The sequence below is a fragment of the Aplidium turbinatum genome, chromosome 3 (assembly GCF_918807975.1).
Source record: "Aplidium turbinatum chromosome 3, kaAplTurb1.1, whole genome shotgun sequence".
Classification (NCBI taxonomy): domain Eukaryota; kingdom Metazoa; phylum Chordata; class Ascidiacea; order Aplousobranchia; family Polyclinidae; genus Aplidium; species Aplidium turbinatum.
In genome coordinates, this window is record NC_137474.1 from 38,940,508 (window position 1) to 39,012,596 (window position 72,089).

General features: G+C 37.5%; 4 protein-coding genes across 5 annotated transcripts in view; 1 reads left to right on the forward strand and 3 right to left on the reverse strand.

Annotated features, from left to right (window-relative positions):
* Positions 1-7,961: 7,961 nt before the first annotated feature.
* Positions 7,962-14,368, reverse strand: LOC145766953 (uncharacterized). 2 transcript variants are annotated; one of them, XM_082578671.1, is made up of 2 exons: positions 8,848-14,368; positions 7,962-8,817 (listed from the first exon to the last, which is right to left on the reverse strand). In XM_082578671.1, the coding sequence occupies exon 1, from the start codon at positions 14,228-14,230 to the stop codon at positions 8,930-8,932; it is 5,301 nt and encodes a 1,766-aa protein (XP_082434797.1). In that variant the 5' UTR covers positions 14,231-14,368; the 3' UTR covers positions 7,962-8,817; positions 8,848-8,929. The 2 variants fall into 2 exon arrangements, with proteins under 2 accessions (XP_082434797.1, XP_082434798.1); XM_082578672.1 differs by having other exon boundaries at positions 7,962-13,425; positions 13,891-13,949.
* Positions 14,369-18,285: 3,917 nt separating this feature from the next.
* LOC145766091 (major facilitator superfamily domain-containing protein 12-like) lies at positions 18,286-36,388 on the forward strand. The gene is made up of 13 exons (XM_082577749.1): positions 18,286-18,447; positions 20,678-20,825; positions 21,648-21,861; positions 22,414-22,540; positions 22,723-22,831; positions 23,272-23,355; positions 24,009-24,076; positions 26,880-26,927; positions 29,441-29,578; positions 32,422-32,592; positions 33,118-33,212; positions 33,681-33,829; positions 34,352-36,388. Exons 1-13 carry the CDS (start codon positions 18,343-18,345, stop codon positions 34,372-34,374), a joined length of 1,479 nt encoding a protein of 492 aa, XP_082433875.1. The 5' UTR covers positions 18,286-18,342; the 3' UTR covers positions 34,375-36,388.
* A 1,509-nt stretch (positions 36,389-37,897) lies between these two features.
* On the reverse strand, positions 37,898-53,987 carry LOC145766793 (vacuolar protein sorting-associated protein 54-like). Its single transcript, XM_082578499.1, has 19 exons — positions 53,819-53,987; positions 52,673-52,847; positions 52,045-52,224; positions 50,429-50,591; positions 49,033-49,122; positions 48,395-48,588; positions 47,828-48,022; positions 47,270-47,443; positions 46,444-47,005; positions 45,949-46,055; positions 44,475-44,632; positions 43,858-43,991; positions 43,147-43,253; positions 42,797-42,907; positions 40,619-40,793; positions 40,222-40,359; positions 39,355-39,522; positions 38,542-38,691; positions 37,898-38,029 (listed from the first exon to the last, which is right to left on the reverse strand). Exons 1-19 carry the CDS (start codon positions 53,985-53,987, stop codon positions 37,898-37,900), a joined length of 3,282 nt encoding a protein of 1,093 aa, XP_082434625.1.
* A 15,436-nt stretch (positions 53,988-69,423) lies between these two features.
* Positions 69,424-72,089, reverse strand: part of LOC145766794 (uncharacterized) — an 11,094-nt gene continuing 8,428 nt past the window's right edge. Inside the window, exons 2-5 of the mRNA XM_082578500.1 lie at positions 71,808-71,989; positions 71,191-71,318; positions 70,732-70,876; positions 69,424-70,203 (exon numbers count right to left, since the gene is read on the reverse strand). Of these exons, the coding sequence (XP_082434626.1) occupies positions 69,424-70,203; positions 70,732-70,876; positions 71,191-71,318; positions 71,808-71,989 (1,235 nt within the window). The remainder of the gene's footprint in view (positions 70,204-70,731; positions 70,877-71,190; positions 71,319-71,807; positions 71,990-72,089) is intronic.

Consider the following 72,089-nt stretch of genomic DNA (forward strand, 5'->3'; position numbering starts at 1 on the left):
TTTGACACGTATGGAAAAGGGAGAGAAAAGGCAAAACGAAAGGGGAAAACAGTAATTATGAAAAGACGTCTAAGTGTAGGAAATTGGTGTTGCCCAGTATGTTTAGAAAATACAGTCTCCGACATGAGGCAACTTGAAAGTTGCAAAATGTGGTAGGCAACCATGAAGACTGCGTTGGTTTAACAAAAGATGATGATGAATTTGCATGCCCTGATTGTGATATGTAAATGTTTTATTGTTGAAAAAGAATTTCTTTGAAGAAATTTATTTGAATTTGTGATTGAAAAAAACCTTGTTTGCACGAACTTACGATTGATTGGAAAAGAACTTACTTGAACTCATTACATGAAGTTTAACATTTCTTTTTGTAATAAACTATGGTAACGAAATTGTTTTTGGGATTTTTCGCGGTTTTGATGTTGTGTATTGTTTTTTTCCGCACTTTATGGTTCAAAAAATTGAGTTTAGATGGCTGGCCTTATTAAGGCAATGATGCCCTTTTAAGGCCCACTCAGAAGTAATTAGCAAATCAACTATAATTTTAAAACTGTGGTCAATATGTTATTAAAATTATTCTAAAGAGGTGCTTTAAAGATGCTAAAACACAATAAAACACACATTGGTACCCGCTTTTTCCATTTCATGATGAATTTGCGACAAAATCAAAAAGGCGGACCTTGTTAGGGAAGGGTACCTTATTGATATCATGCAGGCAACTTATCAAATATAATTTGACCAACATGATTTGAAATTACAATTACACAAAAACAAAAAGTCTGAATTACAATTGCATAAAAATGTGTAAGCTAATTAATTACATTCAATTGCAATAACAATTGTAATTGATGCAATTTTGTTGTGTAAATAGGCTGTTTCTCTTCCTTTCAAGAACCTAAATAGAAGTTTACCTAACGTTTTGTCAATCTAGTTGTGCCAGCCATAAGCTGTAGGAGAGTGTGTGCTACATATTATAAGCTCATTAACAACAATCGAGTCTGGTGAGTCAAAACTAGCATGGCACGTTTCTGAGCCTTCGTAGCCTATCGAGTATATTTTGGAATACTGTATAACTGTTTTGCGCATACAGCAATAATCAAGAAATCTGGCTTTGATAAGCCACTGACTTAACCAGCATCGGATGCAGATTTTCTTCAGTGCTTTTTTTCTTGAAGTTTCAAATTAAAATATTGATTCATCTATGGAGATTATCGTAAGCCTACTATACGCATGCGCCCATATGCAATTTGATTGTATTTGTGCACAAAGTGTCGATGATCACATACCCTGTCACATAGACTAATAAAACACTTTAATACTTTACCAAAGAATGTTCTTATCTTCTAATAAGATAGTGTTGTTCAAACTGCAATTCATCGGATTCTGTTGGTTCTGATTAGCCATTTTAATTTGAAGCAAACTGGTTTATAATCCAATCGATTAATATCCTTGTGTGGTTGGAAGGCAGCTCTTTTGCATGGTAGTAGGTTGTTACAGAGTCACTAGAAGCTACTTGGTAAGAGCTAACATAGGCCTATGTCAACTTTACAAAGTCATCTGCATTATGGGTTATAGGTTGTTGTTGTTGCTTATTATCAGTTTTCTGCAGAGGAGCACTTTTATTGCTTTTAAAAAAAGTTGATCGTGATGTCAGTAAATTTAGTCCTTCGAACTTGTTCTGTTGAAATAAAAATTTGTAATTTAGCTTAAAGCGAGTAGAGCCTCCCTCATTTTATAGACAAATTACAATTTAAAGAAATGATAAAGTAGTGCAGGACACATCAGTGCATTGAAGCATAAAGAGTGCTCTTCTAACCCCAAAGCTGATTCACCGATGAGTAATTGGAACAGGCATGCTTGCTTTCCATTGTGGATGCTGAAATTTTTGCTCGCCGTCTAACTTTCTTCACTCTAAGCCGCCTTCTGCATATATAATTTTGTCAAATGGGGTGAATCATTTGGGTTGATACCCATCAAGAACTGTCGAAATCAGAGAAAGGCTGATAAATTCGAAATGATTTTGGTCTTCAGGCTACAAAATACTGTAGGCCTACTCTAGTCTAAAAATGCCAGGGATTTAAAAAATAATAAAGCAATCTACTTCTACAGTATAAATCCATAAAAACTTGTGACAAATTTTTGGACCGACGTCATAGCTTAGGACGAAACCTGTTGGAGAAATATAATTTGTTTTTACCGTATTTTACTGTACAATTTGGGTAGAGAGGTAACTCTTTTAAACCATAAACAGACATAACTCAGCAACAACACTACATTTAACATTATAAAAACAAAAAACAAAAAGCGAACGTTTTCGGCTAGTCATATAGCCCTTTTCAAGCCTATAAGAAATACATTATTAAAAGAAATGCTAAAGAATCATATAGTATCACAGCAAAAATATGGTCAAAGCTAAACATTTGAGAAACTGCCTCGCTCACACAAAATGATAACTGAAAATTACACAGCACAACGGGTCAAGTATTTCAGAGGTAAAATTAATTGATTGTTCAGACAAGGACTCAGGCAGATTACGCAAGAAAGACAGAAGCACAAGAGATAGTGGCACAAAACAAAGTGAATGCGAGAAACACAAGACGTGATAATTCAATCAAAAAACTGCTAAAAGGTAAGAAGCTCCGCAAGCAAATAATTGCCTGTTGAGCCCTGGGTTTAAAGATTTGATGATCAATGCCTCGTGAATCTTGGTGTCGAATTCGGACAAACACTTACGAACAATTTTGAAAGACTGCAAAGACGGTTTATTGTTAGAGCACGATTGGCAGTTTCTAATATGGTCTTTAATTGCACTGTTTTTATTAAAATTAGCTAAATTCAAATGCTCTCCCACTCTCGTCACCAAATGTCGTGTGGTCATACCAACGTATGACGATCTCGCATCATGCGAGCAAGTGAACTTATACACGACGTTAGAACATAAGCGGAAAGGAGTTTTAGACTTCAACTGAAAATAATAACCAGCTTTAAATGTTTTATAAACGGGAAAAATCTTAACGTTAAACTTCAAGGCAATAAATCTGGACAAACTTGTGGCAAAACGTTTGGATTCCTTGCCAACAAACGGGATTGTTAGAAAGTTTTTGAAATCAGGTTCCTCAACTGGAGACGTAGTGGAAACCGAATTCAAAAATCCTCTAAGAACCTTGTTAAAAAACCAAGTCGGATAATGATTAGCACCAAAGTATGAGCGTAATTTATTAATTTCATTGTTGAAACAGTCATTGTTCGAGCAAATGTCGCGAGCTCGCGAGATAAGGCACTTGATCAAAGCAGATTTGTAATTAGACGGGCAAACAGCGCTGAAATTAAGAAAAAGATTAGTGTTTGTAGGTTTACGCCAGACCCAAGTATCAAATCCATTACCATTTATCTTGATTTCTACATCCAAAAAAGGTATAGTCTCCGTTGCTTTTTCTACAGTAAAATTTATGTTTTGATGTTGCGTATTGAGTACTTCAAGAAACTGTGAACAAGAATTATCGTTATCAAATATGGCAAAAATGTCGTCAATATAACGTAAGTAAAGCTTGGGAAAGAATTGGGAAGTATTTTCAGAAAAAATCTCATTTTCAAGGTGGGCTAGAAAGAAATTGGCAAGAGTGGGACCCAGAGGCGAACCCATAGCCACTCCGTCAATTTGCTTGTACAATTTATCTTTGTATAGAAACATGCCCTCTGTGGCTAAATGCATCAATTTGATAAAAATGTCTTTTTTGATGAGCGGGTGATTTGGCTGGTCTTCTGCAAATATGTAATTAGCGATAATGTCGATAGTTTCTTTTAAAGGGACGTTAGTGAATAGCGATTGTACATCAAAACTGACCATTACTTGATTGGGAGCACATTGAAAATCTTTCAGTTTGTCCAGAAAATCGTTGGTTGAGTCGAGCATGTACTTTTTTGGCATGTAAGGTTTAATAATATTGTCTAAGAATTTAGCCAGAGCATATTCCGGAGTCGAAATCATTGACACAACTGGACGGGCTGGATTGTCTTTTTTATGTACTTTTATCAAACCATACAGCTTACCTGGGCTGCTGCCCGAGGGAATCAGTTTTTGAATTACTTCTTTTCCAAATTCCTTGAGATATCTGTTTACATAATACGCGATGGACCTTTCTTTCGAAATAATTGGATGAACTTTAGTACTCTCATTGATTATAGCAAATTTTGTTTCATCGCTCACAATACTGTCTAATTTTGAAAAATAATCTGCAGTGTCCAGAATTGCCGTTCCTTTTCCTTTATCAAATTTGCATACTTTAATAGACTGATTTGAAGACAGGGACTTTAGTGTACGATGAATTGCTTGATTTCTTTTGGATGAACATACTCTTTTAGCATTACACATAAAACGTTTTACAATAAATTTAATTTCATCTTTATCATCAGAGTTGATTGAAATGTCTCCATTTCGTTTCAGAGAACTCATAAGTTGTTCTATACTCGCTTTCATATTGTTTGAATCCATTTGTTTTGGAAGAATTGGGTGGTTTAGGCCAAATCGTAAGACTTCTTCTTCTAGCAAACTGAGCTTTATTGAACTAAGGTTAGTGATACATCTAGGACTTCTTATTCTCTGTCTTCTCCAAAGGTTTGTAAGTTTTGACTGGTGAATTTTGATGGTATTGGTTGCTAACTTCTTAAACTCTTGGGTAAGTAAACAAATTAAACAGGTCTTTTCACAGAAAGTAAGTTTAGCCAAAATCTGTCTTTTTAGTTCTTCATATTTTCGCTCTGCGATACGCAGCTCTCCTCGCGTTTCTGTCAACTTCCTTTTTAGCAGAATTTGAAATATTGTATCTGCGTTCTTCCATACGCTAAGATTTGGCGTTTTAACAATCTGAACAATCTTACGATTTGGCCTAAACCACCCAATTCTTCCAAAACAAATGGATTCAAACAATATGAAAGCGAGTATAGAACAACTTATGAGTTCTCTGAAACGAAATGGAGACATTTCAATCAACTCTGATGATAAAGATGAAATTAAATTTATTGTAAAACGTTTTATGTGTAATGCTAAAAGAGTATGTTCATCCAAAAGAAATCAAGCAATTCATCGTACACTAAAGTCCCTGTCTTCAAATCAGTCTATTAAAGTATGCAAATTTGATAAAGGAAAAGGAACGGCAATTCTGGACACTGCAGATTATTTTTCAAAATTAGACAGTATTGTGAGCGATGAAACAAAATTTGCTATAATCAATGAGAGTACTAAAGTTCATCCAATTATTTCGAAAGAAAGGTCCATCGCGTATTATGTAAACAGATATCTCAAGGAATTTGGAAAAGAAGTAATTCAAAAACTGATTCCCTCGGGCAGCAGCCCAGGTAAGCTGTATGGTTTGATAAAAGTACATAAAAAAGACAATCCAGCCCGTCCAGTTGTGTCAATGATTTCGACTCCGGAATATGCTCTGGCTAAATTCTTAGACAATATTATTAAACCTTACATGCCAAAAAAGTACATGCTCGACTCAACCAACGATTTTCTGGACAAACTGAAAGATTTTCAATGTGCTCCCAATCAAGTAATGGTCAGTTTTGATGTACAATCGCTATTCACTAACGTCCCTTTAAAAGAAACTATCGACATTATCGCTAATTACATATTTGCAGAAGACCAGCCAAATCACCCGCTCATCAAAAAAGACATTTTTATCAAATTGATGCATTTAGCCACAGAGGGCATGTTTCTATACAAAGATAAATTGTACAAGCAAATTGACGGAGTGGCTATGGGTTCGCCTCTGGGTCCCACTCTTGCCAATTTCTTTCTAGCCCACCTTGAAAATGAGATTTTTTCTGAAAATACTTCCCAATTCTTTCCCAAGCTTTACTTACGTTATATTGACGACATTTTTGCCATATTTGATAACGATAATTCTTGTTCACAGTTTCTTGAAGTACTCAATACGCAACATCAAAACATAAATTTTACTGTAGAAAAAGCAACGGAGACTATACCTTTTTTGGATGTAGAAATCAAGATAAATGGTAATGGATTTGATACTTGGGTCTGGCGTAAACCTACAAACACTAATCTTTTTCTTAATTTCAGCGCTGTTTGCCCGTCTAATTACAAATCTGCTTTGATCAAGTGCCTTATCTCGCGAGCTCGCGACATTTGCTCGAACAATGACTGTTTCAACAATGAAATTAATAAATTACGCTCATACTTTGGTGCTAATCATTATCCGACTTGGTTTTTTAACAAGGTTCTTAGAGGATTTTTGAATTCGGTTTCCACTACGTCTCCAGTTGAGGAACCTGATTTCAAAAACTTTCTAACAATCCCGTTTGTTGGCAAGGAATCCAAACGTTTTGCCACAAGTTTGTCCAGATTTATTGCCTTGAAGTTTAACGTTAAGATTTTTCCCGTTTATAAAACATTTAAAGCTGGTTATTATTTTCAGTTGAAGTCTAAAACTCCTTTCCGCTTATGTTCTAACGTCGTGTATAAGTTCACTTGCTCGCATGATGCGAGATCGTCATACGTTGGTATGACCACACGACATTTGGTGACGAGAGTGGGAGAGCATTTGAATTTAGCTAATTTTAATAAAAACAGTGCAATTAAAGACCATATTAGAAACTGCCAATCGTGCTCTAACAATAAACCGTCTTTGCAGTCTTTCAAAATTGTTCGTAAGTGTTTGTCCGAATTCGACACCAAGATTCACGAGGCATTGATCATCAAATCTTTAAACCCAGGGCTCAACAGGCAATTATTTGCTTGCGGAGCTTCTTACCTTTTAGCAGTTTTTTGATTGAATTATCACGTCTTGTGTTTCTCGCATTCACTTTGTTTTGTGCCACTATCTCTTGTGCTTCTGTCTTTCTTGCGTAATCTGCCTGAGTCCTTGTCTGAACAATCAATTAATTTTACCTCTGAAATACTTGACCCGTTGTGCTGTGTAATTTTCAGTTATCATTTTGTGTGAGCGAGGCAGTTTCTCAAATGTTTAGCTTTGACCATATTTTTGCTGTGATACTATATGATTCTTTAGCATTTCTTTTAATAATGTATTTCTTATAGGCTTGAAAAGGGCTATATGACTAGCCGAAAACGTTCGCTTTTTGTTTTTTGTTTTTATAATGTTAAATGTAGTGTTGTTGCTGAGTTATGTCTGTTTATGGTATTTTACTGTAGCCTACTATGAAGAGTTTTGATCGCCTATATGTTAGTTTGCGTGGAGACCTTCATCCTTTCATTAGCTTATTGTAGACCTCTACAATAATTCAACGTCAATATTTTGTCAATAAACATTAACAAAATTAGTTAGTAATTTTCAACCTTGATAAAGTTTTCTTTAGACTGGCTTGGATCTGATTGTTTTTTCCAATTGGCCTACCAGTAAGCTTAACCGCTTAATAGATATTATGAACAATGAACATGTAGGTTAAATGCTCGCCGTCACCATTTCTAAATTATAAATATTTGCTGTTTTTTCAGTAATATTTAAAAAAAAATGGTGATTGCCATTGGAATGTCCCTGGGCTCACCTTAGAAATTATCCCATAAACTAAATGGTTTGACGCGTTTCCGTAAGTGTAGGCTTGTCTGATATAATTTTTTGCCTGATATAATTGGCTTGCATAGTCTGCACTCAAGGTAGGCTACACGTGCATGAAAAAAAAGCAATTCAAAAATCTCTGTACAAGTTATACGTAGGCTTATGTTTTTGATGATTCAAACCTCTTTTAAAGTTATGAAAATATAGGCTTTTTTAGGCTTAGACTACTTGCTTTTTTTAATTAACCCCTGGCATGACACAATCTTATGTAAAACTCGAAATTCGGCTTATCTAACGTTTCTGCCATATATTTCAAACGATTAGTATGAACAATTCCTGTCTATTTTCTTCTAGTCTCTTCTCTATATGTGGGTTGTTGTTTTTCACGACTAAACTACTGCCATGACATATTTGTGGTTTTTTTATTACGCCCTAGACAACTAGACAAACTATCGACGGTATTGATGTAGCAAATTCAATATTCGCTGCTAATGCTTGTCTGTTGAGGACGATTCCTATCATTTCATGTTTGCCCCTTTTTGTTTACAATTTATTCTTACTTGAACCTGTGTGACAATGTAGCACAACGAAGTTGCTGATTTCTTGTGTTTTCTTTTCATGTGGTGTTCGGTCGCAAGGTGGACGGTAAGAAAACTTTAGTTTAAAACCAATGTAGCATCCCGCTCGGTGGATGGCTGGTTTTTATCGCTAACCTACCAGTCTAGCCTGACTCTCACCACAAGTAAAAACTACAGTCAGCATGAAAATTGTAATTTGACCAGAAAGTAATTAACAAGTGATAAACAGCATAATTTTAACAGTAACTAACCAATAGGAAGCAATTTAAACTAAAGTTTTCTTACCGTCCACCTTGCGACCGAACACCACATGAAAAGAAAACACAAGAAATCAGCAACTTCGTTGTGCTACATTGTCACACAGGTTCAAGTAAGAATAAATTGTAAACAAAAAGGGGCAAACATGAAATGATAGGAATCGTCCTCAACATTCTCCCCACAAAAACGTAAGTTGCTAACGAACGTTTTTTAACTAAGGACGATGCCACACAAGAGATAAATTGACACTGGCACACGAGCAACTGAAACAGTACCGTAGGCGACAGGCAAGCGAAGACAACACAAATAGCAGACCGTGCATGAGTACGAAAGTCGAAATCAAATGCGATCACGACATCGAGTACGAATACAGACTATCCAACGACTAACTTCGAAATTACATAAAACTTGATGTAGCTAAACGTATCAATGAAAGGCTTAAACTCAAGTACGCCTCTACATTATGCTTAAACGTCGTTGTTGCTTCTAAACAACAAAAAAAACAATTCAAAATACACCAGTAAACTAAACAAACATGCACACGAAATGAGAAACTTACTGTTCGTCAGCGAAACCCTCTAACAAACAAAGTTTACGAATATCTCTTACGAGGGTTGAGTGAGCCATTCGAACTCTCACTCTTCGAACCAAATTGTTACTGTCAGGCATTACGGCCTCGACCACACCCTTCGGCCAACAACCACGCTTGACCGATTCGTTCACAACTAAAACAAGATCACCAGGGCGCAAATTACGAGACGTGCCAAACCATTTCTGGCGTGGCTGCAGCAGCGGTAAATAGTCCTGTAACCATCGATCCCAAAATACATCTGCTAAGTATTGTGTCTTTTTCCACGATCTGCGGTACGCATCAGCCTTCATGAACACACCTGGGGCAACTCCTTCGCATAACGATCCAGTAAGGATCATACTGGGGGTCAAGGCTGCTAAATCATCTGGGGTCGCGGCAAGCTTGGTAATTGGTCTGTTGTTTAAAATTCTTTCAACCTCTGTTGCCAAGGTTAGTAAGTCGAATTCTTCTAGTGTAGCTTCTCCGATTTTCACATGCAATGGACCCATTAAATCGGTCCCACAAGCGCTGAAGGGGGGGCTCGGCGTCACTCTGTGAGCAGGCAGATGACCCATTTGTTGCTGACCTGCTTTCGCCGCCCAAAACTTGCAATTTAGACACGAACGTAGCACTCTCTTCACGGTGGATCTTCCTTTCAGAATCCAATAGGTTTTGTTTAGCAAAGACAACACATGAGGGGTTCCCATGTGTCCTTCTCGTTGATGACACGTCAAAATTAGGAGAGCGGTAACTGGGTGATCACTTGGGAGCAAAATGGGATGTTTTTCTTCATCTGTCAGCGAAGATCTTTGTAAACGGCCGCCAACGCGAAGCACCCCATCGACAAGATACGGATTGAGCGACTGAACAGTTCTCAAATTGGCACATTTCTTTATTTGAGCTTCTTCTACTGGGACAAACGGGGCATCAAAACTTGGGTGATTGTAAAGCGTCTGCATCACGTCGGAAAAGGCTTCAACTTGAACAGCTTTGATGATCACGGACGTAGCTTTTGTTAATTCTTCCATGCTCAACAGACCACACTTGGGAGCATCACGAGCTGATTTAGCTTTCCACATCAGAAACTTCTTAAAACGTAATAACCAGGCACACGTGCGTCGAAGACGACTGAAATCTGAATAGTACCGCAGCAATCGATGGATCGAGTCACTTGATGGATCAGACAGTTGAGTGGAACAAACCTTCACTTCAGCATCACATTGTTCGATATTGTTCACAAAATCTGGCTGTCCTGGCCATTCGTTTTCGCGCGCGCGTAGAAATTCGGGACCACAAAACCACATGTCTGCATTGGACACCTTAGAGGGCGCCATACCGCGCGAAGCTATATCAGCGGGATTTTGGTCGGTGGGCACGTAACGCCATTGCTGCACTGACGTAAGAGTATGTAATAATTCCAGTCTGTTAGCTACAAACGTTTGAAAGCGACTGGTAGAATTATGCAAATACCTTAAAACTACGGTGGCGTCAGTCCAAAACACAACACTACTCAAAGAATACTCTAATTCACTACAAATCATTTTACCAAGTTTAGCACCAAGAACAGCAGCAGTAAGCTCCAATCGGGGAACACTAACGGGTTTTAAGGGAGCTATCCTGGACTTCCCCATCACAAAAACACAATCAATGAAATTATCCACATATACTATACGTAAATAAGCACATGCACCATACCCAGTGGTGGAAGCATCAGTGAAAATGTGCAACTCAATGTAGTCAACCACACGATCTTGGAGCTTGAAGCTCCTTGCAAGAGACACCGCCTCTAAACTAGGGAGTGCCTGCACCCATTCTTCCCAACTATCTTTCCCACCCCCCACGACCGGTAAAGGTTCATCCCACGCCAATTTCAAGCGGCAGGCCTCTTGCAACAATTTCCTAGCAGGCAACATGAATGGTTGGAGAAACCCTAGAGGATCGTATGTCTGCGAAATCATTGATAGGAGCCCTCGTCGAGTACACGGTTTTTCTTTTATATTTACCTTCACCTTTAAACTATCGCTTTCAGCATCCCAGTAGACGCCCAAAGCCTTCTGGGTTGGAAGTTCACGTTGCTCCAAATCGAAAACGCCTGAAGCATGGTCCTTGGATGGAATTGAGCTTAAAACCTGCTTGTTATTGGAAAGGAATTTTGTTAATTTAAAACCACCACTACTCAAAAGCTCTTGCAGTTCTTTCACTAGTCTCACTGCCTCTTGCACAGTTGTACAAGATTTACACATATCGTCTACATAAAAATGGTTAAAAACAGTCTTAACTGTGTCTTGACCAGAGTTTGTGAGGTTCTCCTCAGCTGTCCTTCGTAGGGCGAATGCAGCAACTGATGGCGATGAAGTCGCTCCGAACAGAAGCACCCTCATCCGGTATTCAGCTGGAGGTTGAGTCAGATCATGGCCTGGGAACCAAAGAAACCTCAAGGCATCACGGTCCTTTTCATCTACCAAAACCTGGAAGAACATGCCTTTGACATCTGCCACAACAGCAATGGGTTCCTGCCTGAAACGCATCAAAACACCTACAAGACTATTAGTTAAATCTGGGCCTTGAAGAAGCCCATCATTAAGAGAAGAACCATTCCACTTCGCACTGCAATCAAAAACCACACGAAACTTTGTTAACAATGATGTGCAGTGGTGTGGGACATACGAGATTTTTCCTTCTGGAGGCGAATCAGTCAATGGAACAAGTTCACAATACTCATTTTCTATCATTTCGTTCATTTTTTCACAATATTTTTGACACACTTCTGGATCAGCCTCTAACTTTCTTTTTAAACCAGCTAAACGTTTCTCTGCCAACTTTCTGTTATTTTTGAGATCTACCCTGTCCTTTCTCCATGGTAACGCTACCTGGTAGTGATCTCCCACTTTCTTCACAGACTCTTCCATAATCTTGACCGCACGTTTGTCTTCTCGTGAAAGACAAGCATTCTGGGGAAGGTCAAGGTCCTTGAAATCTTGGTCCATTATCTGCAAGACTTGCTGGCAAGACTCATCTGGCAGGCTTAACTCACTGATAAAACTAACACATACTTGGTCAGAGTAACAACCGGGCATCACTTTGTCAACTCCCCACAAAGCCCAACCTAGGGCCGTATGAAAGCCGAATGGCTGGTCAGTATCACCATAACGCAGTTCAGTGACACGAAATGCGTTTTGCACATCCTGACCAAGCAACAATTCAACTTCATTTACCTCCATCTTAGGGAATGACAAATCTTCTAAGTGTGGAAACATTTTCGCAACTTCATTGGTGGGGATACTAGACCTTACATTCACGATGGAATCCTGCACCAACACTCTGTTCGCTTGAAATACCTCTGACTCGTCAACTCCTCTTATATGCAGGTTATTCATCTGCCACGAAGCTTCTGACACAGCATTAGCCGTGCATATTTTCACCTTGGCCTTGGACAAAGGAGCGCAAAGCTTCTCAGCAAGTGCACGGGTGCACAAAGTTGCTTCCGACCCCTCATCCATATAGGCCCAAGTATGCACAGCCTTTGCTGGATCATGCAGCCACACTCTTACAGGAACCACCTTATGCAATTTCCTGCCCAGTCCATCAACAGAACTTGGACAAGAGTTACACGCCATTAACACATTGTCATTAGTTTCAGGGCTACTGTCACCAACACTCCTCACCTCTCTTTGATGTCTCTGAAAGTGCAGTAAGCTATGGTGTCGCTTGCCACACTCTTGACATCTCTGTTTGGAATAACAATCACCCACACGATGACCTGGTAACAAACAGTTGAAACACAACTTGAGACTTTTGACAATATCATTCCTTTCATTTACCGACTTCTGTTTAAAAACAGCACAGCTTAACAGTTTATGTCCACCATCACATATGTAGCATTTTCCTTCTGCCCTCGGTAAACCTGAGTGGACTTCTTTCACAGCACTTACTGTTACACGTTTATTAAAATGACTACTGGAATGCTGGTCTCTGGAAGTTTTTGCTCTTCCAGCTGGTTTGAGGTCCAGCTGATACAGCTTCTTTCCAAGAGCACACTCAGCGTCCGCAGCAGCACTATCTACCAACTCTCTTAACTGACGAAAACTACCTTGTCCCTTTCTGTACAAGGGAACAAAATCCCTTTGAAGTTGTTCAGGCAAGCGACTGAACAATTTATGGATTACCTCATGACTGTCTAAACTATCTAAACAACCAAGACTGAGATAACTCTGTTCGCACTCAAACATTTTGTCTCTTAGACTATTCAGTGCTGACGAATCATATGCCTTGATGACAGGTCCGTTAAGCATCTCATTACGCACCTGTGCCATCAAAAGGTCATGACTGCCAAACCTTTGGTCTAAGCGATTCCACGCTGTCTGGTAAGCCATACTTCTATTCACATGACCACCAAGGCCACGAATTGCCCTACCTGCCTCTCCAACACACAGAGATTGCAGGTATGACATGCGTACATCATCATCCTGGTAAACATTCTCTACAAATTTTGTAAATTTACGTTTAAACTCTAAGTAGTCCATCACATTACCACTAAACTTATCTAATGTCACTGGAGGAGCAACACCAAGATGTGGAGGCCGCATGTATGGGGCGGCGACACCTGGAAATATGGGGATTTGCTCACTCTCAACTCTCACTGGGGATTGCACTGGTGGAATACTGTATGAAGTACTAGCACTAGGATCTGGCAAATGCACTGTTGCCCTAGGCTCCTCATGATTATTTACGACCGGTTGAGGACTAGTGACAACTTGAACATGGGACTGATTCTCATCTCTCATGTTATTTGAAATTCTAGAATCACTTAACTCCTTCACTTGACTTAAAGTCACATTCAAGCTATTCCAGTATCTCTGGGCTCTAGATTTGGCCGAATCAGAAAAACTAGTACCAGCATTGATTTTCTCATACAAGAACTTGGCATCTGTCATTGCCAACTCACATCTTTCGATTAGCTCATTGACCAACTCATCGGCATCTGGTTGACCAATGGCAGTCCACATCTCATGTTTGAACTCGCATAATTTTCTCTCAACGCTTAGAAATCCTTTCATCAGCAAGGACAATTCCTTGGATGAAGACACTTGTTTATTCACCACAGTTGTCACTTTAGAACCACTTGGCTCACTGATACCTGAATGGCTGGCCACAGAACTCACACCGAGTACGGCCCCATTGTCACTTTCAACAGCTACACTGTTACTTGTATCAGACTGCTCAGACATTTTCTTACAACTGGTAACACGAGATCTAAGATAATAATTATGCTGACTTTGGTGCATTCAACCAAATTCACTTAATGAGGCTACACCACCAGCAAACACAAGTTCAACACTTACTTTATCCTTAACATTAAACAATGTCTCACAACTTCAACACAAGTTTAACAGCACAACACAATTTCTCAACACAGCACAAGAGTTAATCAACACTAAGCAAGTTAAAATGACTAGCCTTTCAACTGATTACACAAAGAAACAAATTCACTAAAGACCAAGTGCAAACAGCACTATGACGACACAATTAGCATTGAAATTTACAATGCATAAACACTAGTGGTTACACAAGACACCACAAATCATTTACTAGGAATAATCCAATTTAACACAACACAAATTAAGAGGTCTTTAGTTTAAATCCAATGTAGCATCCCGCTCGGTGGATGGCTGGTTTTTATCGCTAACCTACCAGTCTAGCCTGACTCTCACCACAAGTAAAAACTACAGTCAGCATGAAAATTGTAATTTGACCAGAAAGTAATTAACAAGTGATAAACAGCATAATTTTAACAGTAACTAACCAATAGGAAGCAATTTAAACTAAAGTTTTCTTACCGTCCACCTTGCGACCGAACATTGTCTGGTTTGTGAACTCTATTTCAAAAGCTAGCTATTAACAAATAAATCAGCAGACACAAAAAATATAAATAGTTTTGTATGAACAGTTGTTTGCTTTCAGATTCATCCACCTAGCTAGCTCCTAGAGCTGACATATTTTTAAAAATGTAACCTCACCTCAGACATAACCAAAAGTTATCATAGACCTACCACAAAATATCTCGATAAAATGCAATAGTGCCATGACATCTCATCAACATAAAATGGAATAACCAACAGCCTACCTGCCTAGTGAAGCAACGCTCGGCACAAGCCAAGAAAATTGATCTCATATGGAACCAAAGCTTCCGTTTGATTACAGGTTGTTTTAAGCCCTTTCATCAACCAACATCACGTCGAAATACACATTCTGTCTGGAAGTGCTCTCCTCAACATCAGAAGAAGCGTGACCAGCTCAAAGAAAAGATCTTGTCAGGACATGAATTTGAAACACCCACTGCATGGCCAATCCAAACTCCAGCACGCAGGCGATTAAAGAAAAAAAAGTTTTTATTACCAATAGTGGCAGGAGGAGCTTGCGACCTAGTTGACATCAGCCAATATGGAGCTCTCTGCAGTAGAATTTTTATTCTCGGACTGACAAAGCCTTGATAGATTATTCCTACTAATTTCGCATATTTGTAGAGGCTATTGACGCAGTGCAGGTTACCGAGATTGGCAGAGTGAAGTTTCCGATTGTTGAAATGTTGTTTACTAGGGAATTGTTCCATCCACTAAGTGCCGCTGAATGGAGAGCACTCCTGAAATGCGTTGCTCAAGTGCACACCCCGAGTGCCGAACTAGCGCCGCATGATCTTCAGTCGAGCGCGGAGCCACTTAGCTAACAGGGTGAAAATGCTCTGCACTAGCTCTGCATTAGCCATCAAAGGAAAACAGTGAGTTCAATTCTATTAGGGGAAAAAGGTATTTTCCGGCAATAGCAACGGTAAACCGCAGTGTCTGATGTGCTAGCAAGTAGGCCTAACATCCGTTCCGAAAGAGTTTAATTTAAAAGACTTTGCACAGAAGATGTACTCCTTGCTCGGTAGCACATTACAATTGCGATTGCACCTTCTCAATTAGGCCTACGAAGCGATTGAAAAGCGATGCTTTGTTTTTGTAAAAAAACACTTTTTATAGTAGAAAAAATAGTTTTAAACATAATTATCACTTAACTTTGGCACGAGAATAAGTCATAAAATAAAAATTGGCACGTCAGAGTGTTTTGATGAATATTCAGTGTTTTCAACTTTGTGCAAAATGTTTTTCTCCAACTTTTTTGCAAAATATTTGTGTTTCTTAAAAAACTCACTTGTTGTGAACAAAAATATAATTGATAAATCGTTTTCTACGCAATGATCCAACCGCAGCTTTCATCAGTGATTTTGTTCAATAGCGATTGATGGCTCAATTTTCTCCGTTTTAGCAAAACGTTGCATTTGTGACGTCAAATCGTTGATTTCATCAACAATAACTTAGAAATAGCGTCAGTTTCAAGTTGAAATAGCAACTATAGGCCTATTCAATTTCTCCGCAATTACCCTCTAAGCTTATAATGAAATCTTAACATGAGTTCACCTTTCGACCTTAGTTGTTCTACAATCGTAAACATATTCAAACATGATATAAATAATAAGATTTTACATATAATTCTCATTTCCAAATTAGAAACTCTATTCATTCTAAAAAACGCTACGGGTACGGTAGTTCAAGAATTGGTGTTCTAAATTCTGAACTAAACTGATCGTAAAATTGTAGATCAGTGCTGACTGCCGTCTAAATTAATTTTGTCCTTGATTATTAGTTGATTTGTTCGTTTGTCGTCCCTTTTATTTTCACTTTTATCAGATGAACGTTGCAACCAGTGTTAGATTCGATAATTGTTCTGATGAACACCCAAACTTTTCACTGGACCTATTCAACTTTATTTTATATATTTATTATGACCAGAAAATTTTCTACCAAACTTTATTAAAACATTTCTTCAATAAAAATTTTACTATAACTTCAAAATGATTGAGTGGTATTTGCGTCCCCTTGCCGCTCATATGCTATGTGGGGTACTTTCCTCCTGTTGGAGATATTCGAAGGCTAGTTTGATTCTGTTGAAAAAACACTTGTGGTGCCAGAGATCTATGCCATTGCTATCACGCATGATTGAAGTTATGTAACCAGTCACAGTCCAATGATCATGGGTGTTGTGAGTGGGTCAGAGATCAGAGTGTGATTGTGTGAATAGTTGAAAAACATGAAAAGATAAAAGCTGAGACACTGCTGGTGGCTTATGAAGCCGTTTTGAGTGCAGCATCTGTAATCTAAAAGTTAGTTTTGTTTCACGTTGATAACCGTGGTGCAACGATAGCGCAGTAGGCCAGCACTAAGCACATCTGGTTAATTTTCCTGCATCCAAACGTTGTACCGTACCATTTTTAGATTGGTGGAATAAACTGCCAGTAGCCTAAGTATTACCTAATTTTACTATGAAGTCAAGACCAAAAAAAACTGTTTAAGCGTTTTGTAAATTGAGTAGCCTACTGTACTAGCCTATATTTTGACAAATTTTATAAGCTTGCCAGTACTTGGTGATTTCTTAAAGTGTTTGAAAAGCATTGTCTTTAGATCAAACAATGTGAAATAAATTTGGCTGTGGCTATATTGACACTATATAGTGTAATAATAGCCTCAATAGTGTTGCCAGATAAGGAATTCTGCCCTACTTTGAGAAAAGTTTAAAGCTGTTGAAAACAAAAACTTGTATTTTGGAAATTTTTTTTAGTCCTGGGCAAAGATCAAAATCCTTACCTTATTCCTAACTCTAACCCTTACCTTAACCCTTCCTAACTTTAATCCTAACTCTGGCAACACCTGATTGTAACCATGGCATTAAGTGTGGAAAAATAGCCACTTCCAATAAATTTGTTGAAAGAAAATTATGTTAACTTGTGTCTTCAAAGCCATTATACTGTACTACAGCAGTGGTTTTCAACCAGGGTTCCGCGGAACCCTAAGGTTCTGCCAGTAAGTCTAGGGGTTCCGCAAGTTTACATTCAAATTCGAGAGTCTATTTTATTATTATATGCATATTGTTTAAATATAATCAAATATTGATTAGGTTTGCCATAAATTTGCTACACTTTAACATGTTTGCTGCGATCCCGAATTTTCGTTTTTTCCAGTTTGTAATTTTATTGTACGGTACATAAAAAAATCTGAACATAAGTATTTTAATTTAATTTTATTAATCAAACGATGTTTTTTTCATAAGGCAATTAAATTATTGAACAGGGGTTCCTCGAGCTTTTGGAATGGTTCATTGAGTTCCGTTCAACCAAAAAGGTTGAAAACCACTTTACTACTGTACAGAATATCTTCTGTCAATAGTTTTGAACATCTAAAAAGCTAACGTATTATTAGTTTGAGTCTTTTTAATGTATTTTTCATGTTTACTTTACAGTAGTAACACTGACACTAGGCTAGTAAAGTTAAAGTGTAGGCTACTAGTAATTATACAATTAAAAATGGCATTGTCCAAGTTGCAAAAATTAGCTTACAGTGTGGGGCATATTCTCAATGATTTGTGTGCTGCAATGTGGTTCAGTTATCTTTTAGTCTTTCTTCATAAGGTAAGAATATATATTAAAGTACTCCAAGTAAAAATTCGACTTGCATACCTAATAATTCATGCATGCCTCTAAGCTCCTGGCCACCATCGTGTTATGTCATCCTAGAAGTTATTAAATAGCTGCTGAAATTACCACGCCGGTAGGCCATGTTTGGTTCCCGGCTTTGACAATTCAACGTTTCTACACTCCATTGATATTATATTTGAAATTTTTTCTCTACTCCCGTTCGTAAAACTTTTTTCACTTCACTCGCATTTGCAACATTTTCATTAACAAGCAAAGTCCTTTACATGCCAATGAGAAGGCTGAGGGTCTAGCCGTCTATCTATAAAAACTCAAAGCTCTACAGTTATATACTTGGGAAGGGTGCAACCTATTCCGTCCCCTGAACACTTCATCTCCCGATTTCGCCCCTGAAAAGATCGAGAAAAAAATACAACAAAGCCAAAGTCGCTGATCAGAGTTGCCATAAACATTTCAAAATTTTTCTTTTGAAAAGATCAAGGGAAGAAATACACTAACCGCTTAAGTCGCTAATTGGAGTTGCCGGAGCTGTTGACCATGCTAAGTATCTTGAAATAATAGTTGATAAACAAAACCTCACTTTCGGGTTAGGGTTATCAAATTAGGGTTTGGGTTAGTCACACTTATTTCGTAGTGGCCCATAAAAATTAATTCATAGAGAAATCAATGATTAATTTAAGGAGAAAAGTTTAAAATGTTTGCGGAAACTTCGATCAGCGACATCGGCTTTGTTATATTTTTTCTCTATCTTTTTATGCGACAAAATTAGAGACAAAGTGTACAAAGTGTTCATGCAATAGTTTGCATCCTTTGGGAAGCTGTACACGTAAATACACTGTAAATGTGTTTGCATTGCTTTTACCTGAATGAACCCAAAAGCATGATATGATTTAACGGATTTATTATTTTGGCTGGTGAGTTCCAATATGATGTAACCACTAGGCTACTACCAGTATACTGTTTTCATGCTCGCAAATATATATTTGCTTTTGGTAATTAATTGTTTTTGTTGGGGGGCGGTAAAATTTCACCAGTTTATAAAGGGGGCATTGAGAAACACTGCTCTAAAGCCTATAATAATGTGGTAGTGTTGTTGTGTGTGATAAAATCACAACAGCTTATTTTGTGATTGCTATTTTGAGGTACAATTCCATCCAAATTGTTAAACATTGATCACACCAAACATAGAATTGTCATCATAAAAGTCAGGAAGCCATTTTTTCTTTTTTTAATGGAGAGTTTTCTCAAAAAATGCTTTAAAAAGTGAAAAACAAGTGACATATAATGCAAAATGATAAAAGTTGTGAAAACATTAATTATAAATGAACTGTTATAATTAACAGTGTTAATTTTTGTCTAATCTTTTTCAATCATAAAATATTTGTGAGGTGGTCGGAACTGCCGCTAAGATCTGAAATTCAAATTAATGGACTATATACAATGGTTTTTAACATAGATGTTTTTTCCACTTTATATGATAAAAACTCCTAAACAATTTTATTCAGACATTGGCTAGGCCATAGTTACCATATGTAGAAACCATAGTCTTAGGAGGCGATGATAAATGTACTCCACTCAAGCATGATATCATGTACTCATACTCAAGCGTACCTTTTTGCAAAATGTAAGATTGCACATGCACCATTAATTCAGCACCAATACAAGGAAGAAAATACAACTAAAATTAAAGTATGTGTTTTCAAGTCAGTATCATTACTAGTCATTTTCCCAAAATAGGCTTGTAAAAACTACTTTAAAATGCAATGTTGCTGAGTAGATTAGAGCAAACCTTTTGTGTTGTAAAGTTTGCATTTAATTTCAAACGTGACCACATCTCTTTTTTACTAACAAAAATTCAGTTAAGGAAATTCTCAAATTTAACAGGTATTAAAAGAAAACTTGAATTGAAAAACAATTAAACTTTATTATTCACAATCGGAGAAGAATAAAAAAAATAATCATTTAAAATGTAACATAAACCTCATTTGTATCCATTTTTTGTTATGAAATGTTTACAAAAATTGCCATTGGATCAACAGCTTGCTTAGCTTTAATTCGATCATAGCTTTTATATGTGAGTGCTTTTTCTTTTTGATGCTTTTTCAGTTGTATTACAGTACATCATTAATCATTGCTGCATTATCATTGACACTTGAACAAGGTGGACAGCAGGTATAATAAAAATAATTATATACCGTTGTTTCAGGTATTACAATTCAGCAGTAGTATGGCGGGATATCTTCTGCTTATTGGGCAAATTGCTGACGGTATAGCTACCCCTTTTGTTGGTTATGAGTCTGATAGATCTAGTATTGTGTGCAAATACGGCCGGCGAAAATCATGGCATTTAGTTGGTAAGAATTTTTTCTTGATTAGGTTATAATTTTGTAGGTTTACAGTTAGACTCTTGAGCATATATACCTGTCAAAGTATTGTAAATAGAATTTTGTTTCCCTCTGTTAATAATTGCTTTTAAATTGCTGTAATTATACATCAGAGACCCGTTCATATATAAATATCTTATTTCAGTTTTTAAAATAAACTTTTATTACTGACTGTGTGTTCGAAACAAACAAAACTGCTGAAATATTGAAGGATTAATGTGTCAATAAGTGTATGTTTTGATTTTGTAATCACTCTTTAAAAATTATGGACACACAACACATTTGAATTTCTATTTGTATAAGTTCCTTCTGAATGATCCTAATTGAGATGAAACATGCTACGATTTTAAGTGAACTAGTAACTAATTTTCATGTAGGCTTACAACACGTATGTCATATATTTATTCTAGTCTTGATGGTATCATAATTCTATGTGCTGGTAGTGACAATGTCGGGATGTTTTTGTTTCAAAATTGTGAAACCATCATTGTTATGAGTTATGGGATGACATCAAAATTTATGTAGGCGTGTATGGTCGAGTGGTGAGAACCTTGGTTTGAAAGTGCTTCAGTTTGACACCACTCAAGAGCATGCGGCTGTATCTTTGGCAAGAAACTTACAGGAGTGCCTGAAGGTTGGAATGAAAATTGGCATCCATGGCTTCCTGAATCCTGACCGCTTAATCTAAATCTTCAACTACCAAATTGTGTACACTTGGATACGACAAAAAACACTTGGACACTACTGGTTTATTGTTGTATAGTTGATGCATGTTATATTCTTACTTTGTAGGAACTATTTGTGTGAGTCTAACATTTCCTTTGCTGTTCATGAGCTGCATTGGGTGCGATTTCCAAACAGCAGAATATGCACAATTCATTTATTTTGCTCCTCTTGTGGTGATATTTCAATTTGGATGGGCATCCACGCAAATCAACCATCTTGCACTTATACCTGACTTAGTCAATAATGTTGAAAAAGACAATGTTGACTTGAATTCCTACAGGTTGGTCCACTAAATTTTGTAGTTTACCGTATATCACAAGTTACACTTGTTTCAGTATTATACGCTAAACAATACTTAATATCCTAAACATAAAAATCACACAGCTACAGTATATCATATAAAAAAAATTCTTCAATGAAGTAGAAGCTTACCTTTCCTGACCTTTGTTGTGCTATTGCGGTATTATGGAGATTGGAGAATGATATATTGTGTAAGGTTTCATGGATTTTGGAGGCAACCGAATGGCCTATTTGAACAGGCTACCTTCTGCATAATTAGTAAATAAAGTTAATCAGCTTTGAAAGCTTGAATAATTTATGTTGATACAAGCTTATGAACTATTTTCTGTAATTGTGTTGTCTGCAGTAAGTGTTGTCCAACATGTTTAGAAACTTTAGATTTACTCATACAATACCTGAAACAGGTACAATTGTACAACTTGTCTTAACATATCGTAGCCTACTGCTATTGGTCTAAGTGTTATTTTTGATTAAGTGGCGATATATGTGCCCAGAGCCTTCATTGCTTGCAATGTTTTAATTTCTTGGGCAGATATGGATTCACTGTGGCTAGCTCCGTTGTGGTATATTCTCTTGCTTGGTTGGTGTTGGATTCAGATGGTTCCATGCCGTCAGCAAAGAACGACAGCCTTTCACCCATGGACTCAACTTCTTTCAGAGTACATTTTTCTTAATTTTTTTTCTTGCAGCTTGGACATTCAATAAATGTATTAAAGCATTTGGTCTCATTCAAAAATTTTAATTTTATTTTACAACTAAACAGATTTGAAAACAGTCTAAAATGTTCTCATTATTTTGCTCATGCCCTAAACATATTGTTTTCTACTTTACTTGTTTTCAGATACTTGTCCTCACTGTGGTTGGAATTGGCGTATTATTTTCAATAATATTTCATGTATTTTTGAAAGAGAAACCTCAATCACCAGCGCTTGAAGTCAATGCTGAAAGTGGTAAGATGTGAACGATCGACTATAAAAAATAATTTGCGTGAGTGTGCTGTGTTGCATTTGGTTTGTGTATTAATTTATTTGTTGGTTTGTTTGATGTGCTGTTTTGGCATCACTTAAATCATGCAATTTTCTTGATATATATAAGACTTCTATCATTTTATGTAGACAAATGGTTTTCAAGTTGGACCTCGTGACTCATGAGAGTTTCCTTAGATAAATTTTGCTTTCACCAGACATTTTTAGATCAGAACATCAAACTGTCATTGTACATTCACCTGTCATTTAACCTACATCTTTCAAACTGTCTTTTCCGTTCACACAGTTGTCTTGATTCCCTCTTACTTAAGAGCATCTGAAAATCTATTTTTACATCACCATGTCATAGCTTTGCTCCAGATAATATTCATTATTCAGTGACAGCTATGAATATCATACAACAGGTGAAGCTGCTGTTTCAGCCAAGAATGACATGGAAATGCCTACAGAAACAACTTCATTATTAAGTAACCGACGAAGGTCCACTGGTAAGTTGTCATTGAATGTTATACTCGTGATGATATTGTGGTGATAGTTTAGAAATGGAAAAAAAAACATACGTCTTTGATCTCATTTGTGCCTGTCTAGTGTCTACCACAATTGTATATATTTGTGATTTTGTTGGTGCACCGTAGTTCCTGGTTTCTGATTTATTTTTAGTCGGCAACATAACCGAGTGGTAAGAACCTGGTTGAGTAGTTGACACTCGAAAGTGTGCCGGATCGACACCGCTCAAGAGCATGCGACAGCGGCTGTTTCTTTGACAGGACACTTGAAGACATGCCTAAAAGTGAACACAAAGATTATTATTGGCTCCCTTGTCTTTCAGTCCAATTAATTTAAATTTTCAACCACGATACGACAAAAACATTTGGTTTAACAAGACCACCGGATGGTTGTTAACATGGTTCTCAAAGTCTAACCAGTAACCAGGTCATTAATGCCGCCCTGTAGCACATGAATTTCACAAAGCAGAGTCTTTAAAAAACTTCAGACGGGAGGCAGATACCAACGAAAACCGTTCGCTTACACAAAAGATAACCTTCACTAATTGTGCATGAGGTTACACCAAACAATATGTTTAAGTTTTGATTTCTTTTCTTATGAACTTAACGAAAACAAAACTATGTGTGTGGTGCAGTTGCAGAACCATCGAATGGCAGGCAGCTTCACTGGTACGACTGGTTCAAACAGCCCAGCTTTTACGTGGTGAGTTGAAACCTTTCGCTTCTACTACTTTTTTGAGCCAACAATAGCTGGTTTCGTGTGAGAAAAGAGAGAAATGAAACTCGGTGTGCAAACTAATGCCATAAATCGTGTCACAACTACCGCCGACAAATCCCCGTTGATTTAATCGACAAGAATCATTACATATTCTGCAGTGACATGTTTCAGCCATTCTGTTGTATTCACAGACCTATCTGTGTTACTATACATTTCATCAAAGTTCCTAGTGAATTAACTCTGAAGGATGTTTCCTACTGTGAACGTCGTCGCTTTATGACCTTTATGCATCACGTGACTCATTAAGGATGTGACGTCACAGTGAGTAGCATTCGTTGACGTCATGTAAACAGCAAATTGGAGTTTGATTTAATTAGTTTTCGATCGCATTTTTGAGTTCAATCCGTTTTACGTTTTCGTGACTCCAGTTCTAAAGCGACCGTTTCTCGGCTTGTAAGTGCTTGCAGAACCGCAGCTGAATGCTCTTGCTGACCAGTATACACTACAGTCGGAATGGCCCGTTTCGGCGAGTCCGATTCGGAGAGTTCCCTATTCGGAGACAGCCTTTTTCGGAGAGTTTCCTATTCGGAGATTTTTTTGAATTTTTTTTTTGAAAATTATCGGGTGCCGTAGCCTAATTATTATTGCCGTTTTTGCATCGTTTTAACGTCGCTAAACGTTGAAATCGTGCAGAAAAAAATAGAAAATTATCAGGTATCGTAGCCTATTTATCATTACCGTTTTTACATCGCTTCAACGTCGCTAAACGTTGAAATCGTGCAGAGAAAATAGAAATAAAATGTTTGAACAATTAAATGATAATTCGTCATGTCAGTTTAGTTGAGTTGTTTTTATTTGTGACCATCATATCAAAAACAATACACGTCAACATAGCAAAGGTCGAGAAAAAGGTAGAAGCGACAAAACGCAAACGTTAAAACGTGCTTGTGACCGAAGTAAGTGATTGAGTTGAAAGAAATTTGGCACGGCCGCAACACCTTCAGAAAAATTTAAGATATGATAGGAAAATAAAAAAAGAAGATGTTACAAAAAAAAATCATGTTTATGTTTATAAGTTAGTACTTTTGAATAGTTAAAATGATTACCGGTAGTTTGGATCAACAAATGTGTGGCCTACAGCTTGGATTGAAAGGAAATTATCGTACTCGGGTACCGTAGCCTAGTTATCCCGACCAGTAAAAATTTGTTCTAAGAACCCAGTTAGCCTAACAGTTCATTTTTACATTGTAGTAACAGATAACCAAAAGTGTGGCTTATTGTTTTAACGTCGCTAAACGTTGAAATACCGTAGCCTAGTTATCCCGACCAGCAGAACTTTAGCTGACTAGGATACGCATTACGCATACTAGGATATTCCACAATATCGTTTCTTTTATAGTTTAAATTATCGAAGCTTTAGATGAGTGGGGTTTAGACCTAACCATTCAGATCTTAAAACTAAAAAGCGAATTAAATTTATTTTTGAACTATTAATGTTTGCTCAGATAAAATTGACATGTATCCTTCGTCGCCGTCTGCATGCAAACTTAGAATATATTAGAATCCTCAACTATTACAAAATTCTAAATCCAACGACGCCTTCTGTTTATTTACAGTAGAGAATTTTGTATTTTATTCCACAATATCGTTTCTTTTATAGTTGAAATTCTCCAAGCTTTAGATGAGTGGGGTTTAGACCTAACCACTGAGATCTTAAATCATATTTATGACACCGGAAAGACCCTAGTGATATGGTACGTTCCATATTCATAACTTTACCAAAGAAAACCGGAGCAACAGAATGCTCACTCCACAGAACAATTAGCCTTGTGAATCACCTAACAAACATCTTACTCCGAATCATGATGATGAGATTGAGACCAAAACTACAATCGGAAATTTCAACAGCACAGTTTTTATTTGTTTCAGACAAAGGGACCACAAAAGGAATTTTTACATTAAAAATGATAACAGAGAGATGTATGTCCGATTCTTCTGTGTATTTAGAGAATTTTGTATTATATTTTACGATATTGTTTCTTTTGCATTCTTGCATTTTATCCAGTGTTTACCTTTGAATGCCTTCCCAGACGGCAAAATCCGTCATTTTTACATTGATTCAACGTCTGCAGACGTTCGAATCAATGTAAAAATGACGAATTTTGTTGTCTGGGTCCGTTTAAAATATGTGTTTTACATCAAAACAACAGTTTTCATGATTAACAATAGGGGTTAATGAGATAAAGTCTCAGCGAAAACGTGTCAACTAAAAAAAGACAGTTGCCAAATAGCGTTTGCCATAAAAGATGAAGTTAAAACCTAAGTGGCAGTTTAGAGTAAACCTATAATTTTTAAATAATTAATGTTTAAAATTAATAGCCTAATAATTAATAATTAATTTTAAAAAAAAAAATTTCAAAAAATCTCCGAATAGGGAACTCTCCGAAAAAGGCTGTCTCCGAATAGGGAACTCTCCGAATCGGACTCGCCGAATAGTACCAGACCCCACTACAGTAGGCCTACACTATGCCGTCGATATCTGTTGTCACTAACATTGCATGATCCTAAACAAACTTTGAGGGTTCAAAACGTGCGTGAAAAAGTGTTTGGGTTGTGAAATAGCATCCCAGGCAGCAAAATCCATCATTTGTACATTGGTAAAATCGCTTTTGCTGTCTGGGATATTCGTTGCAGCTAACACGACCTCAAAACCAAAGGAATATTTATGATGGAGTTCACTGCGTCAAAGTCATCAATTTATTTCATGATCATTTTTGTTTGTATTCAGATTGCATTCTTATACATGTTCACAAGACTTTGCGTCAATCTTTCACAGGTGAGTTTCTTATTACAGACTTGTTGCCTTGCCTTGTCCTTTGAAATGTCTACTTTTTTATAAATAACCACCTCTTGGCTGTTGAATCACTGCGAAATTTCACCTAATTTCGTAAACACACGAATTGAATCATCTTGTCACCTCTTTGCTGAGACTGTGTGCTAGTTTAACATTGTTATTTAAAACAGTCTGTTACGAAACGTACTAGTTTTGTCACATTATAATTATCCGGTGTGGAGATTTTAGCTAGAGGCAAATTTCGTATTTTTCGCCTAACAACATGTTCTGACAACCAAAGTCGACCATTGGAAATGAATTGTCAGAAATTCCAGTTCTTTGTATTCATCACATGCCTCTGTTGGGGGATTGTGTAGGTTTCTGTTTATCTTTGTAGTCACATGAATTACGAGTACATGACCTCAACACAAATACCCGTTGAGTTGTTGGCTTGCAAAATCTCTACAAATGCACTTGTTTCTGCAAAAGTGCAACTCAGCAAAAAACACAATAAGTTCGTTGTCAGCTGTTCCCAAGTCATGCTCGGTGATCGAGGGATTTTATTGCAGTTGATATTACATCCATGTGTCACCAGCTCACAGACGCTTGGCAGATGGTATCACAAAATATAGCAGCATCGGAAATAGGATTGAACATCGACTTTGATGTTTCAAGGTGAAGATCAGGCTTCTTTGTAGCAAAATGGAGAGCGAAAGGTGGACTTGGTCCCTTGTGATTGTGAATAATCAATCGCACGTGTTTGTGGAGGATTTGATTGGTTCAGTATTTTAGTCAAACATTAGACAGAATATTTTGATTTACTGTAGATATTTTGATCTCATAAAACAAATCTTTCAAAAAATTCCCCAAACGATTTAAACTACAACTTTGTCATTTCTTGATCACAGCTGTCAAGACATAGCAAAGTAATCATACATGTGTATTGTGTACGTATGTGATCGGTGCTTTCCGACGTGCACGCTCCAGTGCTAATTTCATCACGCGGTTAACCAAAGTTGTCATCATTGCGTTTTTCATTTTTAACGTCACAGAAACGGCGCATTTTGGGTGTTGAGTGTGTGCATGAGTAAAGTGTGTCTTTGATGTAGGTTGTTTGAAACAGGTCGTGTTTGAGTGAAACGGAATACCTTGAAATGTGAGTGAAAACAAAACAAAGGAAATTTGCATCGAAACGGAATATCGTCTCGAAAACTTTAACATTAAAATGCAGTCACAAGCGCTTAGTGTCTATTGTCACCGGAATTAATATTCTATAGACAACATGGTTTTTATAAACTCATCACTGGATACACAGCCTCCATGTTGATGCCTATTTGTGTAGCGTTCTACATACTGCACTAGGTTTTGTCGATTTTTCCTAGTGTTCCGTTTGGTGGCTACTTAAACATGACAATTCCCTGTAAGACCCGATTGCGCCGCCAACCAATCAGAACATGTTTAAGTGAATATCGTCCGATTGTGACCCTTCTAGCAATCTAGCATTCAGCCAGAGAGTTGATCCCTGCTTTGCACTTTGTTTGGTAATTACAAAAAAAAACAGAGTTATGGTTTGGGTGGATACAGGTCATCGAAACGACTACCACTGCCTTAACCCTCTACCCCAAGCTGTGGACGAAACGTTGACTTAATTTACTTTATATCAGAACCGTTTTCCCTTCGACTTCTGATTGGTTGAAACGCTGTTCCTGTAACTTCTGATTAGTCCAATGATTCAGTTATCTTTCAAAACGTTTTATGTTTAAGCCTACTGTTCCGCTTTGAGCGTTGCTTTGAAAGTTTGACAAGGTTAACTTATTTTCTTAAACGAATTACAAGCTTTCAAGAAACTTTGACAATGATGACTTTGCAGAAAATGTAGTATGTCATGCCTGGATTATGAGCGGAAGGTCTTACGTCACGTTTTTCCCTGGCTCATTTATTAACGATCAGATTTTGTGATTTCGATGCAAATGCTGTGCTGACACCATCTATTTCAATTCGTTTTTCTTCAGCGTTGAAAAATGGACGCTCTGTAACATATATTGCGTAAACGGTCACAGTATACAGTATATGACTATGTATTCAATCGCCATCTCCACTTGAAGCAGATTACGCATCAACATGGGTTATCTGTTTCCATGAGTCATGGTTTATAGCTAGCTCGTCCAGTGTGGCCAAATTGAGTTCGTCCGGTGTTGTCATGCCGACGTCTTAGTGGTCCACCACGTTTTCTCTTTTCGTTGATTTTGCTGATTCCGTATTTTTATCTTTTAGTATGACCGAACAGTTTTAGAACTTTTGATTTTATTGTTGCTGCAATTGGGTGTATACTGTATAGGTCTTCTATTTTCATGTGGTCAAGTAGCCTTTTGTTAGTCATGCTTTTCATGGTGTTATTTTGGAATGTGCTGAGTTTTTTCGTTGTTGTGGGTGTCTCATTTACGCATTCTATAGTATAACGTGACTGGTAAAACGAATATATATACTTTAAATTCATTGTCTTTATCCCCACACAGGTCTACATGCCTATGTACCTGACGGACACATTGCACCTACACAAGAAATTCATTGCCATTGTTCCTCTCGTTTCGTATGTGTCCAGCTTCATCGCCACCATCATCATTCGACAGTCTACAAGATTCTTCAAACAAGAAGTGAGTACGGGGCTGGCAAGAAGAGCAACAGTACGTCTGCAGACGTTGACGGCTCTAGAAAAGATTGAATTTCTTAGCTAGATAGAAAACGGAAAATAAGTTTCTTCCCAGCAAAACTATGCACTTTCATATCGCTCCAACGTCTGAAATAAACAACTTTTCCCGGCTTGGCAAGTAAAATCTGCTTTTCATTTTGATTTAATGTCTGCATACTTAATGTTCCACACTCTGCTAATTTTGAATTAGCGTAAACAGACCGGTAGTGCTATCTGGGGCTTAGGGCATGACAACCTTTATACACAGGCCATGACAACGTGCAGCTTAAAATTTGACTGAAGGCCGATTTTTTAGTAGCCAAAATCGCTGGTATAAGTTGATACTTTGAGTACGGTACTAGTGAATAAATATAGTCTTTGTGTAAGTGTATATTTGCGTAATTTTGAGTTACTTCTGTGCTATTGCTGCCATTCAAATAACGGAGTAGATTTTGCCACTTGTGCTGGAAATTTGAAAGTTTCTGCCAACATTGGTAAATAGAAAAAAAATTGTCATTTTTTAACTTAATATTAAGATAAGAGTTTTGCAGTGTTTTGAGAATCTGTGTTCATCATCATTAAGTTCCTTCCTCTCGTCGAGGGTCGGAGGCAATGAGACGCCAAGTTTCTCTGTTGTGAGATCTTTTTTACTGCATTTTTGTAATTAAGTCCTGACCAGTCTTCAATAATATCATTAGTCCAAATTCTTGGTGGTTTTTCGTATGTTTGCCGTTCATTTTTCCTTCTAGTAGTTGTCTTTGAATAAAATTATTGCGAATCATGAGGCCAAAATATTTCAATTTTCTTGATTTAATTGTTTGTAGAATTTCCATGTTGGTTTGTATTCTGGATAGTACATCTTTGTTTGTGATTTTATCCTTCCATGAAATTTTAAGCATTTCTCACACACTTTTGGATCACTCTTTGGAAATTTAAATTCTCAAAACTATCATTTCAAAGAGATATATATTAAATTTAGCCAAGATTTTAAAGTCAAAATTATATCGGCCTTCAGTCAGACCTCCAGTTCCCACGCTGTCAAGGCCCGTGTATGTAGATCGCCATAGGCTAGGGCAGGGCTACTCAACTGGCGGACCGCGGTCCGAATCCGGACCTTCCTTGATGTTGATGGTGAACCTTGAACTTTTGGAATAATAACCTCATTGCCACGTTTCAGGGCTTCTTCAAACAGATTTCTACTGGGAGGAAGCAATTTTTACTGTGATTATCCTAGTTGCTGGGGTGCTTCGACTCCCAGACTCCCCAACACTTTTTCAGAAATCCAATTCGAGTTAAATTTTACCTAAAAAAGCGGTTTGGTACAGATGATTTAACTTTCGTGGTTGCGTGTGAAATAACTTATTCACCGGACCGCTAAAAATATTCTACTTGTCAAACTGGACCTTTGTTAAGATTAGTTGAGTAACCCTGGGCTAGGGTATCAATGAATGCAACGTTAACATATTAAATTGACAACGCTATTGGTGTTCTTACATGTTTTCAATGTATCTCTTATAAGGCAACCTTGCCTGCAAATCAGTTTTTTTGTTTTGATTGAGATTGGATCTGTCAACAATATAAACGTTGAATAAAGACATCAATCTAACATAAAAAAAAAAGAACCGACTTGCTGGTTGGGGATTGGCTAGTGTCCGCATTTGTACCGTCAATTCATTCAAGCCTGAGGCAAGTTTCTATGGCAATGCGTTGATTGTGGCGACAATCATGACACTCACCCGGTCTCAAGATGCTTGGCTGGAAAACTATGTTTCATGCCAGCGCTGTCATCAGCATCATGTGATTCCTAGCAACGTTGCTGTGCGTCAGAACAACATAAACAAAAGCAATTTATGCTCGCCGAGTTTTTTGTTGCCGTCGTTGCTAATTGATTTTGCAAAATTTATCGTGACACGAAATAAGAAGTTGTCGTAAAAAGAAGACAAACGTTTAGGCTATTTTCTGTGTAATGCAGCCTCCTATCTGCTAAAGTCTTCACGTAATTTTACGTCATTGATGTGTGTTTTTTCCTTGTGCAATTAAACGTCATGTGATTTTTCCTATCCTCTGCCCTGCCGTTTCATTCTTATGCGTTTCTTTTTTCGATTTTGTGTATGTAGATCAGTTTTGTTGTTTCACTTTAGGTGAAAATTACAAAACGCGCCATTGACATATCCGTTGTTGGTTACTTGATAAGAGCTAACATGAGTATGGCCGAAAATGTTTGTAATTTTTAGTTTATTTTCATGTTATTACATTATGTTAAATGCAGTGTGGTTGTTAGGTTTTATTTGTCTAGTAGACTAGTACAGTGTGTTTTCTAACATTTCGTATTTAGTGTAGAATTAGTTTCTTTTAGTAGCTTGACAAGGACTAGATGAATTGTATAGCCAAAAACGTTTGCTTCTTTTATCATATTAAGTGGTATGTTGTTGCTTAGTTTCGTCTGCTTATGGTTGAAAAAGGTAACCCTTTACTTAATTGGATAAAAAAGAAGTATATATACAAAAAATATATAAAGTGCGAACGTTTTCGGCGTTACACATCAGCCCTTGTCAAGCAAGGTTAAGTAGTGTATCCCCAAAAAGTTCGCACTTTTTTTTCTTTTATATGATATTAAATGGTGTTGCTTGGTTTTGTTAGCTTGTGGTTAATGAAAGTTACTTATCCATCAAAATTGTGTCCAAACATTGCTCAACAAACACATGTTGTCTTTTTTTGCCTTGCTTTATTGTTGCCAGATGTATTTAAGTAAAATAAACTTGTGCTTGCTGTGGGATCAACTTCAACCTGTTTGTTTCTATTCAACAGCCAACTTATTTAGCGGGTGCCATATTTGTCCTTGGATCTTGCGTGTGGGGCCACTTCATGGAAGAGTACAGCATGCAGGTGTTCGGTCAAGCTGTCATCCTCGGCATTGGAACTTCTGTCATTCTTGTCATGTCACTGTCGATGACTGCCAGTCTAATCGGGAAAGACTCAGTAAGCAAATTATAAGCAAAATAAAACAGTTTTATTGCATCAATTCAACGTTTGTAGATGTTGAATCAATAAAAAAAATGGATTGATGTGTTAACGTGGCAATTTTTTACATGAGTAGCCTCATCGTTCAAACTCGATGTAGAGTCTTTCATCGAAGCTGTAAATGCTTCGACTAGTGCAGAGGTGCCGAAAGTACGAGCCGTATTTCGCCCGCGGGAACACTATTCGGCCTCTGTCAAAATATAGTAAAGATTTTAATGCGGCATGTGGCTAAAAAAAACTTTTAGCACCCCTGTACTACACTGTCTTGCTCTTGATAAATCTCTCACACTCCCAACCACCTACATCTCCAAGTTTGCATGTCTCCATCAATATTTCAGAGCATGAAGCAGTGTATAAGATGTGCTTTTTTTTGTAAATTTTTGTTTTGTTTTTCTGTTCTTTTGATAAAACTGCTACATTTTGCCGTTAAACCTCGCCTTCCGTTTGTTCTTTGCTGGTTCAACCACTAATCTTCTTTTCCAGGGCACTGGTGCGTTCGTATACGGGGCAATGAGTTTCATGGATAAAGTTGCAAACGGTATTGCTGTCGTCATCATCCAGCGGCTCAACCCATGCGAGTGAGTTTTTAGGATAACAAGTTTATTCAGAATGACGAAAGCAGTAATTCTGACTTTTCAAAAAATTTGGCGTTATGTTAATCTTTTTATTCGTATTACAACAATCAACTAACTTTTGCATGTATGAAAGTTGGAAAATGTTTTAGAATTGAGAGAGATAAACTTTACCATATTAATAGCTTTATTAAATCATCTGTTAAGTTGGTTATCAAGCAGTTGTTTGGCTGAGAAACTGTACGAAAACTTCCAAGACCGACCACCACTGGATGTCCTACTTTGCAGTGCGTAACTATTTGAATTTTATGGGAAAATGTTCTCTTTCACTTCCTGGTTTAAGATTTCATTGCTTCAGTTGTCATTGGCTGCGAGGTTTCGAAAGTTAGCTGTTCCATTTAACAAAAACAACCGAATTTTTCCGCCCAAAACCGCTTTGGTCTACATTGCATGTAATGCGACAGTGCCTTGCAGGTACAACTGCCCTGAGTGCGCGGGGTACTTTCGTGTCGTTATGACGTATCTCATCGGGGGAATCACCCTCTTCTCCATAGCGACTCTTGCGTTATTTGTTTGCGTCAGAAAGTTTTCAAGACGACCGACCCTACGATTGGGGGTAGAAGGTGAGAGATGTGGTTGAGATGTCTTATACAGTAGAATTTACCTAATTCGTCACCACAAGTGGATTAAATGACGAATTAGGCGAACTGAGGAATTAGACGAATTCTGCTGTAGCTACATGACTTTAGTGCGCCAAGAGATCACTTGCTGTGGAGGTGTTGCTATGATTTTGGCCACAAAAATTAACGAAATGGCTTCAAATATCATCGTCGGAAACTATACTTCTTATTTTTTTCCACTGAGCAAGTAAAAGTGATAGGCCTAGGCAACAAAGAAAGTTGTGTGTTGAAAGAAGTAGAATTCCGTTATAGCAACAACGACTACATGAATAAAAACTAACAGTTGTGAGATTGTGTGGTTGTAAAGTAACGGTAGGTGATGGTATTTTGATTGTGCGCAATGAGTTACTACTTTTATGCAATGATATATTCGTAAAGTCAATGGTAGGCATATGGTTATTTCGAGCACCTTTTGATCACTATTCAACATTATTATTTCACTCATGCAAATTGTTCTTTCTGCAGATTCTGTTGCAGACGAACGGTGAAAAAGAGTCTGGCCCATTTTTTTTATCTCAGTGTTCTTTTGTCGTCTTTGTTTTGTGTGCTCTTTTTTTTCAACTATTGCGTATTGTCTTTAACTATTGAAAAACTCATTTTAAATCGGTTTTCTATACGTTACTTTTACAGTAGCTGTATTTATTTTTTTAAGCTGCAGTATTTTCATGGTCTGTTTTTTTCTTATTTAAACATTATATTTTGTCATTGTGGCTTCGAATTTCACTTCTTGTCCTGTCCTTCTATGTCTTGTCCGTGAAATGCCGTTCAGGTTATTAGTTTTCTACAATCAAACAGCCAACTCTCTGAGTTTACTTCCATCAGTTAAGGATTCCTCGCACTTGTTTGAAGTTTGTTTATCATGAGATTCTGCTCCCCAACCAGCAAATCATTTATACTTTTTATATTGACGTAAAGAAATTGTGATGTGAATGAGCTCACGATCTTCAGACGCTGCATCAATGTTTCAAATCATGCCTGGCTTCGTTGGATTCTGGTGAACTGTGTAATTATATGTTTTGTAAACATCCAGTCCACGTATAGCCTATTTGGCATATAGCCTCATTTGCACTCGTGATTTTATCTGGCTGGCAACTACCCAGACATTAAATCAACCGTTTTTTTACATTGATTCAACGTCTGCGGACATTTTATCCGTTGATAAGTGCTTTTAGCCAGCCGAGTTCTTCTCCAATCCTTCTTGGGCCAGTTGCGCCCATCAAGTTCGTTCATCTTCTAACCAGTAAATCAGTTTCTTTTTGCATTAATTCCACCTCAATGTAAATAAAAAACTTACTTTCTGTCTGTAACCTGCACTGGCACTTATGCTGTTCAATGCACGTTTCTCCTACTAGCCTACCTCGCAAACAACAACGTCCATCCAAGACAATCATTAGGCTACTTACCTGATTTTCAACCAATAGTTATGTCGAACAAAGATGAGTTATCGCTGTTTGTTCACTCCAAATTGAATACCAATCAGCTCTGGGCAAGTATTAACGGTTGCTATACCCATTCAGCAAATCGGTTCTTTTTTTTACGTTGAATCAATGTAAAAAAAAGACTGATTTCCTCGCTGGGTAGTTGTTAATGAACAACCCAGACAACAAATCTGTCGTTTTTACATCAATTAACGTTAAATCAATGTAAAAAATAACTGATTTGTTGTCTGGGAAGCATATTATGCGTGAAGTTGAAGGGTAGAAAAAAAAGTTACCATTAAAATAAATCAAGTTCCATGTTGTTGGTAGCCGAATCCCTCGACCATATTCGTTTCTGTTGATTACGTGATTTAGTTATTCCGAAAAATCTTTCTCCAGATGTACAATCAAGCTCTCACCATGTCTTCCCTGTAACCTACACACTTTTTGTTTTTCGTCAAAATATTTGAAAAGATCCAAACGCTTGTAATATGTGTTTTCAAACAGCACAAGGCCAATGCAATCTTTCTACTTTTGTGATGATGTGTCTTATTTGGTTGAGCAAATATTGATCCAATGTTTTTGCATACCGTTCCAATTATGTCGTATGTATTCCCATCTAAAATTTCGGTATAAATGTCACTCACATATGTGCATGTTAGTGTTGCAACGTCCAAATAGCCTAGTCCCTCTCCCACCCAATTACAGGGGTTTAAAGAATCGATTTTCCAAAGTCCTCATGCCAATTTTTAGCATCACGTTTCATTTACACTTCGGTCGTTATGTAGGCTAACTGTTTCTGTGATGTTTTAACCTCTTGCCTATCATCCAGCATTGTGTTTCAACAGAAATGAAGATAAATGTCTCTTACCTTTGTGCACTGCGTTAGGCCCAATGTGCAGTGTTATGTTAAACTTAAATTTGCAATAGGCTATTCTGTATGAGCATTGTTTTTGACATTTAGTATAATAAGTTCATGTTTTTCATGGAAACCTTTCCTTTAGCATGTCTGAACAATTTCATGTTTTGCCATACTTTTGATATTGTACGTGCGATTTTTGTGAATAAAGACATTGCAATGCCGTCACCGTGATAAAACATCGCTTGATTTCATTTGCTCTGTGGGATGACCTCGAGTTTGCTACAGCGTTTTATGCAGAGTGACCTCATTTAAAAGTTGTGAAATCGCTGATAGATTATTAAGTCAGTCTGCAGAATACATCCTCACACTAAGATTCAATCAATTCCTCTTTAAACACTTCAACAAACTATGTCATGCATTCAAGAGCAGTGTTTCCATGTTATATAAATATATTCTAAGCGAGCAGAACTTTGACACGCAGAACAAGAGCTGAGAACCAATGTGTCAAAAAACGAAATGGCAACACGGAGTTGTACAAGACTGTGTGTACCAACAATATTGCACAGCAAATATTTAACACAATCAGATAAAACTAAAAATATTCGCACACAGCTATGTTGACAACTGCAAGACACACATGTGCGTCTTTGTTTTAACTTATGTTTCTACTGAAAACAACCAAGCTTGATCGATCTTAAAAGCCTACGGGTTAGGTGCACCGATTAAGCAGCTTATTCCGGGGACCCTTTTTTTCTTTAGGTATCAATAAGCGAAGCAGACCCGCCGAGGAAAATCGACTATCACTGATCGCATTCAACCTCAAAGGCACTAACCGTGCCATCACCTGCCCCCTCTAGCTGTACACAAGTAGAAATGCTTGGCGAAGCAAAAGTAGCGAGATTTGCAACGAGAGGTTAATTTCAGCCAGGGGATGATCAGGAACTGAAAATGTAAGTTTTGGTTGCGGTAGTTATCAGAACTTTACAATTATTCTAAAAGTTTCATGTCAAAACCGATTGCTCGTGATTGTGTATTTCGGGGAAGAGAAGATAAAATTCATTTATCTCAGGCAGCAAATCAGTTCTTTTGTATGGTTTCAACGCCAACCATGAATTCTGCCAAACCAGACAGCAAAATCCGCCATTTTCACATTGCTTTAACGTCTGCAGACATTATTATGTAAAAATGGCGGATTTTGCTGTCTGGGACGGTATGTTGAGCCTGGGGGAGGATGAAGCTTCTGGAAGGTAGGCCTAGCAAGTGCGCGACTACGATAAGATCGAAAAATAATTTGCTCTTTCAGCTCACTCTACAAAGTTACTCTGACTACGCAGTGCGGATTAGACAACTCGATGGATATAAATAAATATGAAAAAAAATGATCTAAGACATCATCCCGGCTCCTGGGACAAGTCAACTCCACACCGTATTCATTTTTAAATCCTTTCCTTCCATACCTTTCAAATTCTGAAGAAAAAAACATCATTAAGCCGATTTAATGAAAATGTAACATTGGTATACTTTTGTTACAAAAACACACGGAACAATAACATGCAATTTCTAAAAAAATAAACTTTTCAAAAAAGACTCCATTACAAGTCTCATAAAGGCAAATGATGGGGTTGCAATGGATAGATCCGAATAGTTGAGTCAGGTCCATTGCTGCGTGACGTTGAAACGATGTAAAAACGACAAATTTAGTTCGCTGGACAATAACCTAGATTCTAGGTCCTAGAATAACAACACAACAGTCGAGACAAATGGTATAAAAGTAAACCCTGAAAAAAAAAAAACGAAAGTGATGGTAGGTGGAGCAGAGGGCATGGTTGTAGACTTGTGGAGTAAAGTGGATCCATGCACAATCTGTGATAAGAGAGTGATGAGGAATTCGTTGCAATCCAAGGAGTGAAAAAAATGGGTTCATGCAAGCTGTATCAAAGCAAAGAGAGCTACAACAAAGTTAGCAAAGCATTTTATTTGTCGGTATTGTAATACGGGATTTAGTGAAAGGTCACGATTAAGGTTTCTGTAGTGGCATTGAAACAGTGACAGACTTGTTATCTGAGTGATTAGATAAATGGAAGCGGTGGATGCGAAGTAGCTATGACAAGAGGTTGGGTGCACAAAGTTTGTGTAATGTAAAGAATAGCATGAAAAAAAAATTCATTAAAAATGAATGTTAGACCTTTTTTACTAAGTTAATGTGTGATTTTCTATAGCGCATTCAATATCCATCGCATATGTGCGTTGCTTTTAGCGCTTTACAAAGCAGAGTGTCGGCGGAGCCAAGTACATTATAGCCTACACTGATTCAACGTCTGCAAAATTAAAAAAAAAAACTGACTTACTGGCTAGAATAGCTTTTCACCACCTACCTTAATATTTGTTTCATAATAAGTAAGATCGGACGTTACTAGACCATGCTGAGGTCCCCCGTCGTTTCTGACCCCGCTTTTGTGTAGGTGAGTGCGGACACGCGTTTTAAGTTCAAGGTTCAGAGTTGACAGAATGCGACAGATTTGGCCCTGTACAACCATTAGAAATTTTTTAAGCGAGAAGAAACATGATTCAAATACGTTTTCCTCAAGGAAAAAGCATAAGTCGTTCTAAGCTGCTAAAGCGAATGCTATATATTACTTAATTGAAGCAGAGGGACTAAAATCGCTCTTCCTAGCCCCGGTAGGCATGGATTGGAATTTAGGCTCGGTCAAAAAGTTTTCCGAGACCACTGCTGGTACGCTCAGTAGACCAGCAATGAACTGGCGATTAGTTCCACATAAAATATGAAGCTACAGTATTCAAAGGTCAATTAAACACCAAAAAATCATGTAAGTTACATTTCATCTTTAGACCCCCTTGTGCTTGATCAGAAGTTAGTATCATGGTGTCCCATACTTGAATCAAACCATCGCGGAATGAGAAGACACGGTTCTCATTGTGCTAAGCCTTCGGCACTAACGAGAGTAGGGTGGCCAGTGGCCACTGGCCAGTCCCTTTCTCTCGACCGCCTTTCCTTTAGCAACTACGCCCACCCAATTTATTACATTCTGGGCAGAGGTGAGCGCCGTTTTCAACAACCAGCTTAAGCCTGGAGTCGAACCAGGATTGCATGATTGGAAAGCAAGCGCCTTATCCGTGGCGTAAAACAGACAAAAGCAAAAAATGTGATCAATGTTCATTGTACCTACCCTTGGTAGCAACGAAGAAACCGTGTCGTAAAACTTCGTGATTTGTTTACAAATGTTGCGGAAGCTCGACGAAGGTACAGGGGCCTTGACCTCCCACTTTGACAAATGTCGCTCAATCACTCCAAGGACGATGACCGTCAGTTTGCTCTCCACCTCATTGACATGATCCTGGAAGAGTTCGGATAAAATCATCACAATGCCATGTCGGGTGATCAATGATCATATGCTGCAGTTACATGAAATATCAAATATGTATAAATCAATAAAGATCTATGAGGTTAAATGAGTTATTTATTCAAAACTTAGCACCAAACCGTTGTATAAGAAATACGTTATTCATTGCTTCATTAACTAAACTGAGTCATTGCAATATTCGCGGCTAATGGTGCGGATTAATTACAGTATTTATCAACAGTTGAGAGAATGGAATTAAATACAGCTTCATTTCTTGTGCCCAACATCGGCATACGTCCCATAAAAATACTCGAGCCGAGACAGCAGATACTACCCAAGGTATATGTGACGCATCAAAGTATTTTCGAGCAGGTGTTGGACTTTTCAACTCAACCACGGCAAGCCACAGATCATATCATCAACGACTGCACCAATCCACCGTCCACTAACTAAACCAGGAGGTACACGTCTCTTCGATGATGAGTCAATATATTGTTGGATTTCTAGTCCGGTCTCCGTGTGGTGGGACACACATGGACACCATGAGGTGGTCAAAAATGCAGACCCTATGCCTCAGAGGGTTAAACAAAGACGGATATTATGAGTGGTATTGGAGTAACCTTCAAAGCAATACTTTGCTTTGACATTGAATCAATGTAAAAATGACGGATTTTGCTGTCTGGGATGTGTCACCTGATAATCTTTTGTGACGTGATCAAAGTGACGTAACACTGCCCGATGCTTCTGTGACTTGTCGTCAGCTGATTGGTTGATTTGTATGAGCTTCTTCTCAAAGTGTTGTCTGATGGCAGGAATGCAATGAAGAACAAGCTGCAATAGTTCAAGCAAATATAGTTGCTACTCTCCTAAAACTCTTAACAACCTATTTCACTCAAGATTGCTAAGATCTCAGAAGGTTCTAATTCCAATAGATTCTATGACATGAGCTTGAACCAAACCCAAAAAAAGGCTTAATGTTTGCTGTTAGTCAAAACAATGTCAAAAAAATTCTAAACAAGGAAAAAATATAACCGATTGAGCAGTAGAACGAGCCAAAGCAAACGAAATACTGAAAAATCTTGCTTGATACCTGAAGACATCGGGATGCCAGAGCGAGATTCTTGGTGGTGATTGTCTTTAGGCCAACCAGTTGAAGAGCACCGGCTCCCAAGATAAGCTGGCAGGTCCGGGAGTTGAACAAGGTGAGAAGATCACGAAGCCGGTGAATGAGATCAGGAGTAGAAGCCGGAAGATCATCAGAACATCTGATGAAGAGGAAAATAAAAATGTTCATGAAAAGATGAAGATTTATTTTAAGTTTCGTTTTGAAGACTTAAGCTAGCATAATTGTACTTCTTGAAAAATATGATAAATTCTAATGGTAAAAGTTTGTTCTAAACACTTTTTCGAGAGTGCATAGGTACATGCGCTTTCGGCTGGTATTAAACCCTGGACCTTTCCTTAACCAAATCGGGTAGACCAGTGATTCTCAACGTGGTTCAAGTGGACCACATTGGACGTCTATGGTAGAGGATTTATCAGATGAAGACTGAACAAATTTGTCAAAAATTGGCTTTAATTTTTGTGAGAAACATCAAACCAAGGGAGTCACTAGTTTTGTAAGTTGTTGCATTGATTCTACAAAATATATTGCACTGTATGTGCATGATCTTCCACATAGGCGCCTAACTATTTTTTTGGCCGTGGGGGCGAAAGCGTGTTTCACCAGCAGCAACGTAAATTCAGCGAAATGTCATGCAGATGGATGACGTAATTATGTCGTCACACTAGAATTGCTTTTATTGCCACACTCGGAGTTATCGCTACGTTCGACCTACCGTTAATTATTATTAACAAAACTCGACCAAAACACATGCTATGCGTCTGCGTTGGCTAGCGGTTGATGGACTGCGAATCTTTAAGCTAAGCACAACATAAAGTTTAGCAACGAACTAGATTTATTAGCATGAAACAAGAGACGAAAAGGTTTATTAAAAGGTATTGTCTGTAAATGGAATGAAAATACTAACTTGATCATACGCTTGAAAATATACCTGTTGCAAGCAAAATCATTCATGTTTACATCAATTCAACAGCACGTCACGTTGAATAAATTTAAAAGTTGCTGACATCCGTAAACAGCCCTTGAAAAATAGTTACGGAGAGACGTGTGATTAAGTTTTCGACTTGACATTGCTCCCTTTTCACTACAATATCGCAACTTATGGCTGACCAGCTTTCAAGTTCCAATTCGCTGTAATACGCCCGTTTTCGTGTTGCAGATGAAACAAAAGATGCGCATATTCCACGCCTTTGATCGGGTTTCTATGGCAACGGTCGTGTGTGCGCCATGCAGTTTGCGCGAGTCCATTGTTGCGTTGATTATGCCACGTGTGCGCAATGCGGTTTGTACCAGCCCTTGTTACGTTGGTTAGTGGTTACCTCGGGCCGAGACTTCAAGTTCATTTTCACAGCAAGCGATTCACAGCCGCGACAATTCTCTGCAGAGGTTTCGACTTTCCAAAGCGACATCGAGTCTGTTTGCATGCGCATAAAGCTAAACGCACGCTGCGTCAACGTAGCAAATTATGTTGTTTTTGGGTGCATTCAACATCTGATGATATTGAATCGACGCAATATGGTAGATTTTTGCTATATCTCAGGCAGTGAAATCTGTCATTTTACATTGATTCAACGTCTGCAGACGTTAAATCAATGTAAAAATGACAGATTTTTTTGTCTGGTGTGGGATTGTAGCATCGCTACTCGTTCTAGTGATAATTTAGCGCAAAGCTGTTGCGGTTTGCATTTAAAAATGTTTTCCTGCTGCCGATCGCTAGTTCATTTATTGTTTTATGTATCAATGCAGCATAAAAAGTTGCTCCCACGCATAAATATGCGTGGGGGCCTGGCCCCCACGCCCCCACGGGTTAGGCGCCTATGATCTTCCACTACAATAAAATTTACACAATGCATCTCCACCTGTAGCGGATTTAGGAGGAGGGGCACGTGGTCACTTGCTCTACATCCTAAAATTTAAAGGAAAAAACGTGTAAACTTTCTACGTTTTTGCAAAACTTTTCGGCTCGCTCAACCCTATCTTAACCTACCCGAAAATGGAGCCAATGGTTACTCAGTAGGCCAAAGGTTTGTGGCTTGACTTGAATGCAGGACATTTCGGAATTATTAGATTAGTTTTTATCCAAATGGCTTGATCATTTCAAAATCAACTACTGAGTTTTCAGTCTGAGAAAGAGAGTTAACGTACTTGCAATATTCAGAGACCATCTTTAACAGGATGAGAACTGTACCAACAACTGCGTACTTCTCGCCATCAAGGTCCAAATAATCCAGCACCTTGTTCTGTTGCTGGCTGTGCCTGGAAAGAAGAACGTGGTTTAAAAGCAACGGCGTTTTTCCGCTTTTATCAACTTTTATGGAATATTTTTTATCAAAACCCGGGATTCCTTCTGAGTTACTGAGTTAGTAAAATCAAACTGTAAATCTTTCCCTTTTTACGTTGATTCAACGTCTGCGGACGTTGAATCAACGTAAAAAAGCGAGTGGTTTGCTGGCTGGATTAAAGAACCACCACTGACTCAGTGATCCACAACTGACCCATTTATAGTAGCGAAGGTGGTGTCGTTCTCAGCGTTGCAGTTGGTGGACATCTTTCCTCTCGTCATGTTCTGCAGCAGGTTAGATAACTCGGTTGGGACTTCCGCCTGTTGACAATATTTCAAGTCAATGACTATGAAAAAAAACAAAAAACGCGTGATTTGGTTGATTACAAGTGACCAACGAAAATGAGAGCAAGTCAGTTGCCGAGAGTTTTGGAGCTGTATAACGGTTTAGGGTAGATTCGACGGCCAACGAAGCATCATAACAGACAGAAAGCATTACTTCTACAGTAGATTCACTTGTGTTGTGGACTATTTCGGCCCATAAAAGGAAATATATCGGACTGTCGTTTGGCAGTTTAGTGGAATGCAAAGCATTGCGAGCACTGCAGAAGAATTCCGAGAAAACAGGCTTAGATGACTAGAACGCCTTAAAACGTACACCTTAAAGAGTCGGCTGTTACAACGTTTGCTTATCATGTTGGAGATGGAAAATTTTGCTGGAATAAACAACAATATTCCGCTGCTCTATATAACCATCTTTTAATGAACTCGTGGAAGAGCTGGCCTGCGCCGGCTTGACGAAAAACATAGAAAAATGAATAGGAGTCGTCCTACTACGCTGTTGACAAGCGTTTGGTTTTACTTTTTTTTGTTTATAAAAAACGTCAGTGAAAGGAGACATTAAAATTCTCCCAGTCGTCTGTACCTGCTTCCAAACCTCGTTGTCGAGGATAAGGGACAGTTTGTTGCGTCGCTCGTCGTGGAATCTCGTCACAAACCTACCAGCCTGGGTCTGCAGAGCCCCCCGGAGGGAACTGTTGATGTTTCTGGACTGCTTGTCTGTTGGGAGAAAGTAAATAGTTGCAAGATTGATTGACAAACCGAGATAGCAAATCAGTCCTTTTTTACATTGATTCAACGTTTGTAGAGGTTGAATCACTGTAAAAAAGACTGATTTGTTGACTGAGTAGGCTGTTTTGAAGCAAGACAGCTTGCTGCACAAAATGTTTCGCTGGGGAAGTCCGATTTCATAGGAAATCATAATTCTATTCCCAGCAAGAAGAGTAGGCCAGCCAAACACAATTTACATAAAAGAAGATTGGGAAATATTTACATATCGTTTAAATTTATCAGATATCTAAAAGGACATAACAATTCAATACATGGTGTGGTATGCTGTGTATGAAATACAGTACATGCTGCCATCGCGAGCATTTAACATTGCTTAGCACTCAATTGATGTAAAATAAATTATTATTATAGCACGCATTCAAACTTGTGTTTGCAGTCAAAAATAACGTCACCTAGCACACCCCCACTGACCGATATTTTCACAACGTTCCAAGCTGCTCTGTGACGTAACAACTTCTTCAGCCTCTGCAGTGAACAACTCGATTGACTTGGCAAGCTTGAGGAATTCGGTCGAGCTCAGTTTGTCTAAGGAATTATCCTTTCCCTTGGCGATGAGAAATTTGACGCACCTGTGAAAATTCAACAGCCAGTGGTCGACAACTTGTTTGTCGTATCCAGGCTTACACCTGGTGGTTGAAGATTTAGATTAAGTGGACGGGAAGGCAAGGAAGCCAATCTTCGTGTACACCTTCAGGCATGCCTTTAAGTGTCTTGCCAAAGACACAGCTGCATGCTCTTGAGTGGTGTCGAACCGGCGCCCTTTCGGTTGCCGTTCAGCGCTCTCACTCACCACTCGGCTATGCAGCCGACAAACTACTGCAGATCGACAACAGTTTAAACAAGACATGCTCCGTCATCTTCTTGGTTGGGTTGGACATACAGAAATCGAAACGTGCAACTTTTATAAGGCGTTAAACATTAAAGAAACAAGATTTTAGCGTTAGTTTTACGATTAGCACCTTAGTAAACCCTAACTGCATGATTTCTTTACAAATGGATGTGTGCCAATCATTATGAGGGTAGTGGAGGCTGGAGACCTCTGTGCTGACATGGCAGTGAAGCATGAAGTGCCAAAACGGTTAATAACAGGCGTTTCAGTTAGGATATTAAATAACTAACACTGTAGATTACACCTATGCTTTTCAACCCGTGGGATGGCACGCACTAGTCCAGCACAGATAAAAAAAAAAATTGAAATGCGGATGACAAACGTGGTGTGGATGAGGCGGATGAATATTGCCAACAATTTTGCTTTGAATATATTGCCCACAATAATTCAAATACCGTAGTCGTATTGTTATTGGCAATATAACTTTGTGTTTTTGATTCCCTCATGTCAATTCAGTATTTTCATGTGGTTGACTTCGTTGCAGGGTTGCCAGTTCAGCATTTTTTTCGCCAAATTTAGCTAGTTTTGATTCCGAATCGCAGGGAATTTCAGCGGTCGCGGGTTGCAATTTTTGGGGCTACTTTTGCTTTTTGGTTGAATTTTTATGGTTTATAATTTAGGACAGTTCTACTGGTTCATGTTTACAATAGAAAAGAGCGTGTGGCTGTTTTGCAAGACGTTTGCGAGTTTGGTCCAAGTGATTAATGATTGCCATTACTGATTACCACTGTTTGCTTTTAATATTTTGGCTCTGTTTGCTGCATTGAGCACTTTATATCCAACTGCTGTTTCTCATTTCAGAAATACTATACTAACCACCCAATATAGTTTTCATAAGAACAAAAAGACAATAGTTTAGTCACCGCATCGCACAATACAACAAAGACGGGATAAGATATAATAAATTATACAGTATATCTATATAAACACGTGTTGCACAAGCAAAGGCCGAAATGGAGTTGCAGCACCGAAACAAACAATTGAATGTGTACGAACCTGTCCTGCTCGAAGTCTAACATCCAAAACAAAACATCGTTTAAACCGATCAGAAAGTTATTGTATTCATCGGTGGTCAGAGCATCTTCGACTATGGACTCCTCAGCCTGTATAAGTGTATATGTACCAGTAGTTAGACACAGTAATTAATAGAAATGTGAATTGATAAAAAACTTTAATCAATGGTGATAGACATGTTGTTTTTAGGACCATCTTTGGCTTAGATAAAAAAAATACAGACCGTATAGCAATAGGCGAGAACATTCAATTTTTGAAAACAACTGCTGTCGTCCATTCGAGCAAACAACACGTAAATAACAACGCACTGATTTTGAACTGTATTGTATACATGTGGGCAAATGACGTATATTACAACTACCAGGAATGTTTACAATCATTTTTTTGGTGATCAGCATGAAGCAAATAGCCGTTGTGGTAATACATGTAGCTGAGGACTTTCTCAGTCCATGTACAAACTTTAATTTTTCTTCCTACCTGATCATGTGCGGTGGCATCGACTGAAGTTTGAGAGTCGAAAGATGGCTGTGGATTGGCTCTGTCCGTGGCTGGTCTGACAGCATCCACAGGACTCACAAACGAATCTGCTGCAGAATTGATCAACTCATCTTCATAACTGGCTAATCCATCCATCAACGCTTCTCCAAGATCATTCTGATCACTAAGATCATCGAAGAACGGATTATTGGCGTCAGCATCTCCATTCACGGATGCTGACTTTTGAGAAGAGGCTTCATTTTCAAAGGGGTTAGAGTTTTTTCTTTTCTGGGGGGATTCGACCTCAAACGGGTTTAAGTTTTCTTCTGGAGAGTCGCTATTGGAGGCAGAGTCTAAAAACGGGTTTGACTTGTTTCGGTTCGTTGCTTGTTCTTTTTTTGTCGCTGTAGGCTTCGCTGTTGCTTTACGTGATGGTTTTAAACGGGTTTTACGATAAGGACCGTTCGGAATTTTCCTGGCTCTCGGAGCTCGGTATACGTCACCGCGGGCAACTGAATCTCTAGCGACCCCGCTCAAAACATCAAGAAGAGTCTTCACTCGCCTGTTGAGATAACATAAAGAAAATCATACTCCTTAAAGCCACACAGTCATATACTTCAGCAAGAAAAAGTAATGATAAGTGTTATCATCGATAACAATGTGTTGTTTGCATAGCTCTATATCCATCGCAGGCATGCGTCACTTTTAGAATGTTACTTTCGGTTAAAAAATGAGCCTGACATCGGCATTTATTATCACTATGAACAAACGCCATGAAGACGTTGAAGAAAAGAAAACTGAGAGAAAACACAGAAAGTATTTTTACCTTAAAAGAACAAGCAAATTAGCAAAAAGATTATTTAGAAGTCGGATCCATTCATTGAAGGCCAGCATCCTCATCTTCGAAGCTAAGGTCTCGTTCTTCTCCCGATCCGGCTCCTCCACCGCATCTGACACAGTATTCTTTATGATCGTCTTCACTGCGATCTCAAGTTCTTCCCTAATTTGAAAAAGACAACTCCATAACGCAGTGAGAGTGCAAATTCTTTCAAACCAAATCCAGCATTTTAAAGTACGAATTTTCAAAAATTACGAAAGCTGAACAGTTCGAGTTAAGACGATCTTTTACAATAGAAAGCAATTTAAAGCATAGTAATCAAGTACACTGTAGGTTAGCTCGAGCTCGTACACTGTAGGCGAGAGAACATTTCAGTCTCTCACCATAGTTTTGACAATCGATTTCATTATAATAATAGCATCTTCAGATAGCACATATCAAAAAAGGAAAAAGTGCATATGATAAATTTGGAACCTAATTTATGGCCTACTTTATAGCACTCTGACGTGCCATCGGCATCTACTGCGGCAAAGTCAGCGCACTCACCGGAACTCTTGGAGGAATTCAAATTGTCCCAGTCGCATTAATCCCAACGTAACAGCTGTTAAGCGATGAGGATCACGACAGGCATGTCCTTCAGTCACGCTTCGGTGAATCTCGTCACGCAAGCATTCGTCCATGTCTTGTCGCATCATTTGGCCAATCACACGCTCCATTTCAGTCAGCTGACTACTTAAATGCCTACAATAAGATTTAAAACCAAAAGTGAAAAAAAATCTTAAGGAGTCGCTGAACGTACAAAGTTCCGTGCCCAGGATATCTGTTGATAAAGTTTTATCGATAACTTGAAAAGTATCAGCTACACTATGCGATGAATACTCACGAGCGCTAATAAGTAAAAATAAAACCTAAGTCATGCTATATGCAACAAATGTTGAGGTTATTTAGCTGAAAGGTAAAGTTTCTGTGATTTGTATGACGACCTGAGTCATCGCAAAGACGAATATGTCAAACAAAAAGTAAAATGCAAAAAAGAACTGTAACTTTGGTTTAAATCCCAACGAAAATCATTTGCAAATTTATTTCCTAAAAAAATAAAATAAAACACCAGACCTAAAGCTATGTAGGCCAGCTAACTCCTGGTGCAATACTTCTTGTGTTGTGCGGATGAGGTCAAGCGAGCCAGCATACTCGCTCGTGGACAGCAGTAGCTGGATAGTGGGTTGGGTTTGGTGGACGGTTATCATCATATGTAGTTTGGCTAATAAGTTTCTGGAATTGATTTGCGATCTACGGAGATGAACTATCTGTCAAAAACAGACCATTTTTTGCAGGTTTTTTATTTTTAAAAGTAGCTAATACTACCAATTTCGAAAAATTTTAATATAAGGAAACTTATCACGGTATTTTAGAACTTTGTAAGCAACTAAAACTATAAAAACTAAACTAATGATAGACATTCCAACTTGAACAAAAACTGACGAAGATTCGAAATCTGATCAAAATTTTATTCTCTCTCTACAAGTATTTACATTGAAAATGAAAACACGACTTGTTAAACATGTGCATAACTATGCTTAAAACTCAAAAGCTTCCATTATGTCTACAAGAATATGCTACAAAACAGCATCGAAGCTCAATCTGTCTGTACAAAAGATAATTACCGTACACTTAGCAAAATTAAATTTGAAGTAAAGGAATTTAGATTCAATTAACAGCTGTTACTCAGCTTGTATGGTCAGAACAAGTACCTGCAAAGAGTTTTCCACAATATTCTTTTTCACCACGTTCACTTTGGCGATTAAGTTTTGAACGCTGCTCATCGTACTATTAAGATATTCCTGTAATAAAATATACTCACTCTCAGCAATGCTTTCAAAAGTAACATTGCAATTTGCAAATGTATGCCTCATAAAAATTGCAACCTGCTGCGAGTTGGACATGTTAGTACTGTCGCCATTTGAAAAAATATTCATGCCATTCGAAAAATAATTAATGCCGAAGATGCACACAGGAGAATCCAAAGTGAAGTGGACCAGCCAGCACTTTTGAAATTAATCGACAGTTTACGGAAGGTGCAAAAATCTCGCAATCTGGAGAATGAGCAAATGATTGCTGGAGTGGATATGCACCGCCAGCAAAGCGTAGAAAGTACAAAAATGCAGACGAAAGGCTGTTAACCTTAGTAAATCGCTTTGTCAGAAGTGGCGGCTCCAGTCAAACAATGTGGGAGTTTCTTCGAGGGAAAAGCCATAACTTCCACATGGGATCTTGACATTTTAACTTACCCTTTTTATGTATATTGTGTTTTTTTACGTACCGTATTTTATAATTTTAAATGTTTAATTGAGCATTTTCCGTATTTTATTTATCGCTTAAAAAAAATCTTCATCCTTACACCTCGTGCACCTGTTCAAACAAAAGAGCTTGCTAAATGGGTTCTTAGCTGTAGGCTACTTACATAGTCAGGCACTGCACAGTGCACACTGATGTTTTCAGAATAAATTCATTTTGTAACACAGCGGTGAGAACTGCTGCACAATCAAGCAATTCTGATAAATGATTATGAGTGTAATTTGATGCACCAAATAGCACCTAAATATCCTGATGCCACAGTGTGCGCACCTATTTGGCAGACACCTAACTGTCTGCACCTAAAAGACGTGGACCCGCTTCGTATGGCTCAACAAGACAAACTCTCTAGCAAAGCTTGAACCCTAAGCAATCGTATGTGAACTCGAACCTTCCACTATTTCCGCATATCAACTACGTACAATACATGCTTGTGGACTATTGCATCATACGCATTGAAAAAATAAAGACAATGTCAGGAACATGACGGACATTTTGAACTGCTGTGCGCGTGCAAATTTAAAATGTGAGGAAGATGTTTGACTTATAGTGCCCTGAAATTATGAGAACGTGTCCAAATAAGCGATACGTGGATAATACGGCAGGCTACTTAACTTTTGCACAGTTGCAGTGCTGCATAAGAATCCAATACTTTGTAAAAGCTGAATAAATAACTAATAATTACTCATACCATCTCATATTCATAATAATCATACTACACAGTACTAACTATGCACATTGCAAACGAAAAGTTATTCATAGCAAAAAACGATTTAAATGAGGACAAAGAATTACATGCAGCTCTTCGTGCGATTCCATTGCCTTGAAAAACCTGTCCGATTGCAACGAGATTTGTCGAACTATCGCCATTTCAACTCGATCCAGATAGTGACTTAGCTTGTCTTGGAGCATTCTAGAAGAACAGGATTCGTGGCGACGTCTCCGAGATTCCTCCGGTCTGCAGAATGATCATCAGGAAGTGAACATTAATATTTCATATCTTGTAAGCCCAGGCAACAAATCAATCGTTTTTTTACATTGATTCAATGTAAAAAACGATTGATTTGCTGTCTGGGAGGCATTTTAACACTGCACCTTTAACTCAAACAATTCGCATTGCTTTTGTTTAATTAATGCCATAATCCACACGTTTGCTTGCACTAATAGCAATAGCACAAGTGTAAACAAAAATATTTCTCAGTTAATATTTTGTCTTTCCAGCAATGTAACAAAAATGGAGCATATTGAAATCACATTAGTATGCCAAATATACAAGAATCATTTTGCTGTGAATAGAACAAAGTATGTATGATACTGTACAAGCAATCGAAAGTTGACGGCAATGGAAAGCTAGGCAATTAGTGACATACGCTCTTTATTTGTACAACAAGTGCAAAGAGCAGATGAATGATTTATTGCTGAATATTCATGCCTGAATAGTTAAGCCTCTATTAAACTTCAATGGTGACAATTATATATTCTTTTGGTGGCTTAGAACCACCGATGACGAAAGTTGACTGACAGAAGTTTGCTTGAACCAGCTATAGCTTGCACAAAATGAAAAAAAAATTATCCGTAAGGTTGCTGTTTCAAAAGAATTCAAGAATACGTTACACAGTTTTAACATTATTCTGTTGTGTCTATGATTGAGCAAAATGTTTGTGATTGACTTGTCAAGGCACATCGTTGCCATAACTACACAGCATTTCCCCAAAGATTTCACACTTTTACAGTATGCGATTTTTAAAATAGAGCAGATACAAATAAACCTCAGAGTCAAGCGTAATGAGGTCAATCTGAAAGCTGCTCTGGTGACCTAATGAGGCAATTTACTTCCTTCCTCTCATATCTCAGTACCGTATGTAAAACAAAGTAAGCTACCAGTCGATCCAGTATATTACAGTATAATAATACTTTGGAAAAGTATACTATAAACCAGTAATTGATGACTGGAGATACTGTTTAATGCGTTTATATACTGTGCATTGCGCAAAGCTCACTGCTTGCAGTTTGACGCTTTGGCAAGGTTGACAGTAGTACCATTTTTGGAGCTTAGGTTCCACAAATGGAAAAATGTCACATGGAGGTATTTATCTCCGTGGCCATACCCAGTGTACCTACCGCACTGAGGAGGCCGGAAGGGCGAAACGATGTGCACTGTCTGCATTTACATTATAATATATTATGTATTATATAGTATCTTTTTAAAAAAACTTCTGATGATCCCACAAAAGGTGAAACAGGCTGTTAAAGTTACTTCGATTATGCCTAGTGATTTCGTTTGGTTGAATTGGCTCTGCTTAGCATTGAGCACGCTTTTGCAGTATCAATATCATTAAATGTAATTTTGGCAATACTCTATGAGGACTGAGGAGTAACTCAAACAAAAAAGTTAAACCCCACTGATTCACCTTCCATCCTCAGTACCATCGTTAACATTAAGTACCGCTGCGAACACTTGGGGATTTCCCATATTGAAATCTGTTTTCAAAAATAGCTTCGGAAGAGTGTCCAGTGCTTTTCTTGTTTTAATAATGGCATCTCGTTCTCGCTGCGCAGTCACTGCTGATTTGATGACAAAAGTGTCATGACTGAAACAAAAGATACAGTAGATATAATTTTGTTTCCATATGATATTAAAAATACAGTTGTATGCAAAAATTAAGATACTCCTAGATTCTGATAATTTTCCTTTAACTATCAAATACACCCACTAGCATGACTATATTAATCAACACTAGACTTCACACCATGGGATAAGAATAAATACTGCTAACAAGAGCAAAGCACATGTGGTAAAATATCACAAAGGATATAACTATATAAAAAGTCTCTAACTCTCTATCCGTACACTTCTTGCTAGTTAAACTTTAAATAATTCCTAAAATACTTCCAATAAATCTATTTTTTAAACTCTGGCGTTGGTGCTTAAGATTACAAATCTGCAATTTTACATTTAGATATGGTTTAAAAGATAATTAATGAGGATTGAATGAATTTTTTGCCACAAATTTGTTTTGATGCAATAACTTTACACACTTTGAAAATGCAGATGGTTCACCAAAATCAGTTTCTTCAGATGCATCTTTCTTCTTAAGATTTTTTAAAGATTGACTTTCGTGTCGCATCAACTGATTCCCGGTGCTGGATAGATAGTCTGCAAAATGGCCTTTCTGCACATTTGGGACCCACTTTGACCGCCGAAGAGTGGAGCCTAAAAATATACAAAAAAGATCGATATAACACCCAAATCTTCAAATGCACATTTGTTGCACAAAGACAAAATTACTACCTACTAGTCCTAAAAGAAAAACATGAAAAAATTGTGTAAAAAATTCCAAACATAAGGGTTGAGTGGTCATAAACCAAATGCATAGATCCGATGCAAAGTTTTAGTTTTGCTAAACTATACAATTTATTATCAGCATATTGCCACCACGGAATGTCCGGTCTCAGAGAATCCTATTTAGAGATTACAATTTGGTGAGGCCGACTTAAAAAAAATTACATTTTGGAGACAGCCTTTCACAGAGAAAACCGATTCGATGATTTCTTAAATCCAGCGATGGCTTCTGTTTATTTAGAGAATTTGTATGGATTCATTTGGGTAGGTGGTTTTTGTGTCAACTTTCCCATACCCATGCAAACAAGAAAGTTATTGTTTTAGTGATGTAGATTAGCTGATATCTTCAAGGTATAGGCTATAGTGATATCTTCAACTTTACATAAGACACTTTCGTTGGAATTTAATTTTAAAACCTTTTTTGCTTAACCACTATTGTTAATCACAAAACACCATTTGACAACTGTTTTTTTTTTGCTGAAAATTTATTTGATAAACCTATATTATAAGCTAATTCCTTTGAATAAACAAATGCCGTTGTGAGATTTTAGATATCTTTGACAAAGGCTGGACCTCCGAATCAGGATTTCTCCGAATTGTAGCAGTCCAATGCCACCATGCTTACTACATCATTGCAGGTATTTTGACTTGAGAAACATTTTAACGTATTAACATCAATGGTATAGCATGGCTCCACAACTAATCATAAATAATTCAAATACTGTACACTGGTATTCACTTGATAAAAACTGCACAAAGAAACATCTTAGTTACGTACCAACTGAACTTGTTATGGTATACTTTCAACAAAACATACCGTAACAAATCAAAAATAAACTCACCTTGTGGCAAATCTCGAAACATTTCACCCCAGGTTTTCGTAAATAGATCATAATCTCTTCTAACTTTCCGTGGATCATTTAATAAAGCTGCTAAGTTAACTTTGGAATCATGAACAGTCCACTTGGTTTTACCAACAGTTCTACTTTGAGAAGGTTTATTTCCACTCATAATAAAAACACCCCAGTCAAAATAAGCAAATTTTGCTGAGGAAAGAAAAACATAATTACTGTAACGTTTGATTAATCAAAGCAACCTCACTACGACTTACGAGACAACACATCAATTTATTTTGGTAATTTGCTGAGGTACTCAGGCCCACAAGGTACTGTGGTACTCAGGCCCGCAGCCCGGTCACAGAGTAAATTTTCTGATTGTGAAGGGTTGTTGACTTGTTGTACCTATGAACCATTCCATCCACCAGATGCCCAAAAATGGAGAACTGTCTTTGAATAACGTTGCACGGAGGCACACAGCCCAAACATTAAACTAGCACGGCTTAATCTTGAAGTTTCTTTATTCATGAAGCCTCGCACTTAAGCAACAGAGCTATCAGGAGGAAGTTGTGGGATTTTTCTGATGTGGCCGAGCTAACAGTTCAGTATATCCTCATCCTATGTAGCATTCTCTCAACAAGATCTATAAACTGTTCTTGCAAGGCACTGCATACGGTATTTTACAGTGTCGCTTCCTTCGGTTTCAAATAGTATTGTGCTGTAGCCTATGCAAAATACAAGTTAACATTAACTGATGAATTACTTGATGATTGATTGATTGAAACTTCGACAACGATTCAATTTTTTCGCTGGCAACACCTCACAACACGGAAAATTCATCCTATTCTTTTCACATTTACTTTATCCGTATAATAAAAAGTAATAATGAATGACATTGTCAGTTGAGAAGGAGCGATCTTCCTGGTGGAGAAAGACATTGTCAGTGGTGGAAACACTCTTTGCAAACAATGTATTTAATTTTAAAAAAGAAAGAGTAAATAGTAGACTGTAAATATGCTTGCAAAACGTCGTTATTTTGTCGAAGCCTTTTAAGTCCGCAATTTTAGCGGATGTCAACAAGCTACGTGGATGGATTCAATATAAAACAACCGCACTGGTCGTCCGTCTGCAACCTTTTCTAGCTTTTGCCAATCACGGATAGCCTACTGTGAGGGATGCTGTCACCTCAAGTTTTACAAAAGTTACAAAAGCTCACTGACTTACTTTACGACTCGTTTTGAACCGTGGGCCTACATAATTTGTTTTTGGCATAAGTTGGCATATATTGTTTTTCGCCTTGATGGTCAGAAATAAAGACAAACTGAACTGATTGCCAATTTATGTGAGTGCACGTTTGCTATAGGCCTAATTATATTTTGTTGTCTGCATTACAATAATAATAATAATAATTGAGTAGGCTATATCGACTTATAGCCTATACAGAGATGTACGTATGCGCCGCAAATTCTACGCCGCATACTTGCGGCGTAGACTTTTTGTTTGCGCTAACGCTTGCGGCCACATTTTTTTGGATAGTTTGCGCTTGAGGCTGCGCCGCAAAGTTTTCGCGGTTTTTTAGCGCATAGTGTCAACGCATACTTTTTAATGTCTTAGTTGTTGTTTGCAATTTTTTTTTGTCAAACTGCGAAATGTTGACGTCTTGCAATTGCCCATTGTTCTAGTGTTGTGTCACAGTGTCATTTATTGTTCAGTCAGCTGGAGTTTGTTTTTATATCGCACTACTGCAGTGGTTCCCAACCTTTTTGTTGTCACGGACCCCTTTAGACAAATTATTAATTCTGCGGACCCCTACCTAAATTTGGCCTGAAACTCAATTAACATACTATTGACTATTGTAATTATGCTACTCAACTACTGTGCTGTGTCATATTGCATTGCCGTTATGACTCCTGCGGCAAATATCAGGTTAAACAGTTGCTCAAATAAAAAAATGAATGAATTGTTCAAGAAATGTTAGCAGTATTTGAATATTAAGGTGACCCAAAAAAAGTGCCATGCCGAAACTTTTTCAACGTAAGCAAATTTAATGAGAGGCTGTTTCTGCCTTTCCTTAACTAAACGACTGAATTGTGGTTGAGTTTTTGACAATGCAACACGCATGTCATCTTCAACGTCCAGGCGATAATAAACGAGCTATAACGTAATAGACGAGCCAATCCTGATTTGACTGTAGCCTAATCGACATGCGTTGTGGTAGATGTAGTTTAAGGTCAATATACACACTGTAAGCAGCAGTTAGATTTATTTGAATGCATGCCGGTAGCCTACAATTTATTCTCGCGGGCTTGAGCTTGACACATTTGCATTTAAAAAGAGAAATGAAAGTAAAAAAATCGCTTTTCGTTTTTTTTCTCCAAAATTCATCAAGGTAATCACGGACCCCCAAATGCTTTCTCACGGACCCCCAAGGGGTCCGCGAACCCCAGGTTGGAAACCACTGCACTACTGCCTTTGACGCTAGAGTCCCACGTGGAGACTGAAGTCTTGCAGAAAAAAAGAAATAATTAGTTAAAACAACTTAGGCCTACTGAGAAATGAGTAAATTACGGACCAGAACAGGAATGTAATGTAAGCAAGCAAGTAGGTAGGTTGGTAATGTCGCTCCATGTAAAATGTAAACAATGACTTGGCTTCGTAGTGTGAAGTTTTTTTAGTCAAGCCGTGTTGAAGGCGTTTGTAAGCAATTGATTGTGAGCACTTTAATTTATATTAGTTAAGTCTTGCATTTTGGGGCAAATCAGAAACTTCTCAGGCAATGAGCAGTGCAGCCTATGTATTTAAACAAACTCAAATATTTGGTCTCCGACCGTGATTGCTTGCAAGATGTTGTACTCTGTATGTTATATGTAGTAGGCTACATTACTCTGCCTTTGCCGGTTATTCTTGTTGTAAGCTATGTAGCGTAGTAATGTGTAGGCCTACATACAGTTGGCTATCAAGCTAAGGTAATTTTTACTTGACAATTTATACATTCTGTTGCGTAAGTATGTAATGTTTTGTAACTTGATGAGCAGTTTAGCAAAACATCCATCCAGGGGCCAGTTGTGAGAGACTTTTGAGTAGCCTACTGCTAATAACACTAGTAATGCTAACTATCCCTGAATGCTAATAATAAAGAGTTGTGCAGTTCAGAATCTAAACTTGCTTGTGTCTGGCAGTTTTGTCTTCCATTAACCAACTTTTTAAAAATCTTATCAGAAAAAAGCATAGAGCTTACTGAGAGATTATGGCATTAAAAGCAACATTAGTCTTATTTAAACGGAATCATTTTAAAAATAGTGTTTTTATAATGAATTTTTAGGGAGCGACAGTTAGTATGTTACTAGGAGCGACAGTTAGTATAATAGGCCTACTAGAATTTTCTTGATAGGCGTATGCTACAGTTTCTTACACTACACTATTGTATTCAGGGAATAACTTACGGTAATAAGTTACTAATCTCCAAGTGAAATGGAGCATGATAATACAAATCCATGGCCCTACTTGCAAGAGAGGCCACACAAAGGACCATTAACCGTGGGCGCTTTTCCAACGAAAGATTTCCAAAATACCTTTTTTCGCTACAACACGCCAATACCTTCCAGTGCTGCAGTTGAAAGAATGTTTTCAATGGGCAAAGACATATTGAAACCAAAACGCAGCAAAATGTCAGATGAACACTTTCAGATGCTTGTGTTTCTTCGTGGAAATTCAAAATAAAACTTGTTTGTTTCGAGTGGTTTATACCGTGTGAATGTCTGGCACCTAGCAAACAAAATGAGTTTGCGCTAGTGTATGCGCTGACGCTGACGCCGCCAACTTTTTTACAAGTTGCGTTGACGCATGCGACGTATAGTTTTTCGAACGTTTGCGTTTGCGCTGACGGCGCCAATATTTTTTGTATGCGCGTACATCACTGCCTATATATTTGAAAACAAAAAACAGGTTGCATTTGCTCCAGCAATTATATTTTGTAGCTATTGTCAAAAGAAAATAACGTGAAACTCAAAAAAACTAAGAAAAAATCTTTCTTCGAGAAGACAATAACACTATAAAATCATTGAAACAGTAAAAAAGTAAAATCTTGTTTACCCAGAAATAGGCTACGTAGCCTACGGTTCTGTCATGCTCAGCGACATCTTTTCATGGTATCTTTTCATAGCTTTGCTTAGCTATTGTTCTATCTAAGTGGGAAGTTAGGAAAATTATGCGATCTTAATGCAAAAATATGTAACAAACAAAGATTTAAAAAATTTTCCGAAAAAAGATTGATGTTTCACGAAACTAGAGCAGAATGTGGTTGGTTGGGTTTGAATCTTTTTCCTCGGACTGACAAAGCCTGGATTGGTTATGCCTGGTAGTTTTGCATACTTGTAGAGGCTCTTAACGCAGGGCCGGTTACTGAGATTGGCAGAGAGAAGTTTCCGATTGTTGAAGTGATATTGCCGGGAAATTATTCCATTCACTAGGTGCCGCTGAATGGAGAGCAGTCCTGAAATGTGTTGCTCAAGCGCACACTTCGAGAGTCGAACAAGCGTGATGATGAGCTAAACGAGAGTGTTCCCCTCACGACCATTAGCAATCTTGATAACCCACCTAGACCGATCAAGATAGCAACTGTTATTTTTTGTTTGATTTTGTCCACTTTTTTGCTGTGCTGTTTTGTTTTTTACTCATATAGGCCTAAATTTTTAAATTTTCGCTTAGGCTAGGCCTATTCGTCTTTTTTACTCGTGCTTTAAGTTTTAAAATTCTTCTGTGGTGTTACGACAGTGTCAAACATAACTGCTTATCCTATTTCGGTATCAAGCACGTCATAACCTTCGTGTTTTGTTGTTTCCAGTTTTTTTTAAACCTCTGCTATATGTTTGGCTATCCCCAGAAAGCATGAAATTATAATTTGTCGGTAGATGGAAGAAGAGAGCACAATATTCTTGTATAAACCAAACACCGTTTATAGATTTATAGTCTGTAGCCTACTAACGGTGGTAATCTTATATAAAACCTCAAACTGGTTTAAAAAAACGTATTAAACTGCTAAAAATGAAGGAAAGATTAAAAATTTAGCCAGACGACTTTACAACAACGTTATTGTTTACAAGAAGGAAACTTGGCCACGATTCTAGTTTTCCGGTTACTTCAAACTGCAGTGTATTCTTTCGTTTCTATAGACAAGATTCCATTTGGTGGGAGGGCAAAACACAATTTTGAACAGAAGTGGGAGAGGCTCTTTTGGGCGTTACGTCCAGTGTATTGAACAGGTCTCCTATTTCAACTCTAAACAACTAGACTACCAAAGACGGTCAACCACGTCAAAATCTTTTCCACTCGATAAAAAATATTAAGATTTAAAGAAGGTCTGTTTTACATACCAAGCTTAGTCATATTTGAAGAAATAGAAAAACGTTTCTTGGAAAACAAATTTTGTACAGTTTTTGAAGCAAATTTTTACGTTTTAGACAACGCTTTTAATTAATGCAGCTTTGGTTTGGTTGGTTGGTTTTGAATGTTTATCCTCGGACTGACAAAGCCTTGGTTGGTTATTCCTGGTAGTTTCGCATACTTATAGAGGCTATTGACACAGGGCCTGTTACCAAGATTGGCAGAGGGAAGTTTTTCCGATTGTTGAAGTCTTGTTGCCGGGAAATTATTCCATTCACTAGGTGCGGCTGAATCAAGCAGTCCTGAAATGCGTTGCTCGAGCGCAAACCCCGAGAGTCGAACTTGCGCCGCGTGATCTTGAGCCGGGCGCGTAACCATTGAGCTAACGGGGCGGAAAAGCTTCATTCTACGAAGATTGTCTGCTGTCATAATTTTGCCATGGCACTCGTAGTGGGCCAAGTTTAGAACAGACAAAGAACTCTAACATGTCTAATGTGTCTATCCCAATTCTATTATCTGAATCGACCCATCTTTATCTCATTAAAAGCAAGAAAAAAAGAAAGACCAAAGAACGATGGATCAAGCCTTGGCACAGGCAGTTAAGCTATCTTCAGCAGCACTTGTTTCATAGATCAATCAGTTGGACCTTTTAGGGGCAATAGCATTAGGAAGAAGAATCTTTAATTTCTCTACACTAAACACTAATCAAGGAAGTTAACGTAAGACACAATAATATTATTCGCGCAATCACTAGAAGTACAAAATTCAGTCACGTCACTAGCTTATACAAATCTTTGAATATTTTACAACGTGAAGATATTTACAAACTCGAAATTGCAAAATTTATGCATAAAGTTTCCAATAATAATCTACCGCCTGTATTGCAAGATCGTTTTATAAAACTTGATAATATTCACTCGCACAACACTCGACAACTAAATAAAATGAAGTATTTTCTTCCACAAATAAACAAATCCGTGGCACACAATCTTCTGACACATCGGGGTACTAAATTGTGGAGTGAATTGGATGAATGTATTAAAAGCAAACACCTTGCTTTGTTTAAAAAACTTTATAAAATTACCTTGTTAAGTTCTTATTAAATCGTTAAAATCGTTCAGTTAAATTATTTTATCTCATGCAACCTCGTATTTGTGTTCTTAAACGATATGATTCATTATATGCTCATGTTTTCCCAGCTGGTCTTGATTCAATATTCTACAAAACCTTAGATATTCAATTCGATTTCGAAGCTACTGTTCCATCCATCATTATGTTTTATTGATACAGTTATAATGTCTGATGCTGCAATGTAAGATGACTGATGACAGGCAGCACCTTGACTGGTTAACCGCAAGGTTGTTCGGTGCTGCCAGACCTTTCTATTGCCATATTTTGATTTGTATGTAATTGTGTTTCTTTATATCGAGTCGTATTAGAAAGGCAAATAAAACAATATCTCTCTCTCTCTCTACTTCGCTAACCGGTTATGGGTCATTGATTCAGGTCCATTGCAAGCAAGCCGGCAACGAAACAGTGTTATGTTTGAAAGTTCGGATACGAGTTTCTCAAGGCAATGACAAATAGCCTGTAGTTGTAACTTCAATTCAACATTAGACCTATGCAAATGGAAACAATTTTTGTGCCGGTGAAATCTCAGTTTTTGCGTAATCTCAACGTCTGGTAACGTTGGAAAAATTAAAACGTTTGCTAGTTGAATTCTCACAATATTGTGTCGTGGAACGGACAATTGCGACGGGGGTTAGATGAGGATCAGGCCTGTGGTAGGATTGAGCTGATGCGCTCCGGTGTGTGCAATTTTATCCTTAAAATTTCAATGCCCTCTTCGAACCATTTGTTAACTTAAGCTAGGAATAGCTACGCCCATTTAAGCTAGGCATTGGTCTATGTGTCACTCTCATCTATTCAAGGTCAATATGGCATGCTGCTAGTGAGAGAACTTGTAGAAGTATTTGAAACCAACCACTGGAAAAGATCTGCAAAGAGAATAGGTCGCACATGTGCTTGGTCAGCTAATAAGTGCAGCTTACGCTTTGCATGCGTACCGTGCAGTTAAAGTCAAAACATGGCAGAAAATTTTTCCAACTGATAGAAGGCATCTTATGCTTTTCCCAAGTTTTAATGTCACAAGATTTTTCTTATCATTTGTTACTTTGCTATAGGCTTACGCTCTCATCAAGCAGAGCAGTACTTGATTACATGCTTAATTTTTTCACAAAGCAAGCTACCTCAGAACTATCAAATAGCCGTTATCGTAACGCAATACCTGAATCAATACAACCAAAAGTGCCGCAAATTGAATAGCCTGAAATCGAAGCTATTGTGCAACGGATCTAAAGTAACTACAAAGGTTTTAAAGGCTATTTTACTTTTAAGCGTTAATCCACAACAGTTCTTAATGTTTTGGACTATTATTGATTAAGATGTAAGTTAAACGAATTAAAACGAAGCAGGCTTATGATAAATTTAGTTCATTTTGAATTATTGTCGGAATAACGTAAAAAGTGGGTTGCCTTTAATAAAACGTTTAAGTAGCCTACGAGGCGGTAGTGCATTTGCAAGTTTTCAGTTTCGTAAAAATTGTCTATGTGAGTTTTATCTTGCAAATAAGTATTTGTGTTTGTTCGCATACGTAGTAGAGTAATGAGAGCGCCTGGAAATGATGCAGGTTCGATACCAACTAGAAGCAAGCATTTGTGTCTTGGCAAGACACAAGGCACTTAATTGCGTGTTCGCAGGTGGCACAAAGATTAATTCTGTTTATCACTTCATTCTTTAAATGCCATGCATAATTTTGGAGATTAAAGCAAGAATCACTTCTATTATAATGAATTTCTAGGCTTAGTATCTTGCATTTACAACAAAAGATCTAACAATACACAAAGTGTTTCCAACTTTATTTGTCAAAATGATGTAATTTTGCATCAAAACACAAGCAGAGATTTTCTGTGATCAACTGTTTTAATTGCCTGACACCACAGACTATACCATCTCTTTTGACTACCGCTAATTGAGAAACTGTGTTTTAAATGAAGAATACTTGGTAGATTTGAAGAGCAATTGTGATCTTTGTTCTATTGATACTAATCGTGTAGCCCGTTCATTTTATCTTTCAATAATTTTTCAAATTTTACTATTTAGGTTTGAGTCGCACATTTAAATAGTTAAAAATTTAGCAGATTATAAAAACTGATTTGATATAACTCTTCTTCAATGCGGAAATTTGCAAAACTCCCAAAAATAGTCAGAAATGATACAAAAACGCTTTTCATTGAATTCAGTAGTTAGACCGTACGCTGTTGGAAAACAATTAATTAAAAAAAACAGAAACTTGATTTTGTTTTGTAGTAAATTCGAAGGACATTTTCCATATCTTCATACATCATAGCGTACTTGACCATTAATTGTCAAGTAGCTATGGTGATTGTGAATAGATCGTTTTCCTCGGACTGGGAAAGCTTTTTTGAGAGCTTAATCCTGGCAGTTTTGTATATTTGTGGAGGCTTTGAATCACTGACGCAGGCCCGGTCATCAAAATTGACAGAGTAAAGTTTCTGATGGTTGTTGAAATATTGTTGCCGGGAATTACTCCATCCATTAGGTGCTGCTGAATGGAGAGCAGTTCTGAAATGCGTTGCTCAAGCATACACCCTGAGAGTCGAACCAGCGCCGCTTGATCTTAAGTCGGGCGCGTAACCACTGAGCTAACGGGGCGTAAAAACTTGCAAATTGGTGCATATATAATACAATCTTTGAACAATGCATCACAACGTTTTCATAATTGGCGTTGCAGATGTGCTTTTCCAGTAAATGTGATTTGTTGAGGTGTGTTTTCTTACACTTTTGAGCTTTTGTAAATTGGTCAATTTAAAAATTAGTCACTTTTGTACAAACGACACGGGATAATTTGTTCTACGTAAATAAACTAACAAATAATGTGGTTTAATTTTTTTTTTCTTTATTTACTTTTCACACATTTTCTCAAGTATCCATTGACCAACAGATAAAATAATTTGAAACACGTGAAATCTTTTATTTACTCAAAAATGACTCGAGCTCTTCTGTGGGCATAGTATAGCATACAGGATTTCATAATGTTATTTTAGAAATAATTATAGAAAAATCAAACGCTTCAAACTACGTCATAGGCTTCTGTATTTAGGTTGTGCAGACAATTTCAATTTTTTGAACTTAAATTAAAATTGTACAAATAAATTCACACAGCTGTCTCTTGGCAATAATTTTAGCTTTGTCCAGTCAATCACCATCCTACAAGTGGTGTCCGTTCTGAAGCAGACAAGACAAAAACAACAAAGAATTTATTTATCCTTTTATTTTGGGTCCATTGCAACATCCGGTACCAGAAGAGGGTACCATCCGAGAGTCCCATCCGAAGATCCCTTTCTATCATATGCAAAGAAAGAGTTGACTGTAGAATTACTAACTCTTTTTGGAGATGAGATATGACGTCATCCATGTAAGCTATTGCACTTTGTTAAAGATAATTAATTTAAGTTTTAAAATGTAGATTAGAGCAAAATAAATAAATCAAATAAATCTACACACCTGTCTATTTGCAATGACACCAACTGCTTGTCCAGTCAACTTTGCTAATTTCTCTTTCTTGCTTAATCTAGCCCTCCTATGCCAAAACTATTTTTGCTTCTGTTTAAATTTTAGATTTCAACGATTTCTAATTTAGAAAAACAAACTGCAGCTATTAGCCTACTAGGTATTCTTAGCTTCTGTCAATATGAAAAAAGTGATCGTCCAAGTAGCTAAAACCTTTTCATGCAATAACGTTTAGCTAGGTATGGCCTAAATACGTTGATGAAATAAAAATACAACGATAACTTCAGAGATACAGCATAACGGCACCTCAAGGTGCGAATGGAATCAATCTTAATTCTTGTTTAAAGTCAATAAAGTATTTAAAATTTCAAGTTCAAGTTAGGGCATTCCGTCAGTTTCAAACTGTTTGGCAATAAAGGGGAGAGGGAGTACCGGATCCTATTCTAGAAGGTTGTTCTAAGAGGTTGATTTTGGCAAAAACATAAATCCTGAGAACAAGGGGGTAATCATGGGAACAAGGGGAGAATCATGGGAACAAGGGGAGAATCATGGAAACAAGGGGAGAGTCATGAGAACAAGGGGAGAATCATGAGAACAAGGGGAGAATCATGGGAACAAGGGGAGAATCATGAGAACAAGGGGAGAATCATGAGAACAAGGGGAGAATCATGAGAACAAGGGGAGAATCATGGGAACAAGGGGAGAATCATGAGAACAAGGGGAGAATCATGAGAACAAGGGTAGAATCATGAGAACAAGGGGAGAATCATGGGAACAAGGGGAGAATCCATTCCGGAAGCGATTAATACAAATTTAGAGTATAAATTTTTCCTATGAGGTTCTTTTATTAAAAAATACGCGTTTGCATAAGCAAGAGAGACCATATCAGGGAGACCATACTTACCATCTCTCGACTGAACTTCCTGCTTCTGATAAAAGATAAGAGATTTAATAGATTGAGTTTTGCTGTTAGCAGCACTGCAGCAGGATCTTTGTTTATTTCACAAGTGCAGATACAAACGATGTACAAACGTTTCACAAGTGTAGATACATTTGTAGATATAAACGCGTTGTCTCGAGCCTGATGCTGTGGGTTCGCTGAGGTCACACCGTTACCACTTCAGCAAACCCACAGCATCAGGCAGAAACAGCAGGTCGTTTGTATCTATGTTTGCGAAAGACAACAAAGGAGTTCGTTGAATTACAGTGGTTGACTTAAATCGTTGTCTGGCACGCCAATAAAAGTGCAACAGCGGCGAAGACTCACCCTTTAAAGCGATCCACACGGGTAAAGAAAGTGTTTGTCCTAAAAACTTCACAAGTTTGAATTAAAAATGTATGTTGCCTTGCCAGGCCGTATGTGCGTTTTTATCTACTCTTTGATGTTTTTTCTTAACGTCAAAGCATTCCACATATGAATTGATTTATAAAGGTTTCTAGGTCGGTAATATATTTTATCTAAAAAAATCCTGTATTTGCATTATATATGAGAAAAACACAATCAATTGTTTAGTTTCAAACCCCCATTATGCCATTGCCTTATCACCTCATAAAGCAAGACATCACTTTTTTAATTAAAAATCTAACCTCAGCATAATTTGTCTTTTTAGTGCTCACCGCAAAGAAATGAGGGTCAAAGATATGTCATATCTGATCTCGTTTTGAACACATGCTTCGTCAGAGAGTGTGCACTTGCTAGAAAAGGCTTATCTGAGAAATCTGCAGCATTGAGGTCTTCAATCAAATCATAAAATTTTTAACGTTTATTCGTGTAGTTTGCTATAGGCGACGCCAGAGCATGACAATCATGATGCAACTTTCAGAAGTTTTCTATTCAAATAGAATAAAAAATTACAGTGGGGATTTAGTGTAAGAACTAAGTTACTTATGTCATTTTAATAAAAACAGTAAAAAGATGAAAGTGTATAGATACTAAACCTATTGTCTGTGAACGTTTCGAAAACTGAACTGTTTTCATCTTCAGTGCTATAAAATGTAAGCAATCCCTGGTGCAGCTAAGTTTAAATTAAATTGCGACTGACGTCACAAGGGATAGTCAACAAAGCTGATCATGAAGTATTTTAGATTAAATGGACTGGGATACAAAAAAAAAAATCCAATCGATTTGATCACAGCCAAGCATGTTATTGGGGGTAAAAGACGCGTATATTCTTACTTTTACCAACTTTTCAAACTTTAAACATGGAAACTGATTGCATCCGTTGTTATTTGACTTTTTAACAGCTGGATTTAGCAGCGCCAATCGCAATCATGGTGAAGCCTAAACTTACCGCTGTATAGCCTATTGTCGCACAGTAGCTAATATATGAAAACTAACCCTATTGTTACAAAAATATGTAGACTATAGTTACTTAAATCAGATATTTTTCAATGTGTTTAAGGAAAAGATTTCTTAAGAAAATATTGCGAGGAACTGCTACACCATTTCACACTTTTGCGAACAATGAGCAACTGCCAATGTAGCACTGTATTTCGGTACATTATGACCAACTTCAACAATACCGTAGGTTTGTTTTAAATAAAAAAAAACTTCAAAATATCAACTGATTGTACTCGGATGGTTTGAGAATGAGATTGTTACCGGTTCTACCGGGATAGAAAGTGCCACGCCATCAAAATCATGTTTACTCGAGGTCACGGAAACAAAAAAGAACAATGCTTCCCGTTTGTCAACACAAGCCTAATGGAAATGTCCGTTTATTAGCCACGAGCCTACCAAGTAGCGCTCGACTATAAAAACCAAATTCAAAGACTTTTATTTGTAAATAGTGTTATCTAACCAACAAAGAACACTTAGCAGTAGGCTACAATATGTTGCCAATTGGCAATTTTTGTATGTTTCACAACTGAGCGCTTATAGGCTATAAATCTGTTTAAACTATTTTTATGTTACTGCTTATTTTTAAGTTGATTTATAGATACTCTAGATTTTAAAAGAAGTGTTTATTTATGCAGCAAATGAAAAAAAATACTTATTCCTAAAATTGACTTTTCCAATCGAAACATTGAAAATAAAATATGAGAAATGCTCAAGCCATTGGAAGAAAGTAGCAAAAAGATACACACAACAGCATTTCTCTCTTCTAATGAAAATGCCAAGATGCTTTTTTGCATAAATCTGATTTGTGAAATATTTTAAGTTTGTCTCACTCCAAAAATGCAACTGATCTTAACTGATAACTTGATGAAATCAAAAGATTATATCACATCTGTATGCTGTTTTTTTGATCTTGTCACGGTTAAATCATCCCAACTTTCAAATTACCATTGGTAGTCTATGCGTGCTCCTTAATATCTTGAAACCAAATGTAGGTTAATTTGTAATGCAAAATACAACCTGCTAAACATAAAATTGGAAACCTTTCACTTTGGTGAAAATTTAAGGTCATTATGTCAAGTGCAGGCCTACTCCTTAGGCTTAGACTCAAGGTTTTGTTCAGAAAATTTCTGAAGAAAAAAATAAGGCCTGACATTTTTGGGCCTGCTTTTTACTGCAATTTTTCTTCATTATTCACATTTGAAAAAGGCATGAAAATGCAGGCTATGTATCGTTTCATTTCCGATAAACAACGGGCAAGATTTTGACTAAAAAGATATTGAGCCCATTATCCGCCATTTTGATGAAAATCGAAAACGCTTGGAATTCAAAAGACTACAACTCCATACCGCCTATAAACACACATCCACGTTTGATCCTGAAAAACTTTTTTTTAACAACTGTTCATTTTCAGGATATAAATTTTGTTTTCATTTATAGGCTACTGCTTTAATTTCAAACCCAAATTCAGGATATTTAAAGAAAACTTTTAAAGAAAAATTTTAAAGAAACTTTTAAAGAAAGTTATAGGCTACCACTCAAAAAAAAATTTTGGAGATCCTGGCCCCTAAGTTTTTCCCGGGCCAGATCCAAAAATAGCCCCTAAACATCCTGCTAATGAATAAATTGATAGGCTACAACTGGGTACACTTGAAGCAGTGTGTTGACGCAGACCTTTGTTAATTAAAACTCTCTTTGTAAAAAGGATTATTTGTTATTTTACAACAAAATTATGAAATCGCTGCAGTCGAGTTTTCAAACCGCAGTGTCAGCTTGGCGGTGTGTCGTCTGCAATAGCTGCGTGGAAGGTTTTCATTGCTAAATGTCGCACCCTCGTGAGAGACGAACAGCTTTTTTCAAACTACTGCATGTATTTTATTTTCATTTGAAATCTCAAGTACAAGTTGATGATTACATGATAGAAAACCGACATCTCACATGACTAACATGATTTATAAATAGCTTAAACTTAACAATTGTTGCTTTTGCTTAAAAATACAAGACGTAGCAAAAGTTAAAAACAAAGAAATAATGCGTTTTTTTATATTAATTCAAGAAACTCGACAAAATTCTCACTCCTCAAGTACGATTGAAAACACAGTGGTAAATATTTATTTAGAGAAGTTTTTATACAAATTGGACAATTGCTTTATACAAGTTTTCATACAATGTCAAAAGTACGTTAGTGTTCAACTTAAATTGACTGTGTAAATATCAAAACGTATCAGACAATGAGTTGTTGGCAAATTTGTTTTGAATTAGTTTTTAGGACAACAATAATTAAAAACATATAAATAGACCACAAAGCTGAGTTATTTCATTGAATAGTTCATCGTTACATTATAATCATTTTTTGTGTGGATAAACTTACTGTACATAAGTTATCATATTTTTGCGTGTAATTGCAACAAACAGCATTTTTTTCTCATTTGGTCAAAATGTAGTGACCATCACTGAAACGAATCGAATTTGATGACAAGATTGTTGTAGCAATTCTACACTACATCTAGCTATACCCTTCTAAAAACGATGAAGTTGTGGTTTATGTTTTTGTGATATTTCTATAACAAAAGCATTTAACACTATAAAGATTCTTCTTCTTCGTCATGTGAGCCTCTGGGGCCGAGGGTCGATCCTATTACCACCTCAGATTCACGATGTTTCCGGACTAATTGGTTGCTAAGAAAGCACTGGTTAGACCCAAGTAGCAGATATTCAAACCAAGCAATATTTGCTTTGACTGAAAATCTTAGGGAGTAAATGTCATATTCGTAACTGTGAAATAAGTTAAAATTTAAAATTTAATTGTTAAATGTAACAAATATAGAAGAGTTGGTTTGTGGTACAGAACTTGAATAAAGCAAGAAGAAGGTTTTTTCATTGCTTGAAACTATGAAAACCTTCTTCTTGCAATGAATAGAGAATAAAATCCACAATTTTTGCTGAACTTTACTGCACTAAAAACGTGTAATCTATCCCTTGTTTTAGGAGAATTTCGGTCTCACGAGATTCCCTGACACCCCTTGTGATCGTGATCTTTAATCAAAACACAAAGTTACATTTTCGTCAACTTCATTAGCTACACCTAGACAACATATAGACTTGTGTACTGTGTAGCTGCACATCTATTACATTGAGCTGATACATCGCTGTTGGTTTAGAAATGAAATCCAAATATTTCATCGAACTTTATCACATATAAAATAAAAATAAGTCTTGAGTATATACTTAAGATTAGTCATGTGCAATGATATTGTAGGCTTTTGGTAGCATGAGAAACGAGCAGTGTGATAAAAATTTAAAATTTTGTGTAATCGTAAGGTGTGTAGGGTCGATGGTGAGTTGCGCACGAATATGAACTTTGATAATCGATGTTCGGAACATAATTGTGACCGGAGTAGGCAGGTACTCCGGCAGTTGAAGCTACTGCATTTGGGAATACGTCCTCGCTTGTAGCGTGCAAATGATAATAAGTTTTCTCTGCAGAATATTGGTTTGATACTGCGGATGCAGTTGCAGTTGGTGCATTTACGACGCGATCCGAATACCAAGGAATTGAAGACTCGTTAGATGATGAAGAGCAGTCTGCGTATCCTCCAGCTTGATAATAATCATCGCATCCGGATTTAGATGGAAAGTCTTGGACACATTTTTCATCACTCAAAGATGAAGAAAAACCTGGATTGTAACCTGGGTAGTTGAAAGTGAGGATTTCTTCACCGAGAGCTTGATGTGCGGCCTCCACTTGAGTTGCAGACATCTCACTTGAACCAGAGGAATCTGGACGTGAAAGATGTTGAGACATCTTCTCATTTAAGTCAATCGTGGAATATTTCAGGAGGTTGCTATAACTTTGAAGGAGAGCGCTCGGTTTCGAAGTTTCAACTTCTATTTTAGGTTCTGCTTTCAAGGACAATACAGAACTATTCCCTTGCAGCGCAAGAGACATACTTTCCATGTTTTGATGACTTTCCTTCATGTCATCTTGAGGTTCAGTTTTGAAAGGTTGCTCGGAGTCTTTATAACTGAAAGCTTTGTTGCTTGATTTTGGAAACTGTGGTTTCAGGTCAGCACAAACCTGTAGAACAGATTTCGTATAATAATCTTGCTCCCATTACGACAACATATGAACAGTACACTGCGATCACAAATACAACACAACAGGAAGCAGCGAAAAGACAAACAGTCATCGATTCAACTTTACACCCTGCTTCCATTATTTTGGCATGTCATTAAATGTCTTGGTTGGTTGGTTTTATCTCTTTATCCTAGGAATGACAAAGCCTTGATAGGTTATTCCTGGTAGTTTCGCATACTTGTAGAGGCTCTTGACGCAGGACCGGTTACCGAGATTGGCAGAGTGAAGTTTTTTCTATTGTTGATGTGTTGTTGCCGGGGAATTTGCCAGCAGTCCTGAAATGTGTTGCTCAAGCGCACACCCCGAGAGTAGAACCAGCGCCGCGTGATCTTGAGCCGGGCGCGTAACTACCCGCTTGCAAAAAAAGTTTAGTAAGGCTTGTGTTTGTGCCTAAACGTAAAAATAATATAAAATGATCGACCATTTGACAAAATGTGTTTCTTGGTATGTTTCAACCAAAATCCCCACCTGTTCTTCATTCTCTTTTACTTCTACTCCTCCGGCTCTCTTCTTGAAACGTTTTCTCCGCCTAAGATAACTTCCATTTTCGAACATATTGTAGGCGTCGGGATCCATTGTCCAGTAGCTTCCTTTCCCAGGCTTTTTGTCATCTCTAAATGTGAAACAAGAACAGAGATACAAACATATAACTCACGTTTACAATTACATGTACATGATATTTGGTTGGTCGATGAGCCAAAAATTGATTTTACAAAATTTTATAACAGGTTTATTTAATTTTCAAAACGTTTCTTTGAGCTGACGTAATTAAACACATCGCAATGGTTGTTATCCTTCATATAAATTCTTTTTTTAACATCTGTACAGGTTGGCTGACCTATTGTTTCAAAACTTTAATAAAGCTACTATATTTTCTATGCACAAAAATGTCACGTTATTTTTGGCTGGATTTCGATTGTAAATCACCTTGGAACTTTGACGAAGCACTCGTTGAGAGACAGGTTGTGACGAATAGAATTTTGCCATCCTTGCTTATTCTCTCTGTAGAAAGGAAACCTATCCATGATCCATTGGTAAATTCCATTAAGTGTAATCTGAAAAATGTTATTTCACATTTGCATTTATCAATTCCCTTTAAAATGCTGATATTTGCAAAATCCAATCACTTGGCAATATATATTATTAAGTGTAAGCGCCCATTTTGTTGTAGCCCAACAACAGCGTATTCAATAGTACGAGTGAACTTTGCCATAAAAAAGTGTAAAATATGTTTCATATGAGGTAAGGTGAATTTGAAAACAACAAATGCGAAAGTATTTTTTTACATGGCAAAGCTTTTGTGATACTGAAACAACAATTGTTATAATAATAATAATAATAACAATAACATTTATACAGTTATCGACATTTCAATGGTGAAAGATAAACAAGCTACAATTTTTTTGTAAAAGGAAGACAGCGTTTCAAATAAAAAAATAAAACTATGACTTGGAACTCTACTGCAATATATCTTAAGTACGATAAAATTATTCATAATATTCTCAAAGACAACTTAAAATACAATTTAAAAAGTATAATGTTACCTTATTGTTCGGGGCATGTTGAACAGCCATTGCTATCAAAGCAATATACGAGTATGGGGGTTTCACCATGTCTTTGCTTTGTTGGTGATGCAAGTTGTGGTGAGAAGATAAGTACCCGGAATTGAAAGCATTGTGGGAAGGATTTCCGTAATGGCCACCGCACAAAGAATTGTGATGTAGTTCTGTAAAAAGTTTACTTTGAGTCAAAACGTATAGAAATAGCTTTATTCCTACTGTTTGTAACTTTTTATGTTTTCGTGATCAGGTTCAGCGTAAGTCAAA

Coding starts and splice junctions, on each gene's coding strand:
- LOC145766953 (XM_082578671.1), bottom strand. CDS start 14,230: ATGCACCAAAGTCAGCATAATTATTATCTTAGATCTCGTGTTACCAGT.
- LOC145766091 (XM_082577749.1), top strand. CDS start 18,343: ATGGCATTGTCCAAGTTGCAAAAATTAGCTTACAGTGTGGGGCATATT. Junction 22,541..22,722: donor TGGACTCAACTTCTTTCAGA/GTACATTTTTCT, acceptor ACTTGTTTTCAG/ATACTTGTCCTCACTGTGGT. Junction 29,579..32,421: donor CAAGATTCTTCAAACAAGAA/GTGAGTACGGGG, acceptor TCTATTCAACAG/CCAACTTATTTAGCGGGTGC.
- LOC145766793 (XM_082578499.1), bottom strand. CDS start 53,987: ATGAGTGGAAATAAACCTTCTCAAAGTAGAACTGTTGGTAAAACCAAG. Junction 48,589..49,032: donor TTGTGGAAAACTCTTTGCAG/GTACTTGTTCTG, acceptor TGTTTTTGACAG/ATAGTTCATCTCCGTAGATC. Junction 42,908..43,146: donor ACCTTCGCTACTATAAATGG/GTCAGTTGTGGA, acceptor TCTTCTTTCCAG/GCACAGCCAGCAACAGAACA.